This window comes from Rattus norvegicus, chromosome 10, assembly GCF_036323735.1.
Source record: "Rattus norvegicus strain BN/NHsdMcwi chromosome 10, GRCr8, whole genome shotgun sequence".
NCBI classification, from domain to species: domain Eukaryota; kingdom Metazoa; phylum Chordata; class Mammalia; order Rodentia; family Muridae; genus Rattus; species Rattus norvegicus.
This window is the reverse complement of record NC_086028.1, coordinates 52,206,861-52,268,547: the sequence shown is the minus strand read 5'-3', so window position 1 is coordinate 52,268,547 and position 61,687 is coordinate 52,206,861. Positions and strand designations below refer to the sequence as shown.

The 61,687-nt window shown below is 44.1% G+C and overlaps 3 protein-coding genes across 10 annotated transcripts; 1 reads left to right on the top strand and 2 right to left on the bottom strand.

The window, feature by feature from the left end:
• Positions 1-12,297: 12,297 nt before the first annotated feature.
• Positions 12,298-24,884, bottom strand: Sco1 (synthesis of cytochrome C oxidase 1). 2 transcript variants are annotated; one of them, XM_039086572.2, is made up of 6 exons: positions 24,626-24,661; positions 23,682-23,775; positions 20,855-21,052; positions 20,137-20,229; positions 18,152-18,267; positions 12,298-13,123 (listed from the first exon to the last, which is right to left on the bottom strand). In XM_039086572.2, exons 2-6 carry the CDS (start codon positions 23,710-23,712, stop codon positions 12,989-12,991), a joined length of 573 nt encoding a protein of 190 aa, XP_038942500.1. In that variant the 5' UTR covers positions 23,713-23,775; positions 24,626-24,661; the 3' UTR covers positions 12,298-12,988. The 2 variants fall into 2 exon arrangements, with proteins under 2 accessions (XP_038942500.1, NP_001166845.1); NM_001173374.1 differs by having other exon boundaries at positions 12,301-13,123; positions 23,682-23,772; positions 24,626-24,884.
• Positions 24,885-24,910: 26 nt separating this feature from the next.
• Positions 24,911-37,463, top strand: Adprm (ADP-ribose/CDP-alcohol diphosphatase, manganese-dependent). Of its 4 annotated transcripts, none has more exons than XM_006246604.5 (5): positions 24,915-25,006; positions 25,769-25,867; positions 33,395-34,021; positions 35,196-35,308; positions 37,069-37,463. In XM_006246604.5, exons 3-5 carry the CDS (start codon positions 33,421-33,423, stop codon positions 37,312-37,314), a joined length of 960 nt encoding a protein of 319 aa, XP_006246666.1. In that variant the 5' UTR covers positions 24,915-25,006; positions 25,769-25,867; positions 33,395-33,420; the 3' UTR covers positions 37,315-37,463. The 4 variants fall into 4 exon arrangements, with proteins under 4 accessions (XP_006246665.1, XP_063124700.1, XP_006246666.1 ...); NM_001009246.1 differs by having other exon boundaries at positions 24,979-25,006; positions 35,196-35,312; positions 37,069-37,459; XM_006246603.4 differs by lacking the exon at positions 25,769-25,867 and having other exon boundaries at positions 24,911-25,006; positions 35,196-35,312.
• Positions 37,464-39,245: 1,782 nt separating this feature from the next.
• Tmem220 (transmembrane protein 220) lies at positions 39,246-49,766 on the bottom strand. Of its 4 annotated transcripts, none has more exons than NM_001305125.1 (6): positions 49,657-49,758; positions 49,043-49,072; positions 46,152-46,220; positions 44,821-44,944; positions 43,797-43,856; positions 40,744-41,552 (listed from the first exon to the last, which is right to left on the bottom strand). In NM_001305125.1, exons 4-6 carry the CDS (start codon positions 44,907-44,909, stop codon positions 41,417-41,419), a joined length of 285 nt encoding a protein of 94 aa, NP_001292054.1. In that variant the 5' UTR covers positions 44,910-44,944; positions 46,152-46,220; positions 49,043-49,072; positions 49,657-49,758; the 3' UTR covers positions 40,744-41,416. The 4 variants fall into 4 exon arrangements, with proteins under 4 accessions (XP_038941361.1, NP_001292054.1, NP_001292053.1 ...); NM_001305124.1 differs by lacking the exon at positions 46,152-46,220 and adding an exon at positions 46,039-46,099; XM_039085433.2 differs by lacking the exon at positions 46,152-46,220 and having other exon boundaries at positions 39,246-41,552; positions 49,657-49,766.
• Positions 49,767-61,687: the final 11,921 nt, after the last annotated feature.

Below are 61,687 nucleotides of genomic sequence, written 5' to 3'. Positions count from 1 at the left end.
AGGGAGCTATGCCACCAGCCCGTGTTCACAGTGACAGCTGCCTAGGGGCCTGTGGTTATCAAGACATATTACCAATTAGGGAAGGCCAGCTGCCAGCCTAGATGGGAGGTGAGGGGACGGTAGGGGACTGAAGAGAAAGGGGGGGCGGGTATCACCTAACAGATGCTGTCATTTCTAAATTGGGACTGGAAAATTAAGCCTTAATAAGAGAGTCAAGGTATAGTTGAAAATTGTCCATTCCCATCCCTCTGTTTTTCTTGGCCCAATCTTTGGGGCGAGGGTCTGAGTTGTGTGGGACCTTGGTTGTTCATTTACTAGAGAACTGCATGCCGATGTATCCCACTTGATAATAAGGACCATCCCCTCACAGCCTTCCCATACACTGGAAGGGTAGAAGGGGAAAGCAGGACTGAAGTCTTCATAGGGACCGTTATTAAACATCCTCTGTATGTTCTCTCCTGTCTAGGACACTTCAAGGAGCTATGGTGGAATTGGAAGACAGTCTTTCCCCAGCGTAAGCCATGTTATGGGTGATGAGACATAGGGCCTTCAGAGATCCCTTCCCAAGATTTAGGCAATTTCATATCAGAGAGGCCAGGCAAAGGAAATGACTATCTGGAGAGCGTGCTGAGGCTCGCCGCCGCCTGTGCTTGGCTAGCCATCATACCACAGTGAAGCCAAGACTTCTCATTGCTCCTCTTGCTCTAGCTTAGACTGAAATGTCCATCTTGCTCCTAGCACCATGAGTCTTGAAGTGTTCATCCATCACCTGAGAAGAGTATGGCCCCTGGCTCTGAGTTTCTTGCCCAGTGGCACATTGTTGCAAGCTTCCGTGGTATCTCCTGTTCAGATCCTGAGAAGACATGGGCAAGACAGACATGGGTCAGCTACTAGGTATCATCAAGGGAGCAGATGTCAACAGACCCCCAAGGACAGTACAAGAGGCTGTGGTGATGCTTGTGACATTAAGTACACAGGTATATGGGCGCCTCCAGTTTCTTCTTCATCAGTGTTCCTCGGGAGGCACTTCTCCTGTGTAGCATCCCTCGTCTGTATGAACGGAGCCATTCACACCTCCAGGACTCAGAAGAGAGTTACTCTGCCTGGGTTGCTTGTACCTACTGCTCTTCTAAAGTCAGCTATCTTCTTTCTTGCTGTCAGACTCATCTGCTGCCATCAAGTAGATCCGAGTAGATCTAAGTGTGTCAGAAAGCACAGTGGAGTCAAACACACCCCACCGAGGGAACCCAAGAAGTCACTTGCTAAATTCCCTTCTTTACATGTAAGGATTTGAAGGTGGGAAAAAGAGGAAGGTTCCAGGGACTGTGACGAGAGCAGCACTGGAGACAGAGGACAGCTCTTCAGAAACTGAGGAACATGGATGGCAGCGATAACTATGGCCAGAAGAGCAGTATAGAGGGTGTGTGTAAGGAAACCACGAGTTTCCTTTGGGAACTCATCTGAAGAAAGGGGAAGACTCAGAGCAGTGGTGGGCATGGCCTGCTACAGAGAGAACGTGGGGCTGAGAATGAGATATACCACAGGATAGGATGTTGTGCTTCAGGGACCTGTTTCCTCATCTGCCAAATGGTGTGCCAATGTTTGTCAAATGTAAGCTGTTTTCTCCATTTGAATGCACTGTGGTATGACCGCCTTCCTAAGGGTTAAGCTTGAGTGGATTATTCTAAATATGTGTCTACTGAATTGTAGACAAGGAAAGAGAGCAGATATTATATTTTAAGGTGTTTATCTAAAGAGAAAAAAAATCTTAGAATTTCTTGCTACCAGAAGAGGCAGCTTTCGAAGGCAATCTGGGTGCTCTTTTGGCGTGGAATTCTTCCTCTGATAAACAAGGGACAGATGACATATAGTATATTATTAGCCACCTCTGGGGAACAGAGGAACCCTTGTTCTTTGAGCTATCACACAGGCAGAGCTAATCCCCACAGCCGGAGCCCAGGGCTTCATTTATCCCTCAGGAGCTGGAAAAAAATGGACTATGTCTCAGGAATGCAGGCAGGGTCAGGAGGCCAGGTGCTCCCTACCCGCCCTGCCCTGCGAGGCCTAGCTGCTTCCTCCCTGGCTATCTGCCTCCTGTTTGATGTCTGAACCCACAATGTGGATGCTGGGGCTCCCAGCCACGAAGCATTCCCCAGGAGCACGGTGTGCCAGAGCATGAAGTCAGCTTCAGTGAGCGCACGCCTCCTGGATCAAGTGCCTTCTCCACGTCCCACGGTGAGGAGAATCGGGTGTCGCTGGAAATGAGGGACTCCGTTATTCTAGTCCAAACCACCCCTTGTTCGAAGCATAGAGGTTCTGAGCCAGGAAGGGGTTCAAGCAAAGAGAGTCCGAAAGCGAAAGCTCCTTCAGTTCAAGTCCGCGACACATGGTTTCCCCGTTTTGTTTCTCTTACTGAAACGTTTTTTCAGTGTACAGATAAGTTCAAAGGATCACAACACTCTCCCTTGTACAAAGCAACAGCGCTTAGCCAGTCTGCTCTCTTCCTCCCCTCTTCCCCCTCCTCTTCTTCCTCCCCCTCCTTTTCTCCTCCTCTCTTCTCTTGCTTCTCCTTTTCCTTCTTCTTTTCATCTTCTCTTTTTTCTCCCTTTCTGCCATTTTGCTGCGTATTTTCAACTAAGTAGCAGCAGATAGGAAACTTTACACTTCATTACGCATCCCCTAGAGAAAAGGACCATGTCCACAAGCCCATTTCTCCACACAACACAGTGAACAATAATTCCCATATCATTTCTTTTAGTCCATATTTAAATTTGCCCCATTGTAGATCTCTTCTTCCGAACATCAGAAGTGAATCTACTTAGGGGACTTTGTCTCTTTATAGTTCTATAGAACATCCTTCCATCTGATGTTTTTAAATCCATTTTTGAGTGGTGGAAGCATATACTGAGCACGATTTACACACGAGGCATAGAACCAAACAGTGCAAGTGGGGAAGACTGGTGGAGAGCAATCTCTCTGTCTTCAAGGAGGTTTTTATCTCTAGAGGTGGAAAGAAGAATTAGGAATTAACCCTGATTGTGCAGGACAAGATGGTGAATGGCATCAACCTGCCCCTCCCAGCCCCCACTCCCCATGCTTTCTGTTACTCTAATTAGACGGCTGTCTGAAAATATTGTTGTGGTGTTCGGCTGACTCTCCCCCCCCCTTTTGAAACAGGAACTCTTTATGTACTTCAGTCTGGCTTCCAACTCACCCCTCTCCTGCCTCAGCTTCCTGGGTTTAAGGCCTGTTCCATCACATCTGATCTTTTCTGGATTTTCAAAAGACAGAGACTGCATCCTCACAAAATTTACTATTACAGTTTAGTGTTATGATTTGACTTTATTCATATTGCTATTAGTGTCTGCTTATGCCAAGTTTATAAAGTCAACAGATCACTGGTATGTTTCTATAGGAGAAAAATGTACTCTGTGTCAAATTTGGCACTATCTGTGGCTTCAGGCATTCCCCTGGGGTCACAGAACATACCCCACAGGTATCAATGAGGGGCAAAACCAGAATTTGTGAAGAAGAGGTTTAGGGAAGGTCTTTTGAAAGGAACAGCATGACCAAAAAGGACAGAAGGAGGAAACTTGCAGGGATAGAGAAAAAATAGATCTCGGGGAGCGGTAGTCTAGTGAAAATCATCACCAGGCAATAAGAGCTACTGAAGCCTCAGAATTCTCCTTTCCTTTGGAAGGAGAAGCACATGACCAAAGAGATGGAGGAGGGACATGGTTTGCCTTTTTATACTTTAGAACTGATATATGTGTTACCGATTCTAAAAATTAATACATTCAAAACACAGTCTTAAAAAGGCTCCCTATTCTGCCAACGGGATAAAAAGTTAATCTGTCTGCATTCCATTGTGTGACCTATTATAAGTACCCACTATGAATGCACGGGTAAAAATTACCAGCATTTCCAGTCTCTTTTGGGCACTGCTCTGAAGATTTTGCAAGCCCAGTTGGTGCCCTGTTTTATAAACACTCTCCGGGAGACACTAGTATGAGCTTTGATTATTGAAGAGGGAGCCAGAGCATGGGGAAGGAAAGGACACCGGCATGGGTTTGCAGCCAGCAGACACCAGGTTAGACTTAGAGTGCTGAAGCCAGGCTATGAAGCACCCCATTAAGGAGATGGGCAGAGATCCGAGACAGTTGATTCTGAGATTATGTCACAAGCTGGGACACCTGCAAAATTAACCAGAAGTTTCTGGGAAATGTCAGCTCTTAATCTGCCAGAGACAGCACTGGTGTTGAAAGGGGACCAGATAAGGACACAATGTCACACTCTGGTAAAAACAGAAGGAAAAGACTGGAAGGGAGAATGTTCATCTGGCTCAGAGGAGATGATGGCTACTGTCACAAGTCTGCATTAGACTCAAGTGATTGATGGGGCTCTTGTGGTTGGAAGCATGGAGTGCCCTGATGGAGTAGATGAGAATGCCCTAGTACAGTGCTTCTCAACCTGTGGGCCGCGACCTCTTTGGGGGTTAAATGACTCTTCTGGAGAAGGTTGCATAAAAGATATTCTGCATACCAAATAATTACTTTACAATTCATAACAGTAGCAAAATTACAGTTATGATGTTACAACATAGAGTTCTGTTTTGTAGAGAAATAGTTTGTTTTTTATAGTTGAGGTCACCACAACGTAAGGAACCGTATTAAGGGGTAGCAGCCCAAGGAAAGTTGAGAACCACTGCTCTAATGGGGCATGAGAAAAGGAGTTCTAAGACAAGGAACTTGCAAAGAGGTAAGGCCTTGCCAGGAGATTTGCTAATAACAATGAAAGGTACGGGCAGTGCCACAGGAGGAAGAGATCAGCCCCCTGATGATAGGCAAGCATGGAGGACAGAGATCAAGGTGTCATCAGGTTACCAGTGGAAGGTACCACTTAAGGTTTAAGTCATGGTCCTTGTGGTGGTTCGAATGAGAATGGCTCCGCATTGGCTTACATGTTTGGATGCTTGGTTCCCAGGTAGAGGAACTGTTTGAGAAGGATAGAGGGTGTGGCTTTGTTGGAGCAGTCACTGGGAGTGGGTTCTGAGGCTTCCAAGGTCTCTATTTGTCATCTGCCTTTAGATCAGAACTAAGCTCTCAGCTACTGCTCCAGCACCACAAGTGACTGCCTGCTAGCGTGCTTCTGCCATGGTGATCACAGGACTTACCCGCTAAAAGTATAAGCAAGCCCCTAATCAAAGGCTCTTTTCTTGTAAGTTGCCTTGGTCATGATCACAGAAATAGTAATCCTCAAACAGCCCTTAATTTGAAGGATAACATGGATTTGAAGGATAACAGACCTTAGAAACCCACCCAAGGAGCTGTAGAAAGGACGTTTGCATGGCCAGTTCAATGTCAGAACTCCACAGGGAAGAAAAGACCCAGAACAATAGATATGATTTTTTAAAAAAATTAAAAAAAAACTGAACCGGTGAACAGGTGTATGCAACCTATGAGTGCTGCTACAGGGGAATGACCCCACACCATAAAGACTAGCCATCCCCAGGCTAATATGGCAAGATTTGAAGCTCCAAGAAAAACACCCAACTTTTTCCCACTGGAGCCCAAAAGTCAATGCCAAATTTCAGACGTGAATGATACACAACAAAAGAAATGAATGAGCAAAACAGATTACGAGACAAACCACAGGAAGGCCAATCCAAGGACTGTGACACAATCTGCAGCTTGATGTGACAACGCTTGCCTTTCATCCCAGCGCTCAAGAGGCAGAGATAGGATCTCTGCGTCTCTGTAGCTGGAGGCTGGACCGATCTATGTAGTGAGTAGCGAGTTCCAGGCCACCGGCTGTACATTGTGAGACCCCGTCTTATAAATACATAATCAATAACTGGTAAAAATGAAGCAAACAAAACATACTACAGTCCACACGCAATGGAGTGAGTCACACTATGCATGAGGACAAAGGGACGTGACAGAAAGTTCAGACAGAAGCTCTGGAGACGTCTGTGGAACACAAACGGACTGATAATGAAGGCAACACACCTCAGGTCCAAGATGGATGGACTCCGATAAACAGCGAGTGCACCTTTCGGGAAACGGGAAGTGGAAAGCATGCCTGCCAGCACACATCAGATCAAACAACATGTCATGCCCAAATGTAAAGGAGCAAGTACTTAGGAAAAACCTGGGTGAATTCCTTATTAATCTCTGCCCTCTGGACACTCAGAGCAGAAAGATTCACAATAGGTTTGTTCTGAAAGAGCTGCTGCCGGGTGTCATTAGTCTGTCCTGAATCAGAGAAGGGAAGGGGGTCAGACTTCATCGCCTCCTTGTGCTGAGACCTTCTGTGGGTTTCCCAGATTTAGTTCCAGCCACTACCTTCTCCTCTTTTACCTCCCCGTAAGTCATCTGGTGAAGGGGCTAAAAGTTACATTTTAACAGCCAGACCCGGGGTAGAGATTGGAAATGTGGTTTTCCCATTATGCCTCTTCCAGTCTGCTGGCTCACTGGAACTCAGGAAATCTGATGCTGAGGAGGGAAGGTGAGGGACCCAGACACAAATCTAGGGAGAAAACTACTTCTTTACAAATCACCTGCTCATGTAACCTCCCACAGAAGATTCCCCAATGTTGTTACAATCTTTAACTCAGCCCCTCCACCCTACAGTTGGCTGGCAATTACCCTGGGTCACGAGACTAAGGCTAAGCATGTGGTGCACATTTTTAATCCCAACATTCAGGAGGCAGAGGCAGTGAGTTCCAGGGCAGCCTAGTCCTACATAGTGAGTTCCAGGACAGCCAGGGCTATGTAGGGAGAACCTGTCTCAAAACACCTGTAATTTTTTTTAAGAAAACAATTATACATTTTATTATTAAAAGACAGGTCCAAATTTAGGACTGGAATACTCTTCCGAAGTTCTGACCGTGAGTGGGCTAAGGTTGAAAAATCCCCCAGAGAGGGTCCTTGAAAAGGAGGAAGCCAAGTAGAGCTTGGGGACCCCTATGCTCAGGTTTACCTGTGGGGGACTGGTTGGGAGCTCTAGAGCCCCATAACCTCGAGAACTTTCCCTACAGGGTGAGGGAAGCCAGAAAGAGAGAGGTGTTAAAATCAGCATCATGACAATTTTAAAAGATAGTAAACAAAATTGGCACAGTCAAAACAAATGACAAAATACAATAAAATATTCATAGTATATTTTATTTGGGTCTTTTCTTTTTAAAGATTATTTAAAATTTTAATCAAAATCCAACTGTCACTTTCCCCACTTCTAGTTCTTTCTTTAAGCCCCTCCCATGTTCACCATCACTCTATCTCAAATTGATGGCATCTTTTTATTATTGTTACAATGTATTAATATTTAAACACAATCTGAGGAGTCCATTTTATGTTGCTTGTGTGTACGTGGTTTCAAGGCTAACCACTTTGCACTGGATCACCAATTAAAAGGGCTCTTCTCTGGGAGAGACCGATTTTCCTGCCCTCCACAGTCCTTAGTTGCCTGTGAGTCTTTGTCTACTAGAGTTGGGACACCATGAGATTTCCCCATCATAGCATGATTATTGCTATTGTTCAAATTTTGTTTAGGCAACTGTATTATTGAGGTATCAGGGGTGTTGTTTCCTTGTGACTTTGGATGTCTTGTATTTGCTGGCCACTCACATTCTCATCTCCATATCCCTTATCCTTTTTCTCTTGTGTTTTTTTTTTTTTTTTCTATTTTAGGAACTTTCATATGTCAAATGTCTTAGTAATCTTGTGCGTGTGTTACCAATGCTTCGCTCATTTGTTCCTGATCTTATTTGAGCCTTTCCTCAATCCCAGGGAATAAGCAGGGCAGGTGGCCATATCCCCACTTAATTGATGGGGAAGCTGTGACTCAGCTGAAGTGTTGCTCAGGGGGACGCGGCTAGGATGAGGTCCTGGTCCTTGCTCTGCGATTGGCTCCTGTAGCTACCTCAGTGTCTCAACACTGAGAATAGCCTTGGATTATGGAAGAAACAAATTTTCCCTGTAAAGTTTAAATTTGCTAAATTGACCTTAGTTTCTTTCTATATAAAATTAAAAGACAGAGGGAAGGTAAATAAATAACTATATTCTCATCTCTAGTCTGTCCCTCTGTCACTCACTGAGTACAAGAGATACAAGTTTGTAGGTATGTTGAGGGGAAGTGTTGCCTGTCACAAAATATTACATTCTCTGGGTGACACAACAGCCTTTCTCCAAAGGCATTTCTCCCAGGGTCTTCCCAGGCTGTGCATGAGGAACCCAAGTCTATGTTATGCCTCCTTCCATTCAAAAGCAGCCAAGCACACAGGGCAACAGTAAACCCAGCACCTCACTTTCATGGCTGGCGGGAATTAGATCAAGATGGCTACTCCCACAACCCCTTCAGACATTACCAGTGGATCACAGCATACCTGATCCTCCTCTTATCACAATCTCTTTAGGCACAATGTTGGAAGCAACTAAAATGTGATTGACATCAACACAGAGATCAACTATTTGTCTTCCTTACACTTGACCACTTTTCCAGGTAATTTTAAAAATGTACTTTATTTTTTTATGTGGTGTGTAAAGACACATATCCCTATATACACATGTAAAGACCAGAGGAGGACACTGGTGTCCTGTTCTATCTCTTCTGCTTTATTCCTTTGAGACAAAGTCTTTCTCTGAATCTGGAGTAAGGCTGGCACTCAGCAAGCCCCAGCTAGCGTCGTGCCTGCCTGGCTTTGTTGTGTGGGGCTGCTGAGGATTTGAATTCAGGTCTCAGTATTTAGGGTGAGTGCTCTTGTCCATTTAGTCATCTCTTCAGCCCCAACGACTCATTCTTACTACATAATATCATCATTCTTATAAACATAATGTATATTTTCTCGAAAAAGCTAAGAAAATCTGATCAAAAATAATAAAAAAGTTCATGACTGTACTTTCATTGTTGAACAACTGTTGACATTTTGGTGTTTTTTGTGTTTATGCAAAAAAATGAGATCAAACTTTTGTAGCTTACTGATTCAAAGTACACACTGGACATCTTTTCATACCCCTAAGTATTAACCAACAACTTCTCTTTTAAACGTACTTAGATGTATTTTGTGATCCTGTGCCTCACGGACGGCAGCTAAGCGCTTTTATCACTGAGATATGCTCGCAATCCGACAGCTCCATTTTAATGGCCCCATGGCTTTCCATTATGAATGTACCACTCATTGTTTATCATCTGTAGTCAGCCACCCAGGCAGCTCTGCATTTCATAATAATACATTATTTAATACAACAATGTTGCAACAAACAAATGTTTGTACTTGTTCCAGTTATTTCTGTGGACAAAGCAGAAGCCCAGGTCTATTACCTATTGTAAAAATCACCATCCAGAATTTCTGTAATTTCTCTACCAGTTCTATGCAAGAGCCATCATTAATGGATATCATTCTGAGACAAAATTCCAGTTTTAATTTTCATTATTGATCACTAGTAATGCCATGTTTTCCATCTATAATTTACTTGTTACTTTTCTTTATACACTTATGCTCTTTGCCTGGCTTTTTCTAAAGTTATTCATGTAATTTCTTTATGGACCCATAAACATTTCTCATCTCTTGGTGCTAGTAGTTATTTATGTTTTTGATGAAGCCTAGTCATAACTTACTTTATGCTTTCTGCCTTTGTTGTCATGTCCTAACTGCATTTCTGGGTATTATGGTTATAAGAAACAAAGGCTTATCCTTTGGAGCTCTAGGGAAACAAGAAAGGAAGACCTCAAAGCCTTGTGCAGACTGAACCTAAAACTGGATGCTCAAGGACTCCAGAGCATTTGCCCCCCCAAAGTCAGGATCACAGCACAGCAGTGTGGGGAAAAATATTAGGTCATCTATACGTTTAAATTTTTAGACAGAAAGAGTAAACACATAAGTCTATGCAAAAGCATGTACATCCTGTTTATAAAGTAATAAACTGATACCATGTTATGGTTTGCATTTGCAATGTCCACCAACGTTTTATTAGCTTTTCAACAAACCCCAAGGGACCCACATGGACCCTTCCTCCAAAACACCACAATGATGCACCAGATACTGTGATGGTAGGACAACCTCAAGACATCACAAGAGCTCAGTGCCCAGCAGAAGCAGAGGGGAGGGCTCTCTTTCTTCCTCAGCCTGGGCTCTTAAATTTACATCATCCTTGGATGGAAAATGGATGAGCTGCCAACTGCAGACCCACCCAGGAATTCTTCAGATGGCTGGACTGTAAGGGTAGTGTTTCCAGCTCATTCCATAAAAAGGAATTTAAATGGGGGAACAAGGATCATTGGAGTGGACTCACTGCTGGGCTGACACTGACCAGCTGTCTCTTTCCCTATGTTCTTCGGTGAGACTCCCCAAAGGAGCAAATGCACTGCCTCTCATGACCACATGGACTGGGAGTCTCTGAAGCCATTGATTTCTATGCCATGAAATGGAAAGGCCCTGTATATCAACCCTGACTCCGATATGGTACCAAACCCTGCCTGACCATTCTCTTCCCTCTTGGGTTTGTTAAGCTTTGCAGAGAGCCCTGCTTTCTTCAGTCTCTTTGTCCCTTTCTCGCCTAGGGTGGCCTGCCCTTGCATTAGTCAATTCCACTGTGCTAAGCTAGAGCAAGTTGAAGTCTTACTTACATTCCAGACATGCTTTATTTCAATGTTATTCACAGAAACTCTTCTGTGTTTTGAGGTGTAGATTGTAGACAGTGGCAGGATAAACCTTAAACTTTCAGGTATGTAAGTCATTACATAGTTCAAGGCATCTCACTCTGGAAGGGGTCTTGTGTCTGCTTCAATCACAACCAATCGCACCAAGTCCTGCTGGAGCTGTGCACTCTGGTTTGTGCTCCCGCCATCGGATCTCTTCCTAACGCAATCCTGTTTTACAAATGAAAATCCCAACAAGTAGGTTGTTGCTTTGTTCTGGATTACACTGCATGCTACCTCAGTGCAGTATATATACAGTTACTATGATAGAGAGCATCATGGCCCGAGATTCAAAATACCAATGTGTAACCCTGAGTTAGCGTTAACTGGGTATTTAAAGACGTTCAACGGCTACTGAATCTTAAATGTCTCTAAAGGGGCCAGAGAGATGGCTCAGCAGTTAACTGACTGCTTTTTCTGAGGACCTGAGTTCAATTCCGAGCAACCACATGGTAGCTCCCAACTAAGGGATGGACTGTACTGGTTCACTGCAGCTGACTGAGTGATTTAACAGAAAATGTTTGTTTTCTTAAGGTTCTAGAGACCGGGGTATCAAGAATTGATTGCTTCTGAGGCCAGGGATGGACAATTGTGCTTCTACCTGTTTTCCTGTGTCCTAATTTCCTACACTTTTAAGGACACCAATCGTATTGCTTTAAGGAAGAGCAAACCTAACAGCTTCATTTAAACTTAATTACCTCCTTAAAGCCTTACTCTCCAGCTAGATGGTCGTGGTGCACTCCTTTAGTCCCAGTACTTGGGAGGCAAGCAAGTGGATGGATCTCAGTCCAAGGCCAATCTGGTCCTCGAAGCAAGTTCCAGGACGACCAGGATTACAGAGGAACCCTGCCTCAAAAAACAAAGCCTTTTTACATTCAGTCACATTCTGAAGCGTCTGACTCCAGGACTTGAATATATTAACAGTAAATGACATGGTTTGGCCTATAACAAGTACAGGTGTTCTTTCATGGTGACACTGAGTACTTACATTAGGCTTCCTGTAAGCACCAAAGTGTTAAAAACCAGAAGATAAGTCTTCATCACCTGCACATAAACTTAACTTGTGTTTGGGAAGAAGCTTATTCATAGCAACTTTGGATTCACTAGAAAGGTTCAAGTTAAAAATGTGATAGCCAAGCCCAGTTATCAGGGAAGTTTGATTCAGAAACAAAGCCAAGATCTATCACTCAGTAGGCACTGTCTTCTTTCTTGGAGACAGGGTCTTATTAGGTAGCCTGGCTGGCCCAAACACTGTTAGATCAGCCTGGCCTCAAACTCAAAGAAGCACCTGCCTCTGCCTCCTGAGTGCTGGGACTAATAGTGCGTACACCACACCCAGCCTGACAACATTCCCTGGAATAGCTGCTGACACCCTAAGAGCTGGTTGCATGGAACAGATGATCCAGGTGTGGACTCGGGTCATGGATATCAGTCAGAAACCCAGGTCTCTGCATACCACTCTGACTCAAGAGGCCAGTTCCTGACCTGTGAATCTTCATTTTAACAAGCACTTATCTGCCGCCCACTTCAGTCTGTGGCCCCTGCCCCTACAATGGTGTGCTAGGCAACCATTCTTCACAGAAAAAGCCATGCTTGTCCAAATTGTTAGACTGACATCTTTTATTTCATACACTGTGTAACCTGGTACATAAAAAGTACCAGATTATAGTCATGATAAATATTTTCATTTCCATTTGGTCTACCAAACCAAATCACTTAGCTATTAAAATAAAAAGGTGGGGACTGAGCCAACAGTTATGTGCAAACAGTAAGTTTTCTCTTCCAGCCCTCAAAGCAGCAGCTGCTGTGGGAATGAGATGCAGACCTGATGGTGACATGCCTTTTCAAAGAAGCTGAGCGTCCACTCTCCAGTATGAAGATGACGTAGACGCCTATGCTGACTATGAGCACGCGAGCACACGAGTTGAAACAATGAGAGCATTATGGAAGTGACACTCTTTCCTGTAGAATTTGGCCCCACAGGCCTGAGCAAGCAGACACTGGCGAGGCAGCAACACTATTCCAAGAGTGCCGTGCCTACAGATGTGCATTCGTGTGCCTCTCTGATGCTTCTGGGTGCCTGTTCTCCACTGGTTCTGCCTGCGCTGATCCTTTGGACTCATGGTAGCTTCGTGGCAGACTGGGCTGGCTGAGCCCCAGGGTAACATCTCATGTAGAATGATGCTCTCAGGGTATGCAGTCCACGCTGTATGTTACATAATATAGAGGTTCCTCTGGGAGACAAAGCTTCCTTGCCAGCAAGACAATCCTGCATCAGGTGACATGGCTCTGGCTACCTCTTCCTCATGTGTGACCTCATATGTGCAGCTATTGAGCCAGCTATTTCTGCCTTCTTCTTGTTTTGTCCAAAATAATCAAGAAATTCTCCATCTGGTCCAATCAAGTACATTATTATTGTATGATCCACCTGTAAAGTGAAGAGGGAGAGGAATGTGTGAGCAAAGATTACAATCGTATTTTACTGAGTAGAAAAACGTTGCAGGATAAGAAAGTTAGCATCAGTACTTAAGTTACCACAGCAGTACCGGTCACTAATGCACAGTCTGCCAACTGGGCCTGCACCAAGTCCAGTGCATGCACAGCCATGCTCTAGAAATGGCTGCTGCTGTGGTTTAGCCTGGGATTCTTTTGGTACCTTCACATACTCACCCGTACAGTATCCAAGAGAGGAATTCACCTTCTACTAGCCTTCATAAGTAGCCTACGCTGTGAACAGCACACTATTTTGAAACACTTTCCATTTCTGACTGGGAGTCTCTCATCTGACCTCCTCCACCCATATGGAATTGTTATACAGGAGTCGAAGCAATGGTCAGTGAGTGCCTAGGTGCCCACCCTCATGTTTAAGGAACTGCCTAAACTCTGCTTGCCACACTTTATGAGAAGCCAGAAAACCAACCATCAGCTATTCATGTGATACAAACCCTAGTAGTGATTAAATTTGATATTTGTGATCCTAACAAAAACTGTAAGATGTTTTTCTCCCCTGGGAAATTTGCATTTGCTATTCTGAGCTTGCTCTCTGAAGCAAACTGCTTGGAAACTCCCCACCAGCCACAAATGCTACTCTCTAGGAGCCTCTTCAACTCATCATTAATTTTCCCATTAACTTCCTCTTAAAATGTCTCAGTTTCAGTATAAGTTCAGACTAGCCACCACTCTTTGGATATTCATTCTGTGATATTTTAAGAGTGGATCTGCCATCCTAAGTCGTGGAATTTGTTGGAGGCTTGTCTGGCAAGACAGAAAGATAGGTATGCCATCACGCATACCAAAGAGGAAACACCCCTGAATATACCCCAGCCCACATTATAAGGCTGTGAGGCTGTCACCTTTTTATACACACACATTCATAAGGAGAGAGCAAATGGAAAGAGCCACTCTCCTGCCATCAGGAAAGAATGCCACCAAGAGCTCAGACAGCTGGTGACTTCATGTGGAGAATTTACTGTAGGAGCCAGGCAGGGCCTGGAATTTCTCCTCACACTTGATAAAATCAGAACTAAACTCTGGCTCCCCCCTCAAGCCTTTCTCTGTAGCATATGCCCTCTTTCCTTCACTGCCTCTTTTCTTAGAAAATTTTTTGATGATTTCACACACACACAATATAGGTTCCCCTTTCCCTTTTATTCTAGTCACTTCCCTCTTTATAGGACAGAACTGGAGGATGTGGGACTTACTTCTGAGGGTTCTTAATATAAATTACCAACTGGTATGTAGTAAAAGACATTCTCTGCCCTTGTCAAACTTCTCTGTGCTCGCTTTTCACTATTCACATGGTTACCACTGGGACAACCAGCACTTGTTCTAACAGATAATTCTACAGGCACTGTTCCTCACTGAGCCATCTCCAAGCCTCTCCCTCATCATTTCATCCTAAGGCAGGTGTCCTCTATAAAATACAAACAGGCTGGATAGGGAAGTTACATACACCACTAAATGCCTGATCTAACATTAAGATTTAGCATCTGTCTAGTTTCAAAGTACGTATTCTTTTCTTACCACCATGTTGCCACTATTTCCCATTCAACTACAGAGGCGGCAACCCATGTTTCTTAAATACACATTTTAGCTGCCTAAAAAGGTATTGTGCATACTCATCTTCTAGACTCTCAAAGCGCCTTTGTTCTGCTCCCACGGAACCACTGGCACTGGTTCCTAATGGATTCTCAGAGAAATTCTCTGTGTTATCTATGCATTATACCCAGTACTATCTACTACTGTCACACAACTAACACTTTATGACAGTCCCTTGTCAGGCAACACAAGACAACTATGTTCTACATAAGGACAGAAAAAGTAACTCTTCAAAAAGGTTGCTTGGGTTTCAGTCCTTAGTTTTTACCAATAATGACACCTGTAAGCTAATTTCCACACAGCAATAGTGCCGGTTAACGTCACATACATTGTCTTCCAAAGAGGACCTAACAGACTCGTTCCCATTAACTCCACACAGAGACGAGACACCTGTTATCTTAAGTTCACTCCAACTGCACACTCCCCATCTTTCCTAGACTGGCAACAGTATTTTTAAACTTTCCAGTCACAGCTAAACTTAACAGGGTTAAAAAGAGGTTTATCATTAAACAATCCACATTTTTGTTATGAATTTGATGTTCTTCATTTAGATTTAGCTCTCCCCAAACTACTTTCTAGCTAATGTTTATTATATAATAATGGGTTCTTATGCATGTAACTATGTGTATAATAACATGCAAATTTAGCTTTACATGTTTGTTAACTGGATACTCAATTTGTATATAATGTCAAAAGATGGTACTTTTATCACTTTTGTCTGAGATTAGGAAAATATCGTCCCATTATACATTGAGGTTAATCTTTAAGCACTTCCCTCTTACCAGTCCTTAAATCCTAACAGATATTTCCATCTACCCACAGCCTCAAGACATAAGGAGTCACTAAAGAAAAACTCTAAGCTGTAGTTTCTCCCTGTTGGCTGATTTAGCAAATGTACAGCAATGAGTCAGCGCAGTCTTAAGGCAGCAGAACAATTTGCGGGGACAAAACAACGTGGGTCTAGGATGCCTCCTAGAAGGTCAAGGAAGCCTCCATAAGATTTATGTATCTGTACTTTAATCTTTAAGACAAAAATACCAACTATATTCCAGATTAACTGCATCACAAGTACAAATTTCAAGGCCTAACATGTGCTTGGTTTGCTAATGTACTCGCTGGCCTGTGCATGCTGGTGACAAGGAAATGCTAACTCTTACTACACCGAGGGCAACCAACTGAGGTAAACTATGCAATGAAGGATTAAACTAGCAAACTGTGAAGGGTAGTTGACAGTACTGTGGGACCACATGGGCTAGCAGCTTCGCCCCATTCCTGTAGTAAGAAGAGATTTGGTTTCAGTAAAATACTTGTGATTTGAATGGAATGTTTTACTGTTATAATGAAGCAAGGGTCTCACTATGTGGCATTAGCTGACCTCAAACTCAGTGTGCCTCCACGCATGGTTAAACTAAAATGTTACAAATAAAACCAGCCATCTGGTTATCTGCAAACTTTCTTTTACACTTCAGAACAGGACTGTTACAGAATCTAAAAAAGCTTTTTTATGGCAGGATGATTAGACCCTCCCATCCCCTCTAGCACCCTCCAAAGGCCCACTTCCCTTTGGGTCTCCTCTTTCAGCACTTTTGCACTTTTCTTCTACTTCTCACACTTGCAGATGCAGCAAGACAAAGCCACAGAAAACCTGACTACTTCTCTCAAACAAGGTTTCAGGAAAAAAATAATTCATCTTTCTTCTGTTCCCTTTCTTCCATGAATCCCAAGTTTTCCCAATGCTATGAGGCACCAGGTCTGGAAAATACAGTACCGTGTTGGGCTTAAGGTACTGTGGTCAAGAGCCCATTTTAATTTTGGCCATAGGGTACACAAGGACTACAGAGTGACAAAGGAATGGTCTACTGTCCCAGTGCTCTCTGTAAAAGCACAAGCATTCGAATTGCCTGAATCCAGGAAAAAGCCAAGTCTGGGCACACATGCCTGTATGTGCAGTACAGGGAAGCAGAGACGGGCAGGTGCCAGAGCTCTTTTACCAGCCAACATGTATGTACACATGCAGGAGAAAGAAAAGGCACAAACTGCAGTGGGCATGGAGAAAACAAACATTCTGCATATCACTGTAGAGACCGGCCACAAGGAGCTGGTAAATCCACGTCTTAGTGTCCTACTCATCCCCTTCACACAACCAGTTTTATAGCTAGTTGTAAGGAAATCTTTTATGATTAACCATTTTATTTAACTGACATTATAGAAAACTCAAAGTATGACAACAGAAAAAAGACCTATACTATTGTACGGTGGTTCTCAACCTTCCTAATGTTGTGACCCTCTGATACAGTTCCTCATGTTGTAGTGACCCCAACCAGTTTTGTTGCTACTTCATAACTCTAATTCTGCTACTCTTATGAATCATAATGTAAACCTTTGCGGTTTTCAATCATCTTAGGTGGCCCCTGTGAAAGAGTTGGTCAACCCCGAAAGGAGTAGCAGCCCACAGTCTGAGAACTGCTGCTATGGTACCACATCAATCCTGAACGTGCTCAGAAACAAACACCTGGGTGGAGAAGAGTCACCACTGCGCACACCACGAAACCACCAACCAGAAACAGGCCCAGGTGCTCAGGACCTCCCAGACAATGATGACCAACAAGTAAACAGATCCTTGCCAGTAAAGCTTGCAGACTTGTGTTATTGTCTCTCTTGCTTTTCAATGAAGTATCATTCCCTAAGGCTTACAACTGCTTGTCAAAAGAAGCACTTTTTCCCTTTCATCAAAGACACAGGGAGTCTATGTTCAAAGGAGGCTGAAGCCTCTCAGGGGGCATTAAAATCTACAGGTCTTTCGGGGGTTGGGGGTGGGAGACACAGGGAGAAACAACAGGATGCTCATAAACTGAAAGTGAAATAGAATGGACACCATGTAATTTGTATATATAACTAGGGAAGTCAGACAGATTATGAGAATAAATATAAATTAAACAATAAGCAGCCATCTTTCAAATATATGTGCCTACTCGATTTTCACATTATCCACAACTCTCAAGGAATTTACAATGGCTTCAGTTTTCTTCTTTTTAAAGAGAGACTTTCATTTCATGTGTTTGAGTGCTTGCCTACCGCCTGTCCATGAACCACATTTGTGTCTGGTGCCTATAGAGTCCACACAAGGACATTGGATTTCTTGGAACTAGAGTTACAGTCGATCGTGAGCTACAAGGTGGGTGCTGGGAACTGAACTTGAATTCTCTGGGAGAGCAGCAAGTGCCCTTTATCACTGAGCCATCTCTTCAGCCTTTCAGCTTTTCCTTTATCTCAGAGGCCAGACAGGCATGTAAAACTTGTGAGAACCAGGATCCCAGGCCAGGCCAGGCCAGGAGTTCAGAGCTGAGCATTTACTTACTATGTAGTCCTCATCCTCGTCCTTAGGGCCAGGACTGTAATACACCCTGTATGCTCTGGCCACTCCATCAATCTCTTCCTTTGTGCCAGTCAAACCAACCAATTTGGGAGAAAATTCTAAATATAAAAACAAGACAGTGAGACTAAGACAAGAGACACAATACTTTACTCAAAACCAAAACAACAAAAAGCATGCACAAATGAAAGTCCTAATGCCACTAGAAAGCAGCTTTGAGGCCACTTTGTGCCTGAGTCTCCGAACACTTTCCTGCATGCCCATGACATATGATGGATCTTCTTGTGACTATTACAAGGATCTAAAGGAAATGTATTCTAGTTATTTAAATCATGTTGTAAGCTGGTTTAGTTATAAACATATGAAGGTTTTTCACTGTATCATATGGAAAGAAAGTTAGCTCAGTTGAGTGAGAGGTTTGGGAGAACTCAGCTGGAATGGGCTGTCTCCATGTTCGCCCCCTCTCAAGGCACAGGGATCTACATGGAAGAGACTATGGAAAGACTGTAAGAGACGGGATGGGTGTCTCCTGAAGACAACAGGACTGCGACAGCAGGCACAGGGCCTGTTTGAATCTGAGCAATGAGAAGGGGAGGTGCATGCAGCATCTCACCCCTAGCCAAGAGGCTGGGAAAAGGGAAAGCAGCTCTCTCCTGTGATACTGTGTTAATGGGAACGCCAGCCACACTGTAGTATGGGCCACAGCCTGGGAGTTGGTAGCCAACACAAAACGTACTCTTCCTTCCTTTTGAGCTTTGCTTCATTGTTTTCGTATTTTCTGTCTTCTTGGTATTTTGTTTGACCTTCTGTTGTTTTTTAAAAATGTATTCTGTTTTGTTTTGGAGGTGGGAGGAAGAACATGAAGGTGGATGGAAAGACTTAAGAGGAGTGGGTGGAGGGAACAGGATTAAAACACACTGTATGAAAAAAATTATTTTTCCTGAGATTTTTGAGACAGGGTCTCTCTATGCAGCCATGGCTATCTTAAAACTGTGTAGACCTGGCTGGCCTAGAACTCATAGCTCCTAGTGCTGAGATTAAAGGTGTATACACTGTCCTTGGTTAAAAAAAATTAACAACAAAAACAATAACAATGAAACAAACAAGAACAACATAAGATGGCTCAAAGGGTGCCTGTAAGAAAATTCATGCTATGATAAAAAACAAAACAAAACAAAACAAAAAAAGAAACAAACAAAAAAAAACAAAACCCAAAAAAACCAACTCATGGCTATGGCTAACTCAGTCATAGAATGTATGTGCTGTTATGTTTTTTGGAATTTACATAATCTTAAAAGTCTCTTAAAATGGCAGAATTAAGCAGAGAATGGTGCACACTTAATCCCAGTAGTCTAGAGGCAGAGGCAGGTGGGTACCAGGTCTACAGTGAGTTCCAGGATAACCAATAGTGCAGTTAAACCCAGGCTCAAGAAATATGTAAGAAATAAACAAATAAAAACAACATAAAGCCTGAGGTCAAAATTTGTTTATGCTCCAAAATCCATCTTTAATCTCCCATTCAGATAACACCTGAAATATGTTTCTCCATTCTAACAAAAAGGAGAGTAAGACACAGAGTGAGAAGCAACACTCCCTCACTCTCCACTTAGGTAATACCTGAAGCTCAAGTTCCGATCCTCCCTGTGATAAAAGTAAAGACCGGAGCACCAAGAATGGGGAAACCTGTTTCTCGTGTGTCAAGAAATCGAAGCTGTGGGGTTGGGGATTTAGCTCAGTGGTAGAGCGCTTGCCTAGGAAGCGGAAGGCCCTGGGTTTGGCCCCCAGCTCCGAAAAAAAGAACAAAAAAAAAAAAAGAAATCGAAGCTGTAACTGAGCTTCACTGATTTATCTGCCTGCAGAACAACCGACAATACCACCCGTCTACTTTAGGAAGCACTGTTAAGTCTCAGACGGTTTGCTACTACAAACTACTAAGAAGTGAGCACGTGGAAATTATCAGTAAAACATACCTTTCACATAAGTTGCGATGGCTTCTTTTGTGTCCCTTTCTGGGTCAATGGTGATGAAAAGTGGAGTTAAATTTGGCAGGGATGGAATACTGTCTGAAAGAAAGGTCCAATTAGTCAATAGTCACCATAAGGGAAAGACAGAGACCCAGCAATAAGCGGAGAAAGTTGTTCTACAGCAAAGCGTCAGGGCGACACAGAAGACACATTAGATTATCTGGAGAGGAGCAGGAGAGTTTCTGTCTGTGGAGGAGCCAGGCAGATGTCCTATCACACACTCTGACACAGAGATGTGTTGCTCCAGATCACTTCTCAAAGTCACCCTACTTCCTAATGCACTCCAGTCTCTGTAGTTTTCCCTAACCCATCAAGGGCAAGGTACAATATCAATAAACACTGAATACAGCAAAACGACCTAAAGAGGTTTGCTTCCTTCAGACTGCTTTCAATTGACACTAATAAAATTGTACTGAGCACTCCAGATTTCATAACCTTACCTTCAGTGTCACTGGGGAAACAGTGAGAACGCTTTGGTAAAATGAGTTGGAAGCGCAATGCCATTTTTAAATGACCTAACACTTGGCACCCTAGCAAGGGCCTAGAATCAAAACAAGCTCAACGTGGGAACTTTATGCTCTTATAGACCAAATAATCACAATACTCTACGGAATGTGAAACCAGTACTAGTAACTAACAGTGCAGATCGTGATTGGTCTCTTACCTATTTCCTCCACAACTTCAATCATTTTTTCCAGTTCTTCTGGACAGATATCAGGGCAATGAGTGAAGCCAAAATAAATCAATACCCATTGACCCAGGAAGTCCTTGTCAGTTTTGGGCTCTCCATTGTGAGTTGTGAGGGAAAATGGTCCCCCTAGTAAAGGCTTCCCAATGCTGCGATGCCGCTGTTTCTCCAGCTCTAAGAGAGATGCACCAACAAGACAGGTCATTGTAACCAGAGTCGCTGAAATATCTGAATAGTTAGCATAATACTAGAAACAATATGTATGGAGGGGCATAAAATATGGAAGAGATTTCAGAAAAATAATCCTAAAATAAGAAAATTGAATGCTACCACACATGCGAGCACTGTAACTAAGTGATAAAAAGTGTTCACCCGGAACAATCCAGTCCTGAGCTGTTCAGTGTGAGGGTGAGAGAGCCTTGAGGCTGAGTGTGCTAGAGGCAGCTTCATGAGGAAAGGCAGTAGCAATGGGACCATAGTTTTATAAAGATTAACTAAACAAACAAACAGAGATAAGAGTGTTACTAATGGAAAGGAAGCCAGAACTGTGAACAGGAGAGAACAGGAATGCTCTCTGCAGTGCTGAGACTACAGGGGGTTCTGGTGAGAAACACAGAAATAAGCTGAGATGAAGCTCAAGCAGAGCCAGTGGTAGAAGGAAAACCCAAAGGCTACCAAAACCAACAACAAACGCTTCCTGTGCCAACGACAAACTCGTCTGGTTTCAGTTCTGATGCTGTGATACAATACTCTGTCAAAAAGAAACTTAGATGAGAAAGGGTTTATTTTATCTTACAATTCCTGGTAATAGCCATCTGTGAGGAAGTCACAGTGGGAGGAGCTTGCAGCATCAATCTCATCGAGCCTGCAGTCTAGAGGAGAAATAACCCATCCATGCACAACCTCTAGTATGCTTTCTCTACTCTTGTAAAGTACAGGACCCAAACCAGGAAGTAGGGCTGCCTGCCACTTTCAGGCTGGTTCTTCCCACATCAATTGGGGGAATCAAGATAATCCCCAAAGTCACTTACATCCACAGGCCAGTCTGATAGACATCCCTCACTGAGACAATTCCCAGGTGACGCTGGGTTGTGTCAAGTTAACAATTAAAACAAAGAAACAAACTATTGTAAGCCCCCGAGAGATGCTTTGAGTATTAGAAGAGAACAGATCACAATCCCTGCCTGAATATATAGCAAGTGAATAAATGCAGAGTGATGAGAACAGTACACACAAGCACAATGATAAAACATACACGTCATAGGAGAAGACTGGAGATGCCTTAGATGATCCAACATCACCAATGATGGGACAAGAAAAAAATCATGATGCACCCAACTACATGCAGGATCATTCCTGTGACAACCCTGTCAGAGGCTGCAGGGCCTCAACAAAACCCCGAGAGAAGATCAGATGGTACAGGCTAAAGAACAATTTACTAAATAACTGGCCTGTGGTTTTCAAAGTTGTCAAGGTCAGCCAAGTCAGGTAAAGCCTGGGAAACGTGTAACCTGCAGAAGCTGAACAGGCAATCAGGAACAAGGAGTGGGTCTGAACTGTTTTTATTGCAAAGGCAATACAGTGTCAACCTTAACTGAACCTGAGACTGTCTCAGACAGAACGATGGGTCCATAAGGGTTAGTTTTCTAAATGTCGATGGCTCTGATTATGTTGAAGGAACCACACAATGCTCGGGGCACCATGTCAGCAAACAAACAAATAATTCTGGAACACTCTGGGTTGGTCTCATAGAAACTTCTAACTAAAACAAATGTATTAGACATGACTTCAAAGCAAAAGCAGCTTACATTTCAAATAATCTGTCACTACCTTAACTTTTTAACATTTGAAAACACATTTCCTTGGGTACAGCTTGGGAATAAACTGAATGCCTGTTAAAATACTAAAATTAGAAGCTGGAGAGATGACATGGCAGTTACAAGTACTTGTTCTTGCACAGTAGTACCTGGGTTCAATTCCTAATACTAATGGCAGCTCACAAACACCTATAACTCCAGTTTCAGAAAATCTAAATGCTCTCTTCTGACCTCCACATGCACAGGCACTCACATAATTCACATACATGCACACAGACAAAACGCACATATAAAAGAAATAACTCTCAACAAATATGAAAATGATATCAATAAAGTACTCTGCTCTAAAAGGTGATCTCTATCATAGCAATATAGTTTATATTGCTAAGTTCTAGTGCCTGTGCATTCTCATTCCCATATTCTAACATTCCTCATATTTAATGGCATCAAGAGACTCTGAATAACTGATTCAAACAACATTTATCTTAATCTTTTGAAACAAATCTTAAAGTCCTTAGAATAACCACTAAAATCTAAATTTTTTAAAGTGCCCTCAACATTTTACGATGGTATTTCACAGCAGTTCCTGGCTTTCCCTCCATCACAGCTAGTCTGGTCTTGCCCAATGCTGCCACCCCAACTCTTTTGCTCTACATGCCTGACCCCTAGGAAATCTTCTGATACCATGATCAAGACTTCTTCAGGCCCTCACAGACTCCTATACTGCCCTTTGGCCTGGAAAACAGCATCTAGTGAAATCCTTGAATTATTTTAAAACAAAAGGTTTAAGAACAGGGTTGGCTTATAGCCAAGTAGATAGAAGTGCTTGATATAAAAGTCTGATTACCCAAGCTCAATCCCAGGAACTCACCATGGAAGAATACGTTAGAACTAACTCCCAAAAGTTCTCTGGCCTCCACTGTGGCGTGCACACATCTTCACGCACATACACTAATTAAAAAATACCCCAAAGGGTAACCACTTACTTTCTATCTTCTCTTTCTTGAAGTACTTCATTCCAGCCAATAAAGATCCTCCAATGGCAAAAGTGAGTGCTAAAGACTTCCAAGAAACAGGCTACTGGGGCAGAGGTTAAAACAATAAAACAAGTAAGACGCAAACACTTAACCATGCTGTAGTTATTACTTTGGTTTCATAGCAAGTACATACACAAACCACTGTTACATACACCATATACTTCAGGTTACTTTGGGATAAATCATGTAAGGTTTTGAGAATACAGTTATAGCTACTAAAAGCACTCTTTCCCAAGAAAAAGTTACCCACGCTAATTTACAAACCAATTAAGGGCTGGAGATGAAGTTCACCTAATTGGTAGAGTGCTAGATTGTCAAGTATCAAGGTCCTCGGTTTCATGCCAAACACCGAATAAAAGTGGGTGTGGTGATGCACACCTGTAATCTTGGCACCCTGTGCGGGGGATCAAGCTCGAAGTCATTCTTGGCTACATATCAAGTTCTAAGCTAACCTAATATATAAGACACCCGGTCTCAACAAACAAAAAAAGGAATCGATTACCGATACGAGGATAAAAATGAAATAAATAAATCTGGGAAGATGACCTAACTGGCTTCCAAAATGTCAGCACATCAAAAGAAAGCTAAAAGTGAGGCTTCCTAAAAACTAACGTTGAGTTATTTCTCTATACTCTTTAAAGTCCAGAACTGTTTTGTTTTGTTTTGTTTTTTTTAACAAAAGCCCGAGTTGTAACCGCTCGGGGTGAGGAGTAGGTTCGCAAGCTCTGTAAAAGGCTGGGATCAGGAAACAGTTCTGTCAAGACTGGAACTATCGCTGACCAGGAAGCAAGACCCTTTCACGCCAAGGAGTTCCTGAGGTGTGACCTTGCAGGATGCAGAGATGGAAAGCTGCAGAGAGCGCCGAGCCCCGAAGGCTCCATGCAGATACTCACCCCAAGCTTCGGGCGGTGAGACCCCGCTTGACTGCCCTTGGGCTCCGGCCCGGCACCCGGCGGTGGCGGCCTGGCGCTGAAGTTTCGGCTCCCCAGGGAGCAGCGCGCCTCCTCCGGTCTCGGCCTCTCCGCCATACCCCTGAGCCCATGGCCGCGAGGGAACAGATGCCAAAGCTGGCGACACTGTGAACGCACCACCGCTAACCGTACAAGAGCCGCCATGAATTTAGGAGACCGCGCCTCCTTAGGGCCGCCTCTCCATTTCCACTCGAGCTTCCGCTTCCGCCGGAAGTCGAGGAGGCCGCTCTTTCCTCTGGGCTCGGTGGTGACTCTATTTGCCCTCAGGTTGTGGAAGAGTCCTAGGTCGTGCTGCTGCTAGCGGTAGGTGGTTCTCAGGGGTGGAGTAGGGTGGGGCGGGTTGTGGACCAAGAGCCTTGGGAGATGATTTCCTTGGGATCCTGGGCTGGGCCTGGCAGCCGCTGGAAAACACAAACATCGCAGGACCAGACCGGTGGGACTAGTGGCCCTGAGTCTTCTAGCCGGCTTCGCTTCTCCCAGCTGCAAGAGACTGGAGGTCCCCTCCTACTGCCCAATCTAAAAACCGGCCCGGTGGAGCTGCGAGGTCTCGGACCCCAAAGTAGAAGTCATCCCATAACTTTTAAATAACCATAATCCATGACTTAGAAAAAATAAGACTTTAAGTGTCTGGGGTAGTAAGATGACTTAAGACCAGAGTGCCGGCGCTTCTAACTGCGGTACAAGCCTCCTGGTAACAAGGCACTGCAAAGGTGTGTGCTGCGTCATACCATCCTTCAGTTAGCCTCCAGTGGCTCATTTCTTTGAAAGGTCTCTCACGCTCCACCCACCGGTCTCAGATTTTAAAGTTTGTTGAAGGTTTCCTCATCTGGGACTGCCTAGTTGGCTACAGCCACGTACTTCATTTTCCGTTCCTTGAGAAAATTTAACTCGTATTCGTTTCATTTGCTTATTATTTTATTTGCCGTGCATGTGTTGGGAAAATGATCCCCATCTAGTATCTTTTTCACCTTTGCCCCTCTCTCCCCACCTCGCCCTGTGGTGGAGTATAAGATAACTTCCGTCCTTTCATTAAAGTTTTTTTTTTTTTTTTTTTTTAAACTCCAGGGGAATCCCAGCATTGCTTCAGTGGTTGTTGCACTGGAGTATGATACTATTTTTCTCTGCGCTTGGCTTTTCTGACCTATTGTGCTGCTCTCTAACACCGTAAGTAATGTAGTTTAATGGTACTTGTTTCTTCTCTGGTTGATTTGGAATTTTATGAATTTTGTACTCAAAGCTAGTAGAAGTCTTTTTGCTGGTTGTTGTTGTTGTTGTTGTTTCAAATTAATTTTATTTAAGAGTTGGTGTTGGTGGAAGATCTGTTTCCTATAACTATATGCTGAACAAGGATGTATACCCTGCCTACCCAGCCATCTACTGTGTCAAGCTGTCTCATCTAAATAGCATGTGTTGCAGACTATTTGACCGAATCGTGAACCTCAAGACTGTTATTTACTGAAAAATACTGTTTCTAGTTGTGGTGCCTCTCAGCCCTTAGCACACACCTGTAATCCTAAACTATGAAGGTAAAGTTAGCTTGTAGAGGGAAGCACCCCTGTTTGAAAGTCTAATTCAGCAGCAGACAAAGTGATGAATCAGAGAAAGATTTGACAAAATAGGATATGCCCAACTTTCAAGAGAAGAGAGAGGAAAGGAAGAGGAAGCTACTTAAGGGAGCAGGGCAGAGAAAGAGAGGAAGGAGGCAGCTTTACCAGGACAGTTGTACAGAGACAGGTTGCAGAGAGAGAAAGAGAGAGAGAGAGAGAGAGAGAGAGAGAGAGAGAGAGAGAGAGAGAGAGAGAGAGAAGAGAGAAGCTAGACACAGGTGAAGACAGAACAAGCCAGAGAATGAGAAGGAGCCAGTAGATTAGAGTAGATCCCTAGTCTCAGAGTCTGAAAACATTCTAGGCCTAGATTAGATTATATGGAGGCTAGAAGCTTCCAGGACTAGGCCTGGGTTAGCAGTAAGCCTCCAAGACAATAATTACTACAGGAGAGTAAAAGTTACTTTTACAGAAGTGAGAGAATCTGAGTTTGGAGATTGCAGGCTCACTGTTCTGCGAGAATGTAGAAGGAGAGGCTGCAGTCACTCACCACATCAAACCACGTAAGCAGTGAAGCATACAGCAGGTCGTTATGCCTGACCCTAAGATTAGCACCAAAGTAACCAGGCCTTTCTATCACATGGTAACTAAGATCTGTGGTGTTAGTGAATTGTGGTGTGTACTTGAAGAATTGAAGGGCACGTATCTCAGGTGTCAGGTGTATATTCCCAGCACGTATACAGCATATAAAATTATTTGTTGTTGTTGTTTTTTTAATAATATGTTTTAAATTGTGTGTACACACGAGTTCAGGCACCCAAGGAGAGCAGAGGTAAGGGATCCCCTGGAGTTGGAGCTACAGGTGCTTGTGAACCACCTGAGATGAGTGATGGGAACTGAACTCAGATCCTTTGCAAGAACATTCTTAATTCTGAGCCATTGGTCCAGCCTATGGACCCCCCCCCCTTTTTTTTAAGATTTAGTGTGTGTGTGTGTGTGTGTGTGTGTGTGTGTGTGTGTGTGTGTGTGTGTATGCGTGCTCGGTGCATGTGGGTGTGTGTTGCCCTCAGATGCCAGAAGAGGGTTTTGGGTCCCTTGGAGGTAGAGTCACAGGTAGTTGTGAGCCACCTACTATGTGGAACCTCCTGTTTCATGAGAGAGCAGCAAACACACTTAACTGCTGAGCCATCTCCCCAGCCCCCAAGAAAGATTTTAATGGTTGAGCAGATTCTTTAAAAAAGGGCAATAGTATAAAGCTTTAACCATTGGGTATGTATTATGCCAGGAGCACCTTTAAAAAAACAAAACAAAACAAAACAAAAAAAAAAAAAAAAACCAAAAAACAGTGAAGCCAAGCAGAACAGAAAGTAAGGCTCCAGCCACTGATAGGTCTTTAAGTAAGGATTTTTAAGTAAGGATTCGAGTTGCTTTTAAGAAGGTAAGGGTTTTTCTCTCTTGTCTGCAGAGAGCTTTCAGGTCTTCTCAAGCTTTGCAGGTACATGAGATCTTATCATGGGCTGCTCTTGAAGCAGTGCCATGTCAGGGACTGTCCTCTCGTAGCTGCCAGGCAAGATGGTAGCCCCAGTGGGGCAGGAGTGGGAAGCACAGCCTCATGCTGCTGCCCATGGCAGCCTCGGGCACTCATTGCAGAGTCCTCTGCTTGGGTCAAGCTAGGATCCTCCAGTGTTGAAAGGAGTTTCGGGATGAATCAGTTCGACACGTTTGGAGCTTATGACGAGATTTCATAGCTGCGAGAGTGAGAGTTAGTTGGAAAGAGATGGTTAGGGGAAGGAGAGCCACAAGGGTATGGGTATGGCTTCTTGAGAGAGTAGCTGGAAGAGGTCTTAGATTTCTATTCAGCCTTTCCAGTCGGCGTCATCAATACTCAGTTTCCCTCCTGAAGAAGACTCAGTAGAAGTTGTGTTCCCCTTCTATCGCCACAAGTCTCTGTGTAGGGCAGAATCTCTGTTCTGTACTCAAGCGTAGGGTACACGGTCAGACTCACATGACGAGTTAAAGTTGGGTTTGATGTTGTATTGATGTTGTATCCCACCCATCTGTTAAACTCTGTCAGCTGAGGATGTCACTACTAGCTCTACTCTCAGTTTCTTTGTCTACTAAAGTGTCTTACAACTTTTTCATATTGTTTATTGTTGTTTTTATTTTTTAACAAAATCTCAATCATCTGATTTTTCCCAGTGAAGACTCAGGAGTCAGACACTGGGGTGAAAGCCTGCTGGCTCCGAGAGGCAGAGAAAGCACCCAGCTGACCTTCCCCGGCCAGTTGTCCCACCAGGAATGCCCCACTCTTCAGCCTCCTTGAATGTGGTTTTTATCTGTTGGATAAAAAACTAATTTTTAATTGTAACCAAATATTGAGTGAATTGCTAGTGATACCTCAAAGCCTGATTTTATAGAGCCCTTGCAAAGGTAGCCTGTTGTGGAGTATGAATCTGGAACTTTTATTATTAACAGAAACCGCCAAGGTATCACATGGGTTTTCTTCAAGTAGTTCTCTTGAGAGCGACAGGGCACACATAGTACCGTTTGATGCTTAGTCTGTCATTAGTTGATGAGGCTAGCTAAATTCTGTGCTGGATGTGAGTTTAGGCTGCCTTACGTGGGGCGGGCTAAACTGGAAGTTTTGTGAATTTCCTGGCACATGCTTGCTTCACCGTAGGACCAGACTCCTGTGCCTAATCATAGGCATGCCTCAGACTTCCTCTTATTAACGCTAACATTGTGAAATATTCCTCTCTCTCTCTCTCTCTCTCTCTCTCTCTCTCTCTCTCTCTGTGTGTGTGTGTGTGTGTGTGTGTGTGTGTGTGTGTGTGTGTGTGGTATTTTATGAAGATGGGTATTTTGGAAAAGTCCTGGCCCTTCCTTCTGGACTCTTTAACTATCCCATAGCAGGCCAGAGTGAGGTGGAGCAGAGCCCCTCCTTAGGGTAAGAGAGAGATTCTCAGGCCTTCACACATCCCTTGTTTCCTAGTAAAGGTGTTCTTGATCTCCTCAGTGATATGTGGTCTATACCTATCCCTTATCTCCCTGTCCCCTTCTTTGCTTTCTGTCACACCAGCAGGTACTAGGTGATACTATGATGTCTCTAGAGATGAACTGTGTTTTATACAGGGACAAATCTCTGAAGACATAAAAGAATTTTTGCCAATGCCATCATCATTGTCACTGGAGTCTGAGCTTTCTGTTGTTTTCAGACCTACCGGTAAAACCAGGAGGCAGAAGCTGGTAGAAGGAAATGGATCTATATGAGGGGTGAGGGGATTGTCAGTTAGGTGTTGGGAATTACACTGAGAAGCTGTATACACCCTTCCCCCAACCCCTGTGCTGGGCAGTCTTTTCTTTCAGAGTTAACCCAAGACTTGTTGGGAATTGGGAATTGACACCTGTATTTCTCTTCTGAGGCTCTGCCTTTCATGCTCATGTTAGCTGAGAAGAGAGGCTGCTCTTAGCCATGGCTATAGAACTCAGAGTAGCTGGTGAGAGGAGGTGGGTCTGTAGAAGGTAGCCAAGAGATTCAGGAAGTAAGATCCCTGCTCTGCCTACATTACACGCTAAGGCTTTTACAGTTTAAAGCCCCGTGCTACTTCCTGTTCGCTCTCTGCTTGATACTGCTGATGAACGTGTTCTCCCTCCCTCAGCTTCCTGTTGTGCCACCATGCCTGCCTGATAGAGCAGACTCACAGAGCGGGTATACAGTGTGGGTGCAGGTAGTTTCCAGGACTCGTTCATCGTTCACATTTGCTTCCTTCTATGTTGGGTTCATCTCTGCCAATTTCCCCCCAGAAACTCGGGTTTTCTTATAGGCTTGACGAATGCATGTAAGGCTGTGACCAAGAGTGAGCTAGCACCTCAGGAAGGCTCTTAAAACAAAAGCTCAGGAGTACAGCATTTTTAAAGGTAAAAGTCGACAGACTACAGTTACATCAGTCTTGGATCAGGGTCAGGGTAACCTGGCAACATCTGTTTCAGCAAAACACAGTAGTTGTCCCAGTCACATCCCAGCATGACAATGTATTTTGATGTATTGCTTTATTGGTTATTTAAGTTTATCCTTAGTTTGTATAAGCATTAATTATTTTGGTTAATACATCTGGACCGTGGTCAGGATCAGTCCCAATTGTGTTGCCAAGATAGATGTGTCTGTTGAGGGCACTGGGCTGAGGAATGCCTAAACAAACAGAAAGTGGAGTTGGGACAAAGCAGTGTAACCATAGTCACTTCCCTGGTAGCTTTCAGCAGGAGCTTCAACAGCTGTGCTCAAGCTCCTGACAGATGTTGCTAAGTTGAAGTTTATTGACCCAGCTTGGGCTGTGTACCTACCCCCAGGTGGTCAGCCAGAAAAGGGAGGTCACTAACTAGAACTCAGAAGGGAAATTGGCCTGAAAGAAAATGGGGTGTGGTTACATAATCAACGGAAAATGATTGTTTACAGAGCAAAAATAACAACCGCTTTTTGGAGAGAAGAGATCACTGGGACTAAACCTTCTCTAAGAGATCACCTAAAGGTTCTGAGTTTAACTCTCCAAACAGCCAGCTCATGTGTCACAGACTGGAGGGTGTTCTCAGGACAGTTTAGTCTTGAGCTTTGGGGAGGATGCTCACTAAAGACCTTGCCGTCTGGCCTTTGCTTTAATCCCATTTGGCTGTACTTGGACTCTCAAATATCGGAAACTAATTAGATCAAGTATTTTCAGCTGACTCAATGGTGTTTGTTTTTCTTGTAATTTTATCTTGTGTTTTCCACCTTACCAATAAGAGTATCTTTCGCTCCCAGGAAGGTTAGGAGAATGCTTTCCCATCACATGCATTCCGACATGATGCCTAATAGGGTTTTCAGGTGGAAACTGGAAGAAGAGAACAAATTTAAACGCTCTTTAAAAACATTAAGGAAAATAAGTGTGTACAAGATACATGTGTGCCACAGTGCATACGTGGAGGTCAGAGGACAGCTTGAGGCCTGGAGTTCACTGTTTGCACCATGTGGGTCTTAGAAATTGAACACAGGTCATCAGGCTTGGCAGGCAGCAGGTACCTTTACCCACTGAACCATTCAGTGACAACAGAGTGAGGAGAGCCCCATTCTCGTGTCTAACTGCACTCTGGCCCCTGTGCTGAGTCTGGAGTTGGAGACTCTCTCAGGAGTATGCTTAGACCATGGCTAGACAGAGCAGATGGTTGGTGATCAGAAGTCGGAAGGATTTTAGAAAATCAGGAGTTTTTAGAAACAGCTATGTTTTGATCAATTCAGACAAAACTACAGAGGTTTATTTCTCATAATAAAAGTTGATAATTTAGCACCTTGGCCTTTTATGTTTGTCATAACCCTTGGTATTCTTGGTTCTCTTAGAGTTACAAATTCTGTTTATAAATAACCTTATGAGATACTTTATAGTTTAAGTGGAGATTATGTGTGGGATGAAAAGATTTTGTTTTCTGTTCTGGCTCAGAATCTGGGGACTGGATTCTAAGATGAGGAGAACCAGTTCAAATTAGAATTCAGCTGCTCATAGGAAGGACAGTGCAAAGTGATGTCATAGCATTTGTATTTTTCATTTATATATTTCTGTGTGAGTACACACTCATTGGTTTGATATCCAAAAGAGGATATCAGGTCTCTGACTTTGTAGATGGAATTACAGGTGGCTGTGAGCTTTCTGACATGGGTGCTGGGAATTCAGGCACCCTGGAGGAAGCTCTTTTAACCACCGGGCACTACACTGGGCTTTTTTAAATTTAAAATTATTCTTCTTTATATTAGTTACTTTTCTATCATGGTTTTTTTAAATGACCAAAAAAATAACTTAGGGTAGAGTTTATTTTGCCTTACAGTTCAGAGGGATAAGAGTTTTTTTTAATATCCAGGCGAGGTGGCACATACCTTTGGGAAGCAGAGGCAGGTGGATCTCTGTGCATTCTAGGCCAACCTGATCTACACAGGGAGTATTAGGATAGCCAGGGCTACACAAAGAAACCATATCTCCAACATTAGCCCTCCCATCTCCACTCTGTGAGTCTGCTGTATCAGGCAGGCATGACAGCACAACAGGAAGTTGAGGGAGAACGTGTCCAACAGCAGAGAGCGAACTGGAGGTAGTGCAGGGCCTTAAACTGTAAAAGCCGCCCTCAGTGGCTTACTTAGTCCAACAAGGCCGCATCTACCCATGAATGCCACCAAAACCTCTGGGGTCATTTGTCATTAAACTGTCTTCTTTTCATAGCATCACTGTCTTCCCTCAGATACTAAAAGGGAAAGACTTCCTCAGGCTGCTCATCAACAAAGACAAGAACCCCAGCCTGCCTGAGTATCCCAGGGTGGGGTCTGCTGTGGGAAGTAGAGTGGCTGAGTGAGTGGGATGGTGCAGTGGGATGGGTGCGGTTTTGTGTTAAAAACAAAACAACAACAAAAACCCTGGTATTTTATTTACCAGCTGTAAGTCTAGACTGGGCAGGTTCTGAGCTATTCTAACCTGTGGCCAAACCACAGTCCCTGTGTTCCCTGTAGTTCCAGTCTCGCCAGGCTAGCTCTGTTCCATGTGTGTCCTCAGGGCGAGCTCCCGCCCCAATCTTCCTCCCTCCCCACCCCATGGTCTCTCCCGAGACCCCTCCGGCTAATCTTAGGTCCTGCATTTTTCCCTCTACTGCCCAGTCACAGGCTCTATCCTTTTAGTAACTGTAGCTTTAAATTGGGGAGCGAGGTTTACACAGCAGAAGCTAGTTTGCACTTGTCTGGACGGCAGCCAGCTCTTGGGGTTCAGAATTTAGCATTCGTATAATAGCCACAGATGAAACCCCAACAGTTTTGACTTGGGAAAGGATTTGTATCACTCACGTGTAAAGTGGGTGGAAAGTGAGGAATGTTTCGAGATTTGAATTTAGCTACTGTGGTTGGAATTCCTGATGGTCAGTATGGTAGTGCCCTTTTGTAAAAGGTTAATCTTCTGAGTGAGAGACGCCATCCTCTTTACAGATGAGAGCGGAAACATTTCACAGCTAAGGCAGTAACCCCTAGAGCCTACACACTTGTCTGTCCATCCTGCTGTCTAGTCGATTAGCCTGTTTTGTCATTTTCTTCTGTCCATTGGAAAGCTGAAGTATTCTAACATGGGTGTCTTTCCCCTCTCCTTAGCTTCTTTAGGAGCCTGCTCGGCGGCTATGGCTGATAAGCCGGACCCCAGTTCCCCGGCTGACGGTCCCGAGCCCCTCTTCTCCTTTGGGGTCATAGCAGATATTCAGTACGCTGACTTAGAGGACGGGTACAATTTTCAAAGAAGCAGGCGGAGGTACTACCGGCACAGCCTGGTCCACCTGCAGGGCGCCATCGAGGACTGGAATAAAGAAAGCAGCATGCCCTGTTGTGTCCTGCAGCTCGGGGACATCATCGATGGCTACAACGCTCAGTATAAAGTGTCGGAAAAGTCGCTAGAGCTTGTCATGAACACCTTCCAAATGCTCAAAGTTCCGGTTCACCACACGTGGGGCAACCACGAGTTCTATAACTTCAGCAGAGACTACTTAGCAAACTCCAAACTGAACAGCAAGTTTCTAGAAGACCAGATCCCGCAGCATCCTGAGACCACGCCATCAGAGAACTATTACGCTTATCACTTTGTACCGTTCCCTAAATTCCGGTTCATTTTACTTGATTCTTACGACCTGAGTGTCTTGGGCATAGACCAGTTTTCTCCAAAGTACGAGCAGTGTATGAAGATCCTGAGGGAGCACAATCCGAATGTGGAGTTGAATAGTCCTCAAGGTGAATTGTTGCTCCGAGCTGAGCATCTAACCTTGTCTTTAAGCTCTCCAGCTACCTTTTATTCAGCAGGAGGATGGATGGTTAAGGTAAAAGTTTATTGTCATCGTTCAGCGTCAGGATTCTTACTCCTGAAGTCACATAGACTGGTTACGAGTGATTCAAACTTTAGACGTTCAACAGATACTGAGTGTCCATTCTGGAATGAGCACTTAGTAACTTTTTTTTTTTTTAATGGGGAGAACCATAGCAGTAAGTGGGCCAGGCAGATACGAATAAGTATATTTGTTAGCATTCCATTACTGGTCAATACCTAAACTAATAAACTTCCATGGAGGAAAGGTCTGTCTTGGCTTATGGTTTGCAGGCGTTTTGTTCTTAGTCCCTTGGCCCAGTTGCATTTGGGCCTGTGGTAAAGCAGCGTGTTGTGACAAGGGATATGTGTTAGAGCAAGCTGCCTACACATGAGAGCCTGGAAGCAAAGCGGGAGAAGAGGGCCCAAGCTTGTACTCTCCCCATCGAGGGCATCCTTCCCTCACTAGTTCTCACCTCTGAAGGATGCCGTCACCTCCCAGTAACTCCACAGTGGGTGACCAGGTCTTCCAACACACGAGCCTTGCAACATTTCATATCCATACCATAGCAGTAAATGAAACAAAAGTCAGATCCTCTCCTGGATGTTAACTGCATGGAGAAAAATGGAGTCCGTCCTCACAGCGAAGACTAGGGGTGCTGTTTTAGATTAGGTGGGCAGACAAAAGCGCTCCAAGGACGCAAGAATCCAGGCTGTTGTCCAGATGACAGGAGCTATACCTAGAAAGAGTCGGGTAGGGAGCTGGCGGGCACAGGAAGCAGGCGCAAAGGCTCTGCGTGCCCTAAGGCTTCCTTCGGCATTAGCCTTCTACAGCACAGTGTCGACCTTGGCAAAGGCAACAGGGACAAGAATATGTAGTAGGCCCTGGAGGACGAAGAAAGGAGGTTGTGTTTGGATCATAGTGAAAGCGAGTGAAATAAACAGGAAGCCAAGACTAGACTTTCCATCACTGTACTTGTATATTGCTCTGTATTCCTAAGATGCTGCCCCTAAAGAAAGTGCATCCTTGCATTAGCTAAACCTGAATGCCCAAGTGAGGGAGAGAGTGACGTGCAACAGATCTAACTTGCTAAATTCATTCAGGACTTTCTGAGCCCCAGTATGTCCAGTTTAATGGAGGATTCAGCCAAGAACAGCTGAACTGGTTGAACGAAGTTCTTACATTCTCTGATGCGAACCAGGAGAAGGTGGTCATTGTGAGTAAGTATTAAATTGCTCCTTTGGTTACATGGGCATTTTAGAAATTGGGAAGTTAATCCATGAAAGAGTAGTAATATTTGTGTTTTGATATCTCTTTCTGTAAAGCAGATAGTTACATTTTTTGAGATTGTAAAATAATTGTATTAGTGTATGAATGTTTGCCTGAATATTTGTGTACTGTGTGATTGCAGTTCCCAAGGAGGCCAGAAGAGGGTGTCAGCTCTCCTCTTCTGTAATTCTAGACATTTGTAAGCTAACATGTAGGTGCTGGGAATTGAATCCAGGTCCTCTGGAAGAGGAGCCATCTCTCCAAGCCCTACTTAACCAGTTTTCATTGAAACCTAAATCTTAACATTTAAAAATGCATCAGGAAAGAATTGTAAGATAACAAAAACATCTTGTCATCTGTGTTAGTGTCTCTGAGTTTCCCCTGTAGATTCTAAGTGGACTTTTCCCAACTGGAATAAAATTATGTACAAATTATGGCTCTACCAAGTCTTAGGCTTAGCAGCCCTGGCTGGCAGTGAAATTGCCACGGTTGGGTCACTGTTGGCCAGCTGAAGCAAAGCTGGTGTGAGATGTGACAGTCACACTTGCAGTTCTCTGCCAGTCCCACAGTTCCACAGGAATTAGTTTTCATTTAGAATCAGTTTTGAGACACACTGCCATTAGAGATGGCAGGCAGTTTGGAAGGTGTGCCTGCTTCCACATGATGTTGGGAAGCCATCTGCCCCTTGGTTTTTTGAATATTATGAGAGTTGACTAACAAACCCTGTAAACTGCACTTTTCTCACACACACACGGGATCTTTAATGAAAATCCTTTGATTGAACAGGGGTGTGTCTGCTGCCTCGTGACTGCCCATTTAGCTTCTCTTAGCCTAAACAGCTCGTGTCAGAGAAAGAGGAGGGAAGGATGTGCACAAGTGTTCGGGCCCATGTTCTGCTCTTCGGGTCTTTTACCCACTCCGTTTCTTACTTGCTTATAAAGGAGTGGGTATTAAATGGAAATGGTTTAAATGTAAGGGTGCAAACAGTAGCAGAGCAGAGCTGGGTGATTGGGAAGAAGCAGATAGGCGAGCTGTGATACTCGCCGTGAGAAACTCTTGCCTGGTGTGGTCTTAGGCTGACAGACGTGTTGGCACTTCAACTCAAAGTCCTACTTCTGTGCCCATGTATCTCCTCAGGCCCAAGGTCAGCCTTCTCCGCTTGCTTTAATCAGTTTTCTCAGCTGCAAGTTAGAACTGGCAGCTTTGATCTCCAGAGGCCCTTTCGAGTCTCCTGAACTATTTGTCCAGTGACATCACAACTCCTGGGCAGCTCCTAAGCTGTTCGTTAGCTGCATCTTTCTTTACATAGAACATTCCTACGTACAGAACTCAGTGAGACTGCATCCTGGCGCAGAACCTGGATGACTGCTGGGCCTTCACTGATTTCCCACACAGGATGCCTTTGGGATTGTGTAGGCCTCGGAGATCATTTTCCTGAATAGACATATCTTCCGCCTTACGAGTGGACTGTCTACCCATCTGTCTGTTCTGCGCATCAAATATGTGGCTATAGATTGCCTGCTCCATAGCTCAGGCAGGCCTTGAACTCATGACCCTCCTCCTGCTGCTTCCCAAGTGCTGAGTCTACAGAGCACACTGTCACCTCCATCTTCGTGTGCTTGGGTTTGGTTTTCCTGAATACCAGCTTCTGGTCTTTTTTTTCTGCATGGAAAGAGATTTAATTGGCTCCTAATTTCTCCTTAACAGGCCATCTTCCCATTTACCCAGAGGCCTCTGACAGCGTGTGCCTGGCTTGGAACTACGTGGACGCTCTGTCAATCATATGGTCTCACCAGTGTGTGGTGTGCTTCCTTGCGGGTCATACACATGATGGTGGCTACTCTGAGGATCCTTTCGGCGTGCACCACGTCAACCTGGAAGGAGTTATTGAAACAGCTCCGGACAGCCAGGCCTTTGGCACAGTTCATGTCTACCCTGACAAAATGCTGCTGAAAGGGAGAGGCAGAGTTCCAGACAGAATTATGAATTACAAAAGGGAATAAGCCTTGTGTTTTTGATCCTGTTATCTTGTTTGCTTTGTAGAAGTGAATGGCACTGTTTTATGTTTTACTTCATTCCATAAAAAGTTAAATTCTCAGTCACACTGTTAAGTATTCTGTTTGTGTACAAAATATATTTGTGCTTGAGTGTGTATGAGTGAAGATAAAACTCAGAAATGTTATTTTTGGATAATATGTCCAGGTACTAAAAGCTAGTACTAAAAGTATTAAAATACACCAGGAAGGAGACTCCTGTGGGCAGAGAGTCCTGAGGAGGGACTGTATTTGACCTAATTTGAATTTCTTTTCTTTTGCTTCCTTTCTTTTCTTTCCTTTCTTTTTCTTTTTGGTATGGGGAAATTACTCTTGTGTTAACTCTACAGTTTAGCACATGAAAGCCAAAAGCCAAGGCAAGTCTGTCCGCTTACCCTGCTGTGTAAGTGGACTTTGGTCGCTTGTTTTAGAACACCTATACTTAGATATAGGCGACATCCCCATTCTGTGAAGTCATTTCAGGTGCTGAGATCTCCTCCAAGAACCTCAAGACCCTCATGGAAAGGGTAGCATAGCTGGCCAGTAAGGTCACCAAGCCCAACACCAGGCTGCCAGCGAAAAAAATGAACTGACACTATACATGCACATCTCCATAGTGCTGAGATAAAATCAGAAACACTGAAGGAAAAGAAAGGTTAGCCTTCAAAAAATAAAAATAAAAATTCTTTTATTCCACTGGTAAGGACCCAAGGCAAGCACACACTGAGACTTAGGCGTCTTCCGTGCTTCTCCGAGGGTTCCAAGGGTACTATGAATATTTACAGCCATACTAGTCTTGATACAGGGTGTTAAAATGCTGAATCTATGTTCTGAACATGACTCACACACAGAAATCAAGCATGATTCAGAGGATCAATAGGTCCTCTGCAAATGGATTGGGTTCATCAAGACTTAGACCTAAAGACATACAAAAGCTGTAAAGACCACACAGGCTAACCCACTGGAAGACTCAAATCCTTGATGTGTATTTTATTGACTCAAAAATGCACTGCAATTGCTTTAATATCAATTTCATTTTGTTCCTTATAATCTGACTTCAGTAGCCACTGTTTTCAAAAATAAGTATCCCTTCAGTATTTACAGAGTACTGTTGTCTTATATAAAACAGTATCTGACTAATTTTTACTCTTGGCATGGTGGGGATGAGTACTACTCAAAAGGAGCATTTCTTAAATCCGAAATATCTTGCCTTACTTTTCTTTCACTGCAACAGAACACCATGACCAATGCAACTTAGAAAGAAAGCATTAATTCAGGATTTATGGTTCCAGAGCAGTGGTTCTCAACTTTCCTAATGCCTCTACCCTTTAATAGAGTTCCTCGTGTTGTGGTGACACACAACTATAAAGTTATTTCTGTTACTACTTCAAAACTAATTTTGCTACTGTTATAAATCTTAATGTAAATATATGATACGCAGATGGCCTTAGGCAGCCCCTGTGGAAGGGTCGTTTGACTCCCAAAGAGTTGAGACCCACAAGTCGAGAGCCTGCTCCTCCAGAGGGTTAGCAGGAACAGGTGAACGCTCACATCGGGATCTGAAAGGGAGGCAGAGAGAGGCACTGGGAATGGCCTGAATCTTTTAAAACCTCAAATCTCATCCCCAATAACTACTTCCTCCAACAAAGCCACACATTCTAACCTACCCAAACAACACTGCCAAGTGGGGACCAAGTATTCAGACATGGGCCTGTGGAGGCATTCTCATGCAAACCACCTCTCTCATCCGGTTACAGAGTTCGATTCCAGCCTAGATAAGCTCCCCATGCAGAGACCAAACACACAACATGAGCTATGTAAACAATACTCAAGCAATCGCACCTTCAAAAGTAAATTCAATATATTTTATCTAGCCCAATTTATCTCAAAATATTTTTTCAGCATACACGTAGTATAAGATACGTTCTGTGTTTGTCTCTAAGGTTTACTGTATTTTGCACTGGAGCACATCCATCTGAACACTAAACTCTTGCCAATACTTCACCTGTTGATTGTTGCTGTGAGGTATTTAATAACTATTAATTACTGTGACCCCATCAGCCCCCTAATAATAGAGACAGAGTCCAAACAGTTTATTTAATCAGCTTCAGCACAATTAATGGGCGATTCCCCCAAACTATTTTTCAATGCTAGACTGGCTGTTTCCCAGCTGTGCTCCCCAAGTTACTTGCCAGTAGTTGACCTGTGTTCCTGGTCCATCCTATCAAATAGCGACCTCCTGCTCTCCCTCCCCCCACCCCTCCCAGCCCTGTGACAGAAACTCTGCTTATCTCGATTCTCCCCAGTTATTGGCTGTCAGCCATTTTTATTAACCCCTCAAAAAAGATTGGCTGGCCAAGTTTGCATAACATCATTTGGTGTGCATGAAATGAGATGGGGGTGGGGGGCAGTATTTAGCATTTGAATACATAGCCGCACCAGATCAATCCCAACAGTCCATATCAAAATTTGCAGTTGTAAAAGGTACACACACACACACCATTCCATGTACACTTAACTTTTCTTGGCAGTTGTCTCCCTGCTTCTAAAAGTAGAGAAGTTAAAATTTTACTCCTTTGGTCAGCCCGCCCACAAGTCAAGTGCTCAATAATAACCTGTGTCTGCCCTTTTGGACCGTGTCAACCTACAGAGCTCTCCTCTCTTGTGGTCACTTCAATATTCATTAAAAGGATGTATAGATTTTTCATCTTAGTTTTCCCTGAGAATAAATTATGATTTGTGTGATGTCTATATGCAGGTGAGGGCTGGCACAAGTAGGGCAAGGTCATGATTGGGCAGTAAAAAAAAATAAGGCGGGGACAAAGCTTTTGTAAGGCAGGAGAGAAGGGGAAGGAGGAGGAGAATCAAGATAGAAACGAGAAGGATGACCCAGATCCGAGTGGTCTTGAATTGCCAAGATAGTTGTGTATATTTCTTAAGGGATGGATTTCTGTAGGCAAATTGATCTTATCTAGGTGCGCAGTTTATATCTTTATCAATTGCCTGTGAGTTTATTGTGTGGGTTGAGAATTTAACATATAAGTCTGATTGTTGGGTTGCAGTTTGTTGAGTCTTGATTTTACGAGGTAGCTGGAACCAGAGAGTTCTGAACTAGTAGAGAGCCACCGGAGAGATACTAATCAGAGATAAATTATGGTTCGTTCCGTATGTCCCCCACTCCGTACGGGAACTAACTCTAGGGACCAGCATGCCGAGCTGCCACATTGGAACGGCTCCTGGATCAGCTGGGTCTGAGAGTACTTGGGGCAGCGTAGAGCCGCTGAGATAAAGATACCCTGCAGTGCCAGTAGCCCTCCTGGTGCCAGCACTAGCTTGGGATAAAAGGTTTAGCCAGGGTTTTTTATTTTTAATATTTATTGAAACAATGATTAATATCCCCTATTCTTGCTTAACTCTGAAGTTATCTTTTCTATATTTTCTTTAATTTCTATTTTTTTTCTACTTTCATTTGGCTTGCCTGTCCTGAAATTTTTCTGGGTTCCGTGCAGCTGAACCAGTCAAGTCCATTGAGATTAGTTTGGAATTGCGGTCTTGAACCTCCCTCCATGTCAGCACATTACCCAGCCTCAGCTCCCCTCACTCTACTTCCTCTGGAATTCTCGAGCTTCACCTTCTCAGAGCGCCTTTGTATTAGTTTGGTTGTGGTAACTAAAGCGATCTGACATCTTACCTTACATGTGAGGAAATATCTACCAGGAGATTCGTGGGTTTTCCCCTAGCGCATAGTGCTAAAGCTGGATTCAAACTCAAGTTTCTGCTCATTGCCTGGTCCACTGCTGTCACAGAAGAGACCTCTGGAGACTTAGCCCCCAGTCCTTATCTGTCCTAGTCAATCTTCCATCACATTGTGGGCGGCCTTGTTACATTCTCAAGACTTTAAATCATCTCTGGTATCCACTCCAGTTTTTTGTTTTTGTTTTTTAAATAAACTGGGAAACTGGCCTGTTTCCCCAGTGCGTATAAGATGTTGAAAGTACCAATTTAAACACTGTTGGATTCATTTAAATGACTGTCTTGCAGTGAGTTGGCCAGGAGGACCGCATCTCCTTGTTCATGTACACGTAGACCCACGACAGGAGCGGGAATAGGGTGATTACAACAGCAATAGCCAAGTGCATTCTTCCACCGACTGAATTCCTACAAAAATAAAAACATGTGATAAACCGAAGTCTAAGAAAACAAATTTCTTTGGAAATATGCATAAAGTTTGAATTAGTAAAACATTACATCTCAATAGTTTCTCTACTGAAATTATATTGATTTATATAAAATCTGTATATACTTATAAATGTATGTACACTTGCTATATGTTGCAAATGCCTTTTCCCTCTCTATTTTAAGGAATACTAATTAATTAGACTAGACTATGCTAAAATTGATCTTTCCCTAATGAGTCTCCCTCCCCTCCCCATTGGTACCCTTGTGAGAATTATTTCTCTCCTGGAGAAAGCATCCTGCTATGTGATTCTTCTTGGCTCCATATTTGTTATGTAGCTCAGGCTGGCCTTTAACTTGTAGCAATCCTCCTGCCTCACCCCTCTGAGTGCTGGGATAAGAAGATATAGCACCATGCCTAACCTTTCCCAGGTCTCGAAGACACTGTTGCTTTCTCTGGAGGCAGGAGGATCCAAAATACAAGGCCTGCCTGGTAGAGAGTGAATTCAAGGCCAGCCAGGGCAGCCGAGACCTCATCTCAGATAAAATGTGAAGAGATCTGGGCATATATCTTACTGGTTGAACAAATGCCTTACCATGTACAAGGCCCTACATTCTGTCTCCAGCGTCACAACAATGAATCAACGAGTCCAAAATAGGAGTTCCTGAAAAGGGCCTGTAGATTGGTGTGTTGATGATCAACTCTTTTAAGTCAGTTGGATGTTTTGATGAACCGCTGGTTTGATCCAGTATACTGCACAGAGTTGTGTCTTAGGACTTGATTGTCAGCTGGGCTGTGTGCTCCAGTTAACTGCTGAGGTGTCTTTTACTTGTGCCTCCGTGGATCTTGTTCTTAGATGTGTATTTTTTTTTTCTTTCAGGTCTTACTAGGGCTTATTAATGTGATAACTTTAGAGAATCCAGATTTGTCCTTACTGGTTCTCTTATTTTTGCATGTCAGTTTTTTCATTTAATTGATTTTTGCTTTAATGTTTCTTTTCTCATTTTTTATGTTCTAAGCTTGAAGCCTAGCTCATTTGTCCCAACCTCCTCGCCCCTCACATCAAATATATGCTACAGCTCAGATTCTGTGTCTAAGCATGGTTTTAAGCTACATTTCATAAGTGTAAGTGTTACCTTGAATCAGTTCCAGATGGTTCTGATCTCCACTGGGCTTTCTTTCTTAGCCCAAATGTACTTGAAAGCAATGTCCTAATTTCCAGCTGTTCTGCAGCTGCCAAGTTATACTGCTGTTGATGGTTTCTCTGTTTCAACTATACCATGTTCAGAGAATATACTTGGTAGGATATAAGCTCTTTGAAATATGTAGGGAATATTTGATAGCTGAACCTTTAGTGTTTTGTATGTAAAAAGAAAGTGAATTCTATTAGGTGTATATGTGTGTGCCTCTGTGTGTGTGTGTGTGTGTGTCTGCATGTGTATCTCTGTGTGTGTGTGTATCTGTATGTGTGTGTGTGTATGTGTGTCTGTATGTCTCTCTTTCTCTCTGTGTGTGTCTGTGTGTGTGTCTGTGTGTATGTGTGTCTGTCTGTGTGTGTCTGCATTTGTATCTCTCTCTGTGTGTATCTGTGTGTGTATGTGTGTCTGTATGTCTCTCTCTCTCTCTCTCTCTCTCTCTCTCTCTCTCTCTCTCTCCTCTCTCTCTCTCTCTCTCTCTGTGTGTGTGTGTGTATAGGCCAGAGGTTGATATTGACTATATTATCAGGCTACAGTTGTTCTAAGATTTATTTTTATTTTGTATGTATGAGTATTTGCTTACATGTATGTAAGAGTACCACATGTCTACCTGGGTGTCCTATAGTTTGAGCAATAAAATACTCCCCCATATTTTCCAAAGAGCTTATATCCTACAAAGTATATTCTCTGAACATGGAGTGACCAACATGGAAAGCATTAACACCAATGTACATTCGGAAAGTAGGACATTTACTACTTTCAAATACAAAATTGGGTCAAAATTATTTATGTGTGTGAGTGTTTTGCCTACATATTTGTTGGTATGTGACGACTTGTGTGCCTGGCACCTGTGGGGGCCAGAAAAAGGACATCAGATCCTCTGGGACTGAAGCTAGCAGATGGCATGAGCCACTCTGTGCATGCTGGGAATTAAATTCCTGTCTTCTAGAAAAGCAGCCAGTGCTCCTAACCTCTGAGCCATCTCTCCAGCCCCTGATTCCTTGATTTTTACTGATAAGTTGAACTTACTTGGATGAGCTGTGGCACAGTGCCATCCATGCTGTGACAATCACCAGGCCGGACAGCTCCCTGGAAAACACCGCATTTCAATTATGAAGTGGCTGCTGTTCCCCCACTACACATCCCTGGGAGTGGTACAGCCCCCAAACAGGCTGGGGTTTCATTTGTCATTAGTTTCATGTTTTTAAAGGGAGTTGGTGCTCTGCATTGGCTCACACAAATACAAAATCTAAACACGCAGTGTGAGAGCTGAAGGAGACTGCAGGGAGAATAATGGTGGTACTAATCAGACTAATTGTGTTACAGAAAATGTGCTTGTGGAGCTTTGTGTCAGGTATGTGTGCCTCTTGCATTAGCTGAAGAACAGGCATATTGTCACTGTCACTGGAGGTCCACTTCGAGCCCACCCTTGATTCCTGGGCTTCAGGCTGGAGGTGACTCAACCCATTTAGTGTACATCCCGTCTGCAGATCCGGTTTGGCCATCTCTCCAGCGTGCGTAGGTTAGGGTCCAGAACAAACCACACCTTGTCAGTGACACCTAACACACAAGTCTCTCTCTGGAGCATGGTGCCAGCAGACCCCAGCAAGGGTAGCAAAAACGCAGAAAAGGTCTGGGAGCCAAACAAAGGAAGGATAATAAACTGAGAGTAAATGCTCTGACCAAGATGAGGGGATGGTATGTGACACGTTAAGCAAGGCTGGCAGAGACTGACCTGAGTGACTCAGGATGCTGTCCCCAGCTTATCAGACTGTATTATGTATGCTCTTGCTAGTTACAGGAAGGTCAAGGTTCACCTGCCCAAACGTTAACGTGGAATGGGTGTGGCTGTGAGAGCTGTTATCCTGGAGTGCAGGAGGCAGTGCCAGGTTTGAATCCACACTTTCTTCATCTGATAATGGCTGTGTTACTGCGCCTGCTCCTCCTAGTACAGTTGGGGGAGTTACATCACCTTTGTGAACCCGGAAGCTGCTGTGGTAAAGAATTACTCAGGTCTGCCCCACCCCTCCGGAGAGCAAAAGCCGCTACTCACCTGCCTTCTTCCTCATTCAGGATGCTCTGCTTTGCATGAAGCAAGAAGTGGTACGCCAAGCCACCGGCCCACAGCGCGCAAAACAGCATGTGTATCGCAGACACACTCTTCCAGATGCAGTTGCCTACAAGTGGATGTCCTACAGCTGTTAATCAGGTCGAATCTAGAAGGAGGCACTCTCTTATCCTTGCCTTAAACTACTCCATTTTCTTTGGAAAGCCACCCTTCCCATACCACTTGCCCCTGTCACCAGCATACCTGGCCTCTCCACTCTCTGTTGCTTAGCTTGGAGGAGTAATACATCACGCTTATGCCAAGAGGCGTAAAGCACACACTTTCATGTAAGGTTAGCTTGCACCAAATGGGGGATGCATAAAAGCACACCGTACATTGCCGTACGAACTAAGCATGGGGAGATGGGAAGGAGCAACACATACTAATGGAAAATGTAGAGGTGTGTTACAGACGTGATAAGCATTTTTTACACACAAGTGGCAGTTTGTATAAATAGATTTTTGACTACATGTCAAAGAAGAAAGTAGTAAATAAGAGTGGTGCGTCTCTGGGTTGGGGATTTAGCTCAGTGGTAGAGCGCTTGCCTAGCAAGCGCAAGGCCCTGGGTTCGGTCCCCAGCTCCGGGAAAAAAAAAAAAAAAGAGTGGTGCGTCTCCAAAAATATGTAAAAATAAATGAGCTAATCTGGATTGGAAAGGAAAAATAAAATCACGAGGCAGGCAAGGACTGCCCCCTGAGTCCCCGAGAAGACATGATTACCACTGTGATTGTTGTCCATCTGATCTAACACTAGCTGGAGGTTTAAGAAGTCAGTGCAGGAAAAAAAAAAGGGGGGGTTGGGGATTAGCTCAGTGGTTAGAGCGCTTGCCTAGGAAGCGCAAGGCCCTGGGTTCGGTCCCCAGCTCCGAAAAAAAGAAAAAAAAAAAAAAAAAGAAGAAGTCAGTGCAGTTCTCCCTTATGAACTAAATCTCATAAAAAAACAACTGTTGCAAGAGGTCTTGCGTCCCAGTTGATAATGGCTAGTATGCCAAGAGCTGGGGAAGTCTTCTGAGGATGGTCTAGGACCTAGACACGAGGTGACAAGGAGCTAGTCATTATCAGAAGTGAAATGCCTGGGATCTTGTTTTTCCCTTGGGTGTTGGCAGAGTAGATTCCCGCCCTTCTAAGATTTGCCGAACCCTCATGAAGAATCCACTATGCATACCTGTGACAAGAGGATTAAACCCAACAAGCAGGGTAAGTACTGCTGGGATCATATACACCACCTGTTAGCAAAAAGAAGTGTGAGGACATGGAGCAAGGCTGGCAGAGACTGACCTGAGTGACTCAGGATGCTGTCCCCAGCTTATCAGACTGGAGTGTTCTTGCTAGTTACAGGAAGGTCACCTGTCCAAAAGTTAATGTGGAGTTGGTATGGCTGTAAGAGCTGTTACAGTGGAGTGCAGGAGGCAGTGCCAGGTTTGAATCCACATTTTTTTCACCTGATAATGGCTATGTTACTGTCCCAGCTCCTCCTAGTACAGTTGGAAAATGTGAAGTCCAACATAGGAGCATTAGCCCAGTCTAGACTGTTCTCATCCCCAGCACTGAAAATGGGAGTACACTCAACATGTAGAATGTTCCAGACTGTCCAGCAGATAGAAGTGTGGTCCCCAGTCACCAGGCTGAGGGATTTTCCTCTGTTTCATGAAGTCACGGAGGATGTGGTAATTCTGCTAGCATGATCTCATCACTGCATCAGGCTGGAATTTTACATCCCTCCATCAGCTCTTCCAGAAAATGCTTTTGACCCCCAAGCTGTAGCCCTGAGCAGTGTTTTGTCAATGCTGGCCTCCCAGTTTCTCCTAAGCAACTTCCATACCCAGGGTGACCTTCCCTGCTTACATAAAAGAGCATTCTCTGAAAATACCATCATGAATGGCTAGATGGCCCTGCTAGGCTGGGCTCCCATGGACCATGTGACTCGGTATTCGAATCAGTTATGCAAATGAGGTCACAGAAAGCATCCAAATGATGTGGGTCTGATGTTTCCAGTACTGAGACAAGGCTGTTCATTTGGGAAAGGGAATTGGGAGATTGGCCCTGCAAAGTTCCTATTCCCAAGCATTGTAACGCACAGACTCTGGCACTGTGTGTGTGTGTGTGTGTGTGTGTGTGTGTGTGTGTGTGTGTGTGTGTGTGCGTGTCTGTTTCTTTTCTCTGTGTGTCTGTCTGTCTCTGTGTGTCTGTCTTCTCTGTGTGTGTGTGTGTGTGAAGCAGAAGGCGTGTGTGTGTGTGTCTGTCTTCTCTCTCTCTCTCTGTGTGTGTGTGTGTGTGTGTGTGTGAGTGTGTGTGTGTGTGTGTGTCTGAAGCAGAAGGCAAGAAGGGAGAACAGGCTTATAAAACTTGGAGACTTCTGGGAGAGGGGGGTTACTTCACCACATCAGTTTCAATGTTAAGAGCAGAAACCTTCAGTCTCTTTGGAAATGACCAGAGCTGTTGTGGCTGGCTTTCACCTTGGATCACAAAGTCTGTGTTAGTGTTTCCTGCTCTATCCCAGCTGGTGACTGGAATATCAGCCAGTTGATACCTGCAAGTCAGGTTGTTGCTGACAGATGGGCAGCCATGCTCCTTGAGGGTCTTTAGCATGTAGAAATCACCTGGGTCTTGTGCTGAGTGGGGAGGTGTGCAGTCGGTCTCAACATTCTGCCTTTCTGACAAGTCTCTGGATGGAACACTGCTGCTCTTCCAAGGACACACTTAAGGTGTCAAGGGTCAGTCCCATGCCACAGATAGAGACAGTCAGAAATAGAAGACCATAAACGAGCACACACTATACATTAGGGACTGTGGACAGGAGCTTGGTGGAGTCCTAGTCTCTAAAGTGTAGAAAGTAATGTAATATTGTTCATCTATACATCCATTCCTTCTGCACTCCCCTTGGGAGGATCTTTATGAGGAAACTTTATGTAAGGCTCCTAAGAAGAGAAAGAATATGTCCTTGTCCTCCTGGAAGCTGGCTGCACAGAGCATCAGCCAAATGAGTTGTTGCTACAATGCGAGTTCAAGAAGGACAGTCAGATCCTCCTGGAAAGAGGCAGAGTGACTGAGACAGCATCTGAGACAGTCCCAGGAGCCTAGGCACACGTGCTAGGGACAGGGCGCAGTAGCCATGATTTCTGGAGTAGACTTCAAAGACAATGCTGGAAATGTGGGAGGGGTCATGCTGTGGTGGGCCTAAAGACCCAATGGAGGAGCTCCAGCTTAGCTTGGGAAATAACAAAAGGTTGAAAGCAGACAGTGATGTACAGGGAGCCTAGAGGCAGAGGAGGCAGGAGGCAGACAGAAGGGTTATAAGGCTGTCTTCAGGGGAAGGAATGGAGGGCTGAGGGGAAATGAGGGAGTCAGAATGTTTGACTAGTTTTTCATTATCCCTGTGTGAGCAAAGGTAGGATGATCGGGCCCTGTCCATGTACCTATACCTAGAATGAGTGTTGTTGAATTCTCTTTTTACTTTTATTTTTGACAGCATCTCAAGGCAGTGATGTTAAAGGTGAGAGGTTTTGAGTGAAGATGCCTATGTAGTTCTGCTGAGAACAGAAAGTGCTGGGTCAGGAGGTGGAGAGGAAAGGTAGTCTGTGGCATCCCAGGCATGTTTCAAAGAGCAGCATGGTGGTATGGGTGGCCATTTGCTGCAATCTTTGGGAGAATCAACATGAAGCTTCCTGCAGGGATATATGAGTTTGAACTCAGGCTATGAAGCAAAGTGCTGGAGAGGTCATTTAACGTGGGGACAGGGGACTCTGGGTAACAAGCAGTTTCAGACTGTGGCTCTACTGCACAAACATTGAAACCAGATTAGAACTCAGCTCTGTGTGCACAGTGTTCTAACTAGTTGCTCTCTATAGAGTGAGCACTGTCCCCTAACCCAAGAAAGAGTTCCTCAGTGATAACGTTGTAAGTCTCCCTCCAAGACTCTCTATTGTCATCTGAGAACAAAAATGATGGATGTATAAGCTCCCTGTGGAAAGACTTCTGTGTCTCCAGAAAGTTCAGAATTCACACTCCTGTCCGTTATATGATCAGAGTGACTTCCTCCTCTAATGAGAAAAATTAGGAAAGTAATCCCACAAAGGTGTTAATTTCCAGGTTTTAGGCAAGTGTTCCAGGAGCAGAGGCATAAATCATGTCAAAAGGTGGGATCATTTTGAAACATAGCTCATACTCACCACCCACAACTCTGCATCTGGATCGTTCACCTAGAATGTCAAAACATCAAGGTGTTAGCTCACATTAGACCCATGTATCCTAGGTCTGGTCTGACCTTGTATCTGCTATTCATTGTAAAGAACTAGGCGCTACAATGGGCTCGAGGTACAGAAGACAGTGAGCTAGTCTAGCAGTCTGCGCATCAAGACGGTTGAAGGGACTCTCGGTTGAACACAGCAGTTAGATCTCACACCCAGTCATGAGACCCACCTTAGGTCTCAAAATACGAGGGGAGTCATCCTGAAGATGATCAGGAAGAGGTCTAGGAGGTACGGTAAGGATGCTGTTTATTCTGCTTCCTCCTTCCTCCTAGGCGCTGAAATCCACTCAATCTCACGGGAGCTGAGGGTTCGAAAAGGTGTCAGAGCTGCGGTTCTGGGTCCCTCTCTAAGCGATCAGTTGCGTGCACTTGCACGCCAGGCCGCTAGGTCAGGCTCTTAGCGTGTAGCCTAACCTCAAGAACTCATCCGTGTTCTGCTTGAGAGGACTCTGTGGGTCCCAATTCTGATCCACCCTGAGAACTGGCTGCCCGGGCTTTGCGGTCCCTCTGCCAGCCCTCCACAGCCCGCCTGACCTGCACCACAGCGGCCAGGGCGAAGAAAGCAGCCATGAGCGCGTTGCAGGCCCGCCACAAGCCAGGAGCCCAAGGAGCCACTGCTGACGCCATGGCCTGGAAGCCGGAGGAGCAAGCTGGCCTATAGAGGGCGTGGTCAGAGGGCGCGGCCGGGCTAACTCGGCCGGACCCAGAAGGAGGGGCGGGGCGCAGCGGATAGGGCGGGGCTAAAGGGGCAGGGCTTAGAGAGCGGGGGCGGGAATAAAGGTGTGGCAAAAGGCCTTCTTCCCCTCCCTCCCTCAGTTCTAGGACGGTCTTTCGGCGCCCACTCGTGGATGGGTGTGGCATTGGCCTTGCTGCGTAATCTTACTCTTTCTCTCATTAGAAAAGCAAATGAGGGGAACAAAACAAACACAACAAAATACCACAAATCAGAAATGCAAATGAAAAAGAGAAAAGAAAAGGAAAAAGAGGCGCGCGCACGTGTGTGTTCCGGTTTGAGTTTTTTGGGTTTTTGTTTGTTTGTTTTTGTTTGTTTGTTTTTGTTTGTTTATTTTCGTTTTCTGAGACAGGGTCCATTGGCTGCCCTGGAACTCACTATATAAAACAGACTGGCCTCAAACTCACAGAGTCTGGGCTCATTTACACATCCATAGTCCTTATCATTTTTATTCTAAATAGTGCTGGGACTAGTATTTATGTGCTTCTTTCCAAACCTCCTGTGCTTCCAGAGAGAGGAAGACATTGTGACATTTTTTTTCTTTTTTCTTTTTTTCGGAGCTGGGGACCGAACCCAGGGCCTTGCGCTTGCTAGGCAAGCGCTCTACCACTGAGCTAAATCCCCAACCCCCATTGTGACATTTTTGAAGTGAGCGACACAACACAGTTTCAGCAGCAGCTAGCTTTGTTTACCTTCACATGCTCTTATCATACAAGACATTTACATATTATGCACATTATACATATTTATATCTCTCTCCCACCAGCAAAATCAATGTTTCCAACACTCATTTGTTATGCATCTCTTAGAAGAAAAGACTTGGAAGTATTGGCAGCTCTCTGCTCACTTGCTTCAGCCAGTTTCCTGTTGTGTAAGCTAAGGTCAATAGCTCTGCTCTGGGCTCATTTACATATGCATAAACCACATCATTGTTATTCTAAGTAGTCTTTGTCACCTCAAATCCTGCATTTGGTTGCTTGACTGTTCCCCTTTCCTTTAAACTATAAAAAAAATGTAAACTTCTCAGAAGGATTTTCCCTTCTGGGTCAACCTTTAGACCAGCATTTCTCAACCTGTGGGTCGTGACCCCTTTGGGTGCCAAAGGATCTTTTCACAGAGTTCTGGTTTATAGCAGTAGCAAAATTACAATTATGAAATAGCAACAATAATAACTTTATGGTTGGGGCCACCATAACATGAGAAACTGTATTAAAGGGTCATGCATTAGGAAGGTTGAGAATCTCTGGTTTAAACTAAAGAAACCCCTTGTTTTAGGAATGTAATCTGCTTAGTGCCTGGCATAGCGCAGGAATTGAATTCCTTCCTTAAAAGGGAGCTTGGAGGCCTTAGAGAAGCAGGCACAACCATTATCTGAGGTGTTCGAGGGCGGCAGCATCCATGCTTACTAGTGTTGGGTGTGGCTCCTCTCCAGGTCTGCCCCATTAACCAGCCTTGAATGGTTGGGGACAAGCCAAGGTTACCTTCAGTGCTTTGTCTCTACTCAAGGATAAAGCAGAGGGTGTTGTGAACTGGATTACCTCCTCACTTCCTGCCTCCATCCCTGTAACCCCAGTTTTTGGAGCTAACAGTCTTTAAAGAGATGGTTAAGTTAAATGAGGTCATGGGCTGGTACCCAGTCAAGCAGTGGCAACAGAAGACTAGCTACCTCCGTTTGATCCCTGTGAAAAGACAGGAGAAATCTCACCACTCCCACATAACTCCCATAACCTTGGTGTGCCGTCAGACACACACAGATGTGCACACACACACACACACACACACACACACACACACACACACACACACAGTTGATGATATTAATAATTAACAATATTAATAGTGAAAGGACTTTTTTTATTTATGTACACAGGATTCTGCCTGCATGCCAGAAGGGGGCACCAGATCTCATTATAGCTGGTTGTGAGCCACCATGTGGTTGCTTGGACTCAACCTACTTTCTTTTTTTTTTTTTTTTTTTATTAACTTGAGTATTTCTTATATACATTTCGAGTGTTATTCCCTTTCCCGGTTTCCGGGCAAACATCCCCCTCCCCCCTCCCCTTCCTTATGGGTGTTCCCCTCCCAACCCTCCCCCCATTGCCGCCCTCCCCCCATAGACTAGTTCACTGGGGGTTCAGTCTTAGCAGGACCCAGGGCTTCCCCTTCCACTGGTGCTCTTACTAGGATATTCATTGCTACCTATGGGGTCAGAGTCCAGGGTCAGTCCATGTATAGTCTTTAGGTAGTGGCTTAGTCCCTGGAAGCTCTGGTTGCTTGGCATTGTTGTACTTTTGGGGTCTCGAGCCCCTTCAAGCTCTTCCAGTTCTTTCTCTGATTCCTTCAATAGGGGACCTATTCTCAGTTCAGTGGTTTGCTGCTGGCATTCGCCTCTATATTTGCTGTATTCTGGCTGTGTCTCTCAGGAGCGATCTACATCCGGCTCCTGTCGGTCTGCACTTCTTTGCTTCATCCATCTTGTCTGATTGGGTGGCTGTATATGTATGGGCCACATGTGGGGCAGGCTCTGAATGGGTGTTCCTTCAGTCTCTGTTTTAATCTTTGCCTCTCCCTTCCCTGCCAAGGGTATATTCTTTTTCCTCATTTAAAGAAGGAGTGAAGCATTCACATTTTGATCATCCGTCTTGAGTTTCGTTTGTTCTAGGGATCTAGGGTAATTCAAGCATTTGGGCTAATAGCCACTTATCAATGAGTGCATACCATGTATGTCTTTCTGTGATTGGGTTAGCTCACTCAGGATGATATTTTCCAGTTCCAACCATTTGCCTACGAATTTCATAAACTCGTTGTTTTTGATAGCTGAGTAATATTCCATTGTGTAGATGTACCACATTTTCTGTATCCATTCCTCTGTTGAAGGGCATCTGGGTTCTTTCCATTTTCTGGCTATTATAAATAAGGCTGCGGTGAACATAGTGGAGCACGTGTCTCTTTTATATGTTGAGGCATCTTTTGGGTATATGCCCAAGAGAGGTATAGCTGGATCCTCAGGCAGTTCAATGTCCAATTTTCTGAGGAACCTCCAGACTGATTTCCAGAATGGTTTTACCAGTCTGCAATCCCACCAACAATGGAGGAGTGTTCCTCTTTCTCCACATCCTCGCCAGTATCTGCTGTCACCTGAGTTTTTGATCTTAGCCAATCGCACTGGTGTGAGGTGAAATCTCAGGGTTGTTTTGATTTGCATTTCCCTTATGACTAAAGATGTTGAACATTTCTTTAGGTGTTTCTCAGCCATTCGGCATTCCTCAGCTGTGAATTCTTTGTTTAGCTCTGAACGCCATTTTTAATAGGGTTATTTGTTTCCCTGCGGTCTAACTTCTTGAGTTCTTTGTATATTTTGGATATAAGGCCTCTATCTGTTGTAGGATTGGTAAAGATCTTTTCCCAATCTGTTGGTTGCCGTTTTGTCCTAACCACAGTGTCCTTTGCCTTACAGAAGCTTTGCAGTTTTATGAGATCCCATTTGTCGATTCTTGATCTTAGAGCATAAGCCATTGGTGTTTTGTTCAGGAAATTTTTTCCAGTGCCCATGTGTTCCAGATGCTTCCCTAGTTTTTCTTCTATTAGTTTGAGTGTGTCTGGTTTGATGTGGAGGTCCTTGATCCACTTGGACTTAAGCTTTGTACAGGGTGATAAGCATGGATCGATCTGCATTCTTCTACATGTTGCCCTCCAGTTGAACCAGCACCATTTGCTGAAAATGCTATCTTTTTTCCATTGGATGGTTTTGGCTCCTTTGTCAAAAATCAAGTGACCATAGGTGTGTGGGTTCATTTCTGGGTCTTCAATTCTATTCCATTGGTCTATCTGTCTGTCTCTGTACCAATACCATGCAGTTTTTATCACTATTGCTCTGTAATACTGCTTGAGTTCAGGGATAGTGATTCCCCCTGAAGTCCTTTTATTGTTGAGGATAGCTTTAGCTATCCTGGGTTTTTTGTTATTCCAGCTGAATTTGCAAATTGTTCTGTCTAACTCTTTGAAGAATTGGATTGGTATTTTGATGGGGATTGCATTGAATCTGTAGATTGCTTTTGGTAAAATGGCCATTTTTACTATATTAATCCTGCCAATCCATGAGCATGGGAGATCTTTCCATCTTCTGAGGTCTTCTTCAATTTCTTTCCTCAGTGTCTTGAAGTTCTTATTGTACAGATCTTTTACTTGCTTGGTTAAAGTCACACCGAGGTACTTTATATTATTTGGGTCTATTATGAAGGGTGTCGTTTCCCTAATTTCTTTCTCGGCTTGTTTCTCTTTTGTATAGAGGAAGGCAACTGATTTATTTGAGTTAATTTTATACCCAGCCACTTTGCTGAAGTTGTTTATCAGCTTTAGTAGTTCTCTGGTGGAACTTTTGGGATCACTTAAATATACTATCATGTCATCTGCAAATAGTGATATTTTGACCTCTTCTTTTCCGATCTGTATCCCCTTGATCTCCTTTTGTTGTCTGATTGCTCTGGCTAGAACTTCAAGAACTATATTGAATAAGTAGGGAGAGAGTGGGCAGCCTTGTCTAGTCCCTGATTTTAGTGGGATTGCTTCAAGTTTCTCTCCATTTAGTTTAATGTTAGCAACTGGTTTACTGTATATGGCTTTTACTATGTTTAGGTATGGGCCTTGAATTCCTATTCTTTCCAGGACTTTTATCATGAAGGACTGTTGAATTTTGTCAAATGCTTTCTCAGCATCTAATGAAATGATCATGTGGTTCTGTTCTTTCAGTTTGTTTATATAATGGATCACGTTGATGGTTTTCCGTATATTAAACCATCCCTGCATGCCTGGGATGAAGCCTACTTGATCATGGTGGATGATTGTTTTGATGTGCTCTTGAATTCGGTTTGCCAGAATTTTATTGAGTATTTTTGCGTCGATATTCATAAGGGAAATTGGTCTGAAGTTCTCTTTCTTTGTTGTGTCTTTGTGTGGTTTAGGTATAAGAGTAATTGTGGCTTCGTAGAAGGAATTCGGTAGGGCTCCATCTGTTTCAATTTTGTGGAATAGTTTGGATAATATTGGTATGAGGTCTTCTATGAAGGTTTGATAGAATTCTGCACTAAACCCGTCTGGACCTGGGCTCTTTTTGGTTGGGAGACCTTTAATGACTGCTTCTATTTCCTTAGGAGTTATGGGGTTGTTTAACTGGTTTATCTGTTCCTGATTTAACTTCGATACCTGGTATCTGTCTAGGAAATTGTCCATTTCCTGAAGATTTTCAAATTTTGTTGAATATAGGTTTTTATAGTAAGATCTGATGATTTTTTGAATTTCCTCCGAATCTGTAGTTATGTCTCCCTTTTCATTTCTGATTTTGTTAATTTGGACACACTCTCTGTGTCCTCTCGTTAGTCTGGCTAAGGGTTTATCTATCTTGTTGATTTTCTCAAAGAACCAACTTTTGGTTCTGTTGATTCTTTCTATGGTCCTTTTTGTTTCTACTTGGTTGATTTCAGCTCTTAGTTTGATTATTTCCTGCCTTCTACTCCTCCTGGGTGTATTTGCTTCTTTTTGTTCTAGAGCTTTTAGGTGTGCTGTCAAGCTGCTGACATATGCTCTTTCCTGTTTCTTTGTGCAGGCACTCAGCGCTATGAGTTTTCCTCTTAGCACAGCTTTCATTGTGTCCCATAAGTTTGGGTATGTTGTATCTTCATTTTCATTAAATTCTAAAAAGTTTTTAATTTCTTTCTTTATTTCTTCCTTGACCAGGTTATCATTGAGTAGAGCATTGTTCAATTTCCACGTATATGTGGGCATTCTTCCCTTATTGTTATTGAAGACCAGTTTTAGGCCGTGGTGGTCCGATAGCACGCATGGGATTATTTCTATCTTTCTGTACCTGTTGAGGCCCGTTTTTTGACCAATTATATGGTCAATTTTGGAGAAAGTACCATGAGGAGCTGAGAAGAGGGTATATCCTTTTGCTTTAGGATAGAATGTTCTATAAATATCCGTTAAGTCCATTTGGCTCATGACTTCTCTTAGTCTGTCTACATCACTGTTTAATTTCTGTTTCCATGATCTGTCCATTGATGAGAGTGGGGTGTTGAAATCTCCCACTATTATTGTGTGAGGTGCAATGTGTGTTTTGAGCTTTAGTAAGGTTTCTTTTACGTATGTAGGTGCCCTTGTATTTGGGGCATAGATATTTAGGATTGAGAGTTCATCTTGGTTGATTTTTCCTTTGATGAATATGAAGTGTCCTTCCTTATCTTTTTTGATGACTTTTAGTTGGAAATTGATTTTATTTGATATTAGAATGGCTACTCCAGCTTGCTTCTTCTGACCATTTGCTTGGAAAGTTGTTTTCCAGCCTTTCACTCTGAGGTAGTGTCTGTCTTTGTCTCTGAGGTGTGTTTCCTGTAGGCAGCAGAATGCAGGGTCCTCGTTGCGTATCCAGTTTGTTAATCTATGTCTTTTTATTGGGGAGTTGAGGCCATTGATATTGAGAGATATTAAGGAATAGTGATTATTGCTTCCCGTTATATTCATATTTGGATGTGAGGTTATGTTTGTGTGATTTCATTCTCTTTGTTTTGTTGCCAAGACGATTAGTTTCTTGCTTCTTCTAGGGTATAGCTTGCCTCCTTATGTTGGGCTTTACCATTTATTATCCTTTGTAGTGCTGGATTTGTAGAAAGATATTGTGTAAATTTGGTTTTGTCATGGAATATCTTGGTTTCTCCATCAATGTTAATTGAGAGTTTTGCTGGATACAGTAACCTGGGCTGGCATTTGTGTTCTCTTAGGGTCTGTATAACATCAGTCCAGGATCTTCTGGCCTTCATAGTTTCTGGCGAGAAGTCTGGTGTGATTCTGATAGGTCTGCCTTTATATGTTACTTGACCTTTTTCCCTTACTGCTTTTAATATTCTTTCTTTATTTTGTGCGTTTGGTGTTTTGACAATTATGTGACGGGAGGTGTTTCTTTTCTGGTCCAATCTATTTGGAGTTCTGTAGGCTTCTTGTATGTCTATGGGTATCTCTTTTTTTACGTTAGGGAAGTTTTCTTCTATGATTTTGTTGAAGATATTTACTGGTCCTTTGAGCTGGGAGTCTTCACTCTCTTCTATACCTATTATCCTTAGGTTTGATCTTCTCATTGAGTCCTGGATTTCCTGTATGTTTTGGACCAGTAGCTTTTTCCGCTTTACATTATCTTTGACAGTTGAGTCAATGATTTCTATGGAATCTTCTGCTCCTGAGATTCTCTCTTCCATCTCTTGTATTCTGTTGGTGAAGTTTGTATCTACAGCTCCTTGTCTCTTCTTTTGGTTTTCTATATCCAGGGTTGTTTCCATGTGTTCTTTCTTGATTGCTTCTATTTCCATTTTTAATTCCTTCAACTGTTTGATTGTGTTTTCCTGGAATTCTTTCAGGGATTTTTGCGATTCCTCTCTGTAGGCTTTTACTTGTTTATTAATGTTTTCCTGTGCTTCCCTAAGTGTGTTCATGTCTTTCTTGAAGTCCTCCAGCATCATGATCAAATATGATTTTGAAACTAGATCCTGCTTTTCTGGTGTGTTTGGATATTCCATGTTTGTTTTGGTGGGAGAATTGGGCTCCGATGATGGCATGTAGTCTTGGTTTCTGTTGCTTGGGTTCCTGCGCTTGCCTCTCGCCATCAGATTATCTCTAGTGTTACTTTGTTCTGCTATTTCTGACAGTGGCTAGACTGTCCTATAAGCCTGTGTGTCAGGAGTGCTGTATACCTGTTTTCCTCTCTTTCAGTCAGTTATGGGGACAGAGTGTTCTGCTTTCGGGCGTGTAGTTTTTCCTCTCTACAGGTCTTCAGCTGTTCCTGTGGGCCTGTGTCTTGAGTTCACCAGGCAGCTTTCTCGCAGCAGAAAATTTGGTCTTACCTGTGGTCCCGAGGCTCAGGTTTGCTCGTGGGGTGCTGCCCAGGGGCTCTCTGCAGCGGCAGCAACCAGGAAGATCTGTGCCGCCGTTTCCGGGAGCTTCAGTGCACCAGGGTTCCAGATGGCGTTTGGTGTTTTCCTCTGGATCAGTAATGTGTGCAGAGTGCAGTCTCTTCTGGTTTCCCAGGCTTGTCTGCCTCTCTGAAGGTTTAGCTCTCCCTCCCACGGGATTTGGGTGCAGAGAACTGTTTATCCGGTCTGTTTCCTTCAGGGTCTGGCGGTGTCTCTGGCAGGGGTCCTGCCGCTCCTGGGCCCTCCCCCACGGGAGCCCAGAGGCCTTATACAGTTTCCTCTTGGGCCAGGGATGTGGGCAGGGGTGAGCAGTGTTGGTGGTCTCTTCCGCTCTGCAGCCTCAGGAGTGCCCACCTGACCAGGCGGTTGGGTCTCTCTCTCACCGGGTCTGGGCTCAACCTACTTTCTACCGGGCCAAGCCTCCTAATAGCTCTTATGCTTCAGTAAGAACTAGGGTCAGTCCTTCAAATACTCCTCAGATGTCTCCATAAGCCACTGGAAAGAGAAGACACATTTTTTTTTCTTTTTTTTCCGGAGCTGGGGACCGAACCCAGGGCCTTGTGCTTGCTAGGCAAGTGCTCTACCACTGAGCTAAATCCCCAACCTGGAGAAGACACTTTAATGCGCCTCCTCTTTGCGTATGTCTGTCCATCTTCACATTGGTCATGGGTCTGAAGCACACTGAACCATTTTTTTCATCCATTTACTAAATATACAGGACGTCCCACGTGTCGGGCACTGCGCTGATCCTGTAGATGTGACATGGACACAAGAGAGAGCCCCCTGTAGCCTGAGAACTAAACACAATTAGAGAAATAAGCAGGTGGTCTTAGTGGGCAGGGTATGGGGACAGAGTCGGGAAGGCCTCTGTGGAAATGCACACAGTCAGGGTTCTGACCTTTTCTAAGGGTCAGAAGAATTTTCCTGACTAAAATGTGAATGAGTACAAGTGGTGAAGACTCCATGGACCCACGCTCAGAGAAGAGCGTGCGTGAGTAGGCCCTGGTCCCCAAGACCACAAGGCCACCCATAGTGGTGACGAATGTAGTAAAAACAGTTGTTGGAAGATGGGGAAAGTGCCTGAAGTTGGGCTTTTCCAAAGCCACGGAGAAGCCTCCTGAAGGGGTTTGAGACTCATAGTAAAGCTTTTTAAGAAATACTGCTTTCTTTCCAAGACCTAGGGAGGCCTTAGGGGTCATCTGTAGGCGTGGTCTCTTTCTCCAAGGGCCAAAGAGGGGATCCTCAGGACCTGCTTGACATTACTTTGCTCGCCTCTTAGCTATTTTGAAGACCGGAGGACCTTTTCCACTCATAGCCTCGTCCTTTTGCACTAATGAGATAAAGGATGAGAGAGGACAGAAGATTTAAAAGCCACTTCTCTCCTAGTTTTGACTTTGGGGTTTAAGGGTTAGGCTGTTGGAACTGTGAGTGTCCACAAGGTGGCGGACTTCCTCTTTGAACCGATTCCTGGGTGAGGTAGGGGAGAGGAAGGGCGGAGGGAGGATTGTGCCTCCCCACTGAGAGGTTCGATGTAGATTTTCAGGGTGGATATGAACTTGGAATCAGCCCGAGGTGAAGAAATACAAATAGAACTTTGCACCAGGAACGTTTATGTTTGAGCTGAGGTACCGGGAGGAAGGAGCTGAGCTTTGCTGTGTCATTGGCAGAGTTTAAACCCATTTTCTACACCGTGATTCCAGGAAAATCACAAGAATTTGTGAGGCGTGATCGCCCCCTCCCCCAGCAAACAATAATGATAATAGGGTCGGTCGCCGAGTCTTTATGGAAGCCTAAGATAGTTTTTGGTATCTAAACAGCATCTCAAAGACTGTATTTGTAAATCTAACCTAGGACACATGTGCTTCTCTGGCGTCCCTCTCTTCCCGGGTGACACAATCAGGTACACAGTTGCTCTTTTTTTAGTTGTATAAGGGCGCTTTAACAAATTATCCTGAAAGCCGAGAAATGATAACTTTCTCTATCAAAACAGAGAACCGGTTGTCTCGTAGTTCTAGAGTCTGGAAATCCTGTCAGCAGGACTACAAACCCTGAAAAGGCTTAGGGGAAACGTCTGCCTTCTTTTCTTCTAGCTTTTTGGAGGCTCCTTCTGACCAAGTCTCTTCTGTGGACTGTCTTGACTTAGCCTTCCCTGTGTAGGTACCTGTCTGATCCCCGACCTCCCTCCAAAGAAAGTCTTTTTCCCAAGGTCAGAAATTTAGAAAAAACGTCCCCATTCCCTCAGGGGCTTGGGGAAAATTTCTGCTTCCTAAAAGGGGAGTCGTTGTCCTTATCTCTGGCTAGAAGAACTTGTTGAGGCTCTTCCATTAACATAACTGTGGTGATTATTAACTAGGCCTCCAGGCTCCCTTAGTCCAGGCTCACAAACCCCTTTTTGCCTTTTCCGGTTTAACCCTTTCCCGGTTTCTTCTGTTTTCCCAGGAGACATCCTTGGCAGTTTGGAATAAACCTTCTCACTTTTCACCCTTGGAGCGTATATTTTGGTTTCTTTGCTGCACCCATTTTTATCCAATATCTTCTCTGTCTTTTTTTTTTTTTTTTTAATTTAAGACAGTGTGTGTGTGCCTGTGTGTGTGCACACCTCTCTCTCTCTCTCTCTCTCTCTCTCTCTCTCTCTCTCTCTCTCTCTCTCTCCTATCTCTCCTATCTCTCCTATCTCTCCTATCTCTGTGTCTGTGTCTGTGTCTGTTAGGGTTTCGAATCTCGGCCCGTACCCGGACAGAACACCCAGCCACCGTGGTTCCACGTTGAAAGGTTTAATAAGAGAAGAGTGGAAGAGCTGAAAGGCGGCCGGCCGTGGGCACGTGGAGGGGGTGGGGTGGGGAAGGGGGTAAGAGCATGGAAGAACAAAGAGTAAGAGAGAAGTAAGAGAGGGAGACGGGGACAAGCAGCCCCTTATATAGTCAGGCACAGCTTGCTGTTGTCAGGCGACTGTGGGGCGGAGCCTACTGGCTGCTGCACGGTAGCTGTGGGGGTGGAGCTTAGACAGAATACCAACTGTGAAGTCAGAGGACAGCTTGCCACAGTCAGTTCTCTCCTTCCACCCTGCAAAGCCTTAGGGATTAAACTTCGGTCACGGTCACGTCAGGCTTGACAGCCAGCACCTTTACTCACGGAGACATCTTGCTGTCCCTCTCCTGGAATTCCGTCTCACAGCGAGACTAATCTGGGATTTGAGACCCGCCTGCATAGTTCAGATCGATCTGAATTTTCTGACTCTCAAGTTAATTACATTTTTTCAATGATTATTTTCCAAGGAAGGTCATGCGGTCACGTGAACAGACTTCTAGGGTTGGGGTATAGATGTATCTTTGGGGCACTATCATTCCGCAGGCTAACTGTAGAAACCTATCAGTCTTCCTTCCTCTTCCCTTCCCTGGGCAGCCCACCTGTGATGCTCGTAGACCTTTCCCGCACTCCTTCTTACTGCTACTCCTTGAACAGGCTCCCCATGTTCCCCCTCAGGCTCCTCATGCGCTCTTCCAGTCTTCCTGGCTGGTTTCCCCACATCTGTCCTATTGTGGACTGAGCTGAGTTACCCTCATTGTCCTTATGTGGACTAAATGGAGACAGGGCTTTTTTTTTTTTTTTTTTTTTTTTGGTTCTTTTTTTCGGAGCTGGGGACCGAACCCAGGGCCTTGCACTTCCTAGGTAAGCGCTCTACCACTGAGCTAAATCCCCAGCCCCGAGACAGGGCTTTTAAGGAGATAGTTAAAGGAGGTCACTAGGGTGGGGCCCTAACCTGATAGGACTGATGTACTTATAGAAAGAGAATCCAATACACATCTCTACACACCTTTCTCCCCTTCTGGGTACGCCCTGGGAAAGCCACAAGGAAGGTATACAGGAAGGAAGCCAC

Coding starts and splice junctions, on each gene's coding strand:
- Sco1 (NM_001173374.1), bottom strand. CDS start 24,847: ATGGCGGCTCTTGTACGGTTAGCGGTGGTGCGTTCACAGTGTCGCCAG. Junction 21,053..23,681: donor CAAGAAAGAGAAGATAGAAA/GTAAGTGGTTAC, acceptor CATCTCTCTTAG/AGCTGGAGAAACAGCGGCAT. Junction 20,230..20,854: donor TGAAGTTGTGGAGGAAATAG/GTAAGAGACCAA, acceptor CCTTTCTTTCAG/ACAGTATTCCATCCCTGCCA.
- Adprm (XM_006246603.4), top strand. CDS start 33,421: ATGGCTGATAAGCCGGACCCCAGTTCCCCGGCTGACGGTCCCGAGCCC. Junction 34,022..35,195: donor GGAGTTGAATAGTCCTCAAG/GTGAATTGTTGC, acceptor AAATTCATTCAG/GACTTTCTGAGCCCCAGTAT. Junction 35,313..37,068: donor GGAGAAGGTGGTCATTGTGA/GTAAGTATTAAA, acceptor TCTCCTTAACAG/GCCATCTTCCCATTTACCCA.
- Tmem220 (NM_001305124.1), bottom strand. CDS start 49,749: ATGGCGTCAGCAGTGGCTCCTTGGGCTCCTGGCTTGTGGCGGGCCTGC. Junction 49,073..49,656: donor CCCTGGCCGCTGTGGTGCAG/GTCAGGCGGGCT, acceptor TTGACATTCTAG/GTGAACGATCCAGATGCAGA. Junction 44,945..46,038: donor GTTTAATCCTCTTGTCACAG/GTATGCATAGTG, acceptor ATCCACTTGTAG/GCAACTGCATCTGGAAGAGT.